This window comes from Equus przewalskii, chromosome 20 (genome assembly GCF_037783145.1).
Source record: "Equus przewalskii isolate Varuska chromosome 20, EquPr2, whole genome shotgun sequence".
Lineage (NCBI taxonomy): Eukaryota > Metazoa > Chordata > Mammalia > Perissodactyla > Equidae > Equus > Equus przewalskii.
Window position 1 is genome coordinate 55481600 of NC_091850.1, and position 72089 is coordinate 55553688.

Genomic DNA, 72089 nt, shown 5'->3' on the forward strand with positions numbered 1-72089 from the left:
GGGGAAAGACCAAGAGTAGATTAGATTGAGTCACCCCTTTCCAGTTTTCCATTAAAATATCATTGAAGACAGAAAGTGGAGAAAACTTACTCTGATTTTTAGAGAAATTTCAACTAAAATCAATTTAAATGTTTTGCTGTTTTTCTGTCTGTCTCTACAGCAAACATGCTACTCCAAAAGAAAATTGTCCTTTCTCATCATCTAACTTGGGCCAAGAGACCCAGGGTGGGTATCAGGCAGAAAAAAGACTAGCCATCCCTTTTTGAGGGGGGCCAAATTGTGTCTTCCACATCCTCCATCACAACTCATGGTCCACCTCCCCAGATACCACAACACTGCGCAAGAATAGCCCCGCGGAGGCTCACCAGAGTGAGGGCTGCAAGTGAGACATCACAGGACCAGGGTTAGATCAACCTCTTTGGATTTTGGCATGAATGTCTACAATGGAAAGAGAACATAAAATGTTCTATTACAGGAATCAGAAGAAAGCGTTAGATGATCTTTTAGTATTCTTAAAGGAATGCAAGAATGCAAGGCCCCTGGGAAATAGAACAGCATTCCTTAATAAAATGGAGAGATTAAAAGAACGAGAAGACACTTGAGAATATTAAGGATACTTAAGATTGGCATTACAAGAAGCGTATGAGTTACAAATATTAAAAAGTACAATTTTGGTAGGAAAGATATTTCCCGCATTTGATAAAACCAGATGCAGAGTTTACACTGTGAAACATTAAATCATTATTCCAAAGGACAGATTTGAGAATGTTTCTAAGAATGCAGAGAAAAGTACAATGAGAATAAAATTATTAAGAAAGAAAGAACATGATATGTATGGAGAACAGAAAGCCCCACGTCAGGGTCATACTTTCCTAAGGGAGAAATTAAAAGACAGAGAAGAGCACTAGCAATTAAAACCACAACGGAAACAACTTTTGAGATGAGAAAAGGAGATCATATAGACTAGAACGGCCTTCAGTGCTCCAGATGCAGCGACAGGAGAGGTCCCATGTGGCAGCACGCACGCCTCGATGGACTCTGGCAACTTTTTGAAGCCCGAAGATTAAGAAATGTGTCTGCAAGCCTTTATGAGAAAAAACAATAAGAGGTTAAGTTCACTGTAGACTTTTGCTCTGCAGTCCTAGCTGATGGAAGATAATGAAGCCACGTGACACAGGAAGAAAACTGGTTGTTACTTCAAAACGTCATTCTCATATAAATGGTTTTTCATGTTGGAAAGATTCTAAGTGAAAATGTACCACGTGTGTGCTCTTCATAAAAGGAAATTAGTTGAACACATTCTATAGCCATTAGAGACAAAAGTCGTATATAAAATCAACAATAAGGAAGGACACACATTGATCCTGAAGCCACGTAAACTGGAGACAACTGGAGTTGTCCATCGATCTGGAAAACCAGGCGCCCACTATAGGTTCCCGAGAATTTTAGAAAAAACATTATTTTTGTCTCTTTGTTGTTTACTTGCTAGTTTGTTACATGTTGCCGATTTGTTTTTCTTGATTTTAAATTCAAGGTTTTAACATAATTTTTCTGAGATACAAATAAGGAATGGAAAAGGCATTGACCAATTCTGTGCTTAGGCAATCAGCTCAGTAATTTAGGCTGGTCATTTGTTACTATTTGGCCCAGGGATTTGTTACTATTTGGGACTAACTTACCCGAATTACAGTTTCATTTCTCTCTGCAATAAACACTGATCTTAAAAGCTGAATATGTCTATCTGTCCAACTCTCTATCTATCATTTATCTATGTTTTGAATATGTTGATAATTGTTCCTAAGTTGCCTATTTGACATCCCATTAAGTATATTTTGGAGCTGGAAATATAAGAAAGAGTGACTGGTGGTGATATTGTTATTGAATTCCACCCAACAACACGTATAATGTGCTGGCAAAGCTCTACAGGCAGAAGTACTTGCATTATAAGACCCTGCTATCTGGTCTAGCTTTCTAGCAAATCATCAAATAACTATCAGCCAATCTATCTGTTGGTTTCTATGATCTGTGATGCATTATCATGGGTCTGCTATTTTTTTTAAGATGTAGTCCCTACCCTCAGGAACGTATAACATAGTTGGAGAAGCAAGTGCTTGACATGAGAATTTACATCCAATATAATCTGGAGATAGTTGTCTAAATAAGACAGAGGACACAAGAGAGTCTGGATGAAAGCTTTTATAAGTTTTCTGAGGAGGCAGAAGTCAGCCCACGATGTTAACATAGGTTAAAGGAGAAGGTGAGATTTAAATGATGCTTGAGTGAGGGGAGGGGACAATTATGCCAAGTAGACACAGCAAGAGTGTAGAGTGAGTGCAGGCGTGGGGCGGACCCTGGCGGGAGGGTTGGTTTGAGGTTTGGGAGACGCGGCTGGGAGGCAGCTACAGAGTTTAAAGTTACAACGCACAAAGTTACACCTGAACACCCGACCATAACACCTGGATATCTGACCATAACACCTGGATACTTGTAACGTACACATTAGCCAAGGATGCTTGAAATAGAAAAACGCAAACTAAAGGGAAGGAAGTTATGGAATGGAATTAAAAACTTAAAAATGCCTCGGCAAAACTCAAGAGTGTGGGAGATGGAGGGATGTGGGAAATTAAAAACTGCCTAAATGATTCCTTTAGGTGGGAGGAGGAGAAGGTGGGTGAATTGGTAGTGGGCGTGACTGTTTTATCCAGCTATAAACGAGATGGTTATTACAACATAGCGACACAGTGAACAGAAACTCTACCAAGACTGCAAAGGAGGGGGAGAGAAAAGTAGCCGTGAAAACACAGCATGTAGGTAGGACCATGAGTCATGGTGGAAAAAGCTCAGCCCCTTAGTCCCAAGCTCATTGCCAATGGGCTGAGCATCTACATCAAACTCAGAGAGAGGTGGGTTGAATCAGGACGTGAAATTTAGCTCTGCGGTTTGCAAGCAACTCCTCAAAATCAAGTGACAAGAGAGGATTGAAAATAAAGAAGTGGGCCAATAAATACCACCTAAATCAAACCAAGTCAAAGCAGAAGTAGAAACACTGCTGACTGCAGTGGAAGTGGAGATCCAACAAGGAGACAGGGTAGAGGCCAATGCCATGTGATGATAAAAGGTGCAACCTGGGAGGAAGTCACGGCATTGGAAACTTTCTTTTTCAGCAAACAATGTAGCAGCTAAATATAAAAGCAATGTGTACGTGTGTGTGTGTGTGTGTGTATGTGTGCATAGATACACAGAAAAGAATATCAGACACAATTACAATGGGAGATTCAAATATACTTTGTTCCTAATTTGACAAATCAGAGTGGTGTTTCTCAATCATATTTTTCATTGTTACTCCCCTAAAAAACCTTTTCAGACTCTTTTTCCTAATTGCCACTCGCTTAAATGTTACTACTATAGATACACAGTACGTCAGAGTCTTTATTTTAACACAGTTCCATGGCGTCTTTGCCACGTGCACGTGCCAGGGGCTCTCCTTCAGACCTAGAGGAGACAGCGACGTGCAGGCAGAGACGGGGACGATCTCTGCTCTCGGCTCTTAGCGCCCGTCATGGAAGTGACATTGAACCCAAAATGACACATGACGGAAGACTGCCACAGAAGCAGCACCGTGCTGCATAACGTGCAGAATAGAGCAAGTTCAGTCCCAATCTTAAACCCTGTCTTGAGGATCCAGCTACGCCACAAAATCACAAAAAGAATGGCATGCATTCCATTCGTGACATGATGGAGTAAAATGCAGTTCTGTTAAAACTGTACAGCTTATTCCAAGATCTCCTATCTTGTTATCCTTTAGAGGAAAACAGTGCCATCTCCTTGCAACCTGACGGTGATTTGGAGCTGGGAAGAGCTGGTGGAGCTCACGCTGGCCTGCCTTATGTCATCATGATCACAGCAACCGCCTTCCACCGGGCACTGTGAGAAACAGGAATGGACAGCATCCAGGGGACAGCAAAGTCAAGGCCACCTGCACTGCTGGCTCTGGGCCGACTGTGGCCAGTCGTGACAAAAGCCCAGGCCCAGGTTCTGGATCCAACAAGTCATGTTGAAAGAGCCCTTCTGCATCTGGAAAGCAGTAACAAGAGGTTGGGAGAGCAATTTGGGGAGTTCCAGCAATTCTCTCAAACTTCACTGGAGCAGCTGTGGATCTGAGCTCCAGGACCTTCTGCATGAATACCAGTGCAATGCCCCTTTGGTTCTTCTGCATTTTAAAACTCAAATGGAGTTTGAAATAAGAGTCAATGTGGAACTGAGGGTTCTTGAGGCCTCTGCAAGACACTCTATTGACTCCTGGAAAAAGCCAACGGAATAGGTACAGAGGTGCACACAAGATAGCGTAGCGCTGTGGTTTTATGTTTTCCTGGGTCTTCCCTTATTATCCCCCCAAAAAAGTGACACACGTGAGACCTACCACTTATGCATCACTTGCAGGTTAGAAACTCTGTATCTACCTCTGACATGAGTGTGCTGCAAATTACATCGCGTGGGATTTAAAGTTCACAAAAAGGTGGGTTAAACTTCATCGACAAATCAGAGCTTCACGAGGAGTTCGCATTTGTCTTTCTGGTGTTTATATTTTTTTAGTACTGCAAGATCATTTCCCAACATTGTATTGGATTCTGCATTTTGCTTTCCAAACATAAAACGAAGCATATGATAAAGTCATCGAAATTATCTCCTAAATATTGACTTTTCTTTAGCTTTGGAAAACCTAGTTTCGTAAAAAAACAGTGGTGCGAAACTATTGCATTTTTTTCCAGTAGCGATGAGCTGAGGTTAGCTTGAAACTTTCTTCCTGAGAAACTGCTATGATGTATTTAGAAGTTGACGGAAAGGCAACACCTGTTCGCACAACCTCCTGAAATTGCACATCTTACCACTAGATCAATTTCTCCCCAGGGTCTTGCTTGGGCATCCTTAAAAGATGATCAGCCGTGCCCCGCCCGTATCTGGGAACTTGAGGAGGAAGACACCCTCACAGTCCGCAGGATGAATGTGAAGGCGGAGCTCAAAGGACAAGTGCGAGGACGTTCTGCTCCTGCGGCGTGAACTGCAAGGGGACCTCTGAGTGAAGAAAGCGGCATTGCTCCCACAAAGCTTGGAGGAACTTTTGGGAGCTTTCTGCTGCTCCCTGTGCCTCCAGCTTGCCACCTCCCCCGGCATGTCTAGGCCATTACTCACTGCCCACCAGGCCGGGCAGAACCCCACCACTTTGCAGGTGGGGCCGGCTGCTGCCAGTGGCAGAGACGGATGACATATTTATTAGCTTGTCAAAACCTCCCCTGTTTATGGAAGTCTCACCCGGCTAAACAAAACAGTCTGCTTCCCATTGGCTCCTCGAGAGGCCCCTGTTGAGAGCTTCAGCAAAGTGCTTGATGAGGCATAAAATGATGATTAATTAATTTACTGCTCAGTTGATCATCACACGGCGCGGTTGATGGCTCTCCCAGCGGTCAGCCCTCGCTCTGCGGTGTGCAGCCCAGCCTGCCTTTGCTTTGACCTGAGCTCAGAGACTCCTGGACAGGGAGGGAGGTGGAGGAGGAGCCGACGTCCCCGGAGGCCCCGGGAGGTGGGCGCGGGGCGCAGGCGACAGAGAGGCCTCTCGCAGTCGGTCATCAATCAAGACACATTCGCCCTGGGAACGGAGCCCACGTCCAGGAGGAGGCGACTTCCTCGCTGGCGGGCGTGCCCAGAGCTCCGTCTCATGGCTCGGTTCTCCTCTCCTTGGAAGAAGGCTGCAGCTTGTGCTCATCATTCTTTTGTGAGATGAAGGTCGCTGTCCTCCGTGACACGAGGATGGCGCCAGGTGCTGGTTGTGACAGGCTGTGTCTGCCTTCACATGTGTGCCGGGAGACACGCGGCCTCGCCCCACTTAGAGTGGAGCTCATGTGGGATCCGGCCAGGGGCATCTCACTGCTTAAACCATTTGAGTCCTGAAGTTCAATAAAAGGACAGCTTTTGGGAGTGCGATTTTCCTTTCTCTGTCTTAATTTTGACTCTACATGGTGCCTAAGTGGTTCTATTTGTTGGGTTTTAAGACTTCTGGAAGTTTAATTTAACAGAAAGTCAAAGTAAGATTTCAAAGGAGAGGTCTTGGTTGGTTTGTACACTTTTAACTGGCTGTGAAGAATAGATTTACGAATGGAATCCATTTCTATGACAAAGTGATGAGTGGAAATGCTCACGTTCCTGAGGGACAGCCGTGATGAAGGTGTTGGGGGGTGAATCACTGAGCTCCTGACGTACATAGTCACCACAATGCAGACTGCACAACGCGAGAGACACACGGCACCAAGTCGCTCGACCACCTCCGGAGAGAGTGAGCTCCTGGTCAACAGACATGTCTGAATCCCGGCCCCTCGACAGCAGGCAGGACCCCTGAGGGGAGCGGAGGATGCCCCATCAAGTCTGCGCTTAGGGCAAAGGAGGGCTGTGCTCCCCTTTGTGTCTGAAATGCCAGAATGACAAGGAGCAGAAGTCCCTTGAGAAAGGGGTGGCAGCACCTGTTGTCAACATCGTAATCCCCCTCACCCATCGCCAGCCCCTTCTTTCCTTTCAGCACTGCTCTGTGATATCAGCAGAAGGGCACGGGGACCCTGGACACTGCGTGTCTGCCTGTGCGTCCAGGCTCTGGAGGAAACCCCGGAGAGCTGGAGAGCTTATGCGACAATGCCTTCTCTGCCTGCCCCTCCACGGCTCAGTGGAGAAGAGGATGTCAGGGACCAGTGTACTGTCTGATGGAAGGCAGCCTGCCAAGGCCCAGCTGGGACTAGACCACTCAACCCTCTGCCATGGTGATCTCTCAGGATGTCTGCACCACTCTGGCTGGTCCCTGTGGCGGAGTGCAGGGAGATCGATGGTGACTGTGAAACAACCGAGGGGACAAATGCTGTGGGGGCAAATTACTGTCCTGCTGGTGAGCAGCCCCCTCGATGCCATCTCCCCGCTGGGGAAAGGTCCCGGCCAGCAAGGTTGGTTTGGGGTGAACAGTAAGGGCACCTAGAAGCTCCAGACGTGTCACTGTTGTGCAGGAGGCCTGCCTGGACAAGGCAGCTTCTCTCCTGGCTCCTGTCTGGTAAGTCACACTGCATTTTCTCATGTGCATCTTCACACATGGCAGATCCATCCTCAGCCTGGCGTCGGCCCCCAGGCCTGACCCTCTGCAGTCCACTCTTTCCAAAGGGCGAAGAGCAGAGGGCATCTCCCGTGCTCGTCGTAACAGGAAGGTCTTTGCCTGTAAACAGAAGTTGTCCCAACTCGCAGCTCTGTCGGCATGAGGAGTAAGTTAGATAGGCTAACATGTGAGACACTCTTTTACAAAGGTGAATTTCATAGCAGGGTTCCCATTCTGTTGAGTTTTCCTCAGAAGAAGGCTCTGTGGTCCATTATGGGTGGGGGTTTGCTGTGTCCCTGCCCCATGGAGATGCACAACACACAGTCGTATGTGACAAGCGCTAACACGCCTATCCATTAGGAAGCCAGTTTGACCTCGTTCATCTCAACATTCCCAAACTTGGAGCATCAGAGAACGCTGCATTAATGGAGCACGGGCTTCGTTCCTCTGGAAGCGAGGAGCACATGCTCCTTGGGATACAATACAGAAAACCTTGGCCCCATGAATTAAGGTGTTATTAACAACTAAGCGGATCTTTGCTGAGTGCCCACGTGGAAGACATGCCACGCATCATGCACCAGCCTTGCACACACAGAGCTCACAATGTGTCGGGCAGGAGGCTACCTAAGATGGAAGGGAGCGTTGGTGGGGCTGCGGAGGGTGTGTCCGCCCAGCTGAGGGCAGGGGCAGCTTGCAGGAGCGCGGCTCATGGAGAGTACGGATTTTCAGTTGAGTTTGCTGGAAGGTCTCAGCACTAGGCAGTGGTGGGTGGGTGTTCCAGCAGAGGGTGCAGCATGGTGCCCAAGAACCCACGGCTGAGGGTTCCCGTGCTGGCTGCTCTATGAGGCTGGGTAAGGACATATTAGGAAGGCAGAGTGGGGAGGATCCTGGGGGGCTTGGAGGCCAGGCCTAGCGTTGATGTTAGGGGTGATGGGTATCCTGGAGCCCATGGGGGCGGGGCACAGGTGAACGGGACCAGGGGGTGATGCTTGAGGGTGAGGAGTGGTACTGGTGGAGGACTCCACCCAACATACCCTGCTCCTATACTGAGGCACAGGTCCCCAGGGCCACCCTGGGCTCTCTGGAGCCCAACAGCTGGACATGCAGGTGGGCTGGCTGGGGCCAACCTCGCTGATGCCCTGACTTACTGCCTGTGAATCTAGAAACTGAATGTGCAGGGTGGTTGTGAAGATCTGTAGTTAAAACATGCCACGTAAATCCTTAGGGTGACACTCGGCACTTGTAGGTGCCTCCTGTTGGGAGAACCCAAGGCTCGGTTTCCCCCTGTGAATATAGGGACAGCGCTGCCTCTGTGAGGTGATTTGACAGGGTCACAGGGAGGACGTGCCCTCGCCCAGGGAGGGAGTGGCACCTGGCAAGCGCTGCAGGTGGGTGCTCTGGCTCCTGCCACCTGTGGAACAAGTTCAAGCACAGGGCAGCAGAAGGGCGCCTTGGGTCTTTTCCCGGTGCATCAGACGGAGAAGTGATCCGTCCTCGTGGCTCGCTGACTGCTCCGTTTCTTCTCTCAGGCTGGACACAGAAGCTCCTGGAGTTGATTATTGCTCCCTAATTTACTGCTTCTCCTTTGTTCTTCTCACACCCCTGCTCGCATTTTTATAGAGTGTTTCTCCAGTTGGAAAGGGTCACATTGGTGTCACTAGGATTACAAAGCACCGCCTCTGTTGAGGTCATGCCAGTGGGAGGCTCCACAAGGAGTACTTTGAGTTTCTGAACGTCTATTTTTTCTTTTTAAGAATTAAAACCTATATTTTGCCAGACCTGAGCAAAGGCTGATTTAAGATCAGAACTGAATTTTTAGAGAGTAGCTAAATGTGGCCGAATACCCCCGAAGGCCAGTTATGACATCATCCCAGGACAGCAGCCTGTGCTAATGGGGCCGCACTCACTGCTCCCCTTGTGGTAAATAAGCCCGGTTATCACACCGTGCAATAACTCCAGCTGGCTCCCACCGTTTTCTGAGATTTTCTTTTTCCTGCTGACTGTTAGCCATGTGTCCAGGATATTCAAGCTAATGAGTACCACGTTTCCTCCTGTGCACAAATAATTTCGCTCCAAGTCAGGAGCTGATCAAAACTTCCAAGTCAGAGGGGTTATTTTAGGAAATGGATCTTTCTCCTTTTTCTAGGATTTCCAAGTTATCTTGTAATTTAACATCGCAGGAACAAAACTAAGAAAGGCACAATTGCCAAAGCAGGCATGATGCATGTCTCGGTGTACGTTAACCGCCCTGGAATGGCCTGGAGACGAGCTGCAAACACTCTCTTCCTCTGGCCCGAGCGCCCAGTGCTTTCCCTGTCCCCTGAGTGAGCTGCGTGAACGTAGTTGCTCCATCACCTGTCCCGTGAGCTGGAAAACCTTAGAGTCATGTTTTTCTCTCAAATACTGAGAGGCTGTCGTGGAAAAGGGTGAAGGAGGCAAATGGAAATTACAAAATTTTCAAAGATGAAATGAGCAGACTTCTGAAGAGTGGAGGCAAAAGTTCAGAGCATATGACACGAGTAGGCATCATAACCAACTCCTTTATGTCCGGGCCTGGGGCCGAGTTAGTCCCATGAGAGGGGCGTTCGGCAACTCACAGGTCGTGCGGCTTCCCGAGTTCCAGGTGCCTGGAGCTCCTCGAGGGGTGCAGGGGGGTGGGTCTCTCACCCCCCATCCCCCCCCCTCCGTCACAAAGTAAACATGTCTGCATTCTATTGATCTGACTCTTCATGTGCTCTAACAGGCTCCCCGAATGAGTGAAATTTAAAGTTGTTTTTTCCAAAAGAACATCAGGAACTTGCACTAAATCAACAATAAAAAAATAAAAACAACCACATATGTATTTCTTGAACAAACGAAGGATAGATTGTTCTCAGATGCCAACGATCAAAGACCCTCCTTCTCCACTTCAGGGAGGAACTCCACCTTTTGAATGAATATATTTAAGGATTAGGTTTCTCAGAGAGATATCTAATGATATGTTCATTCTTTGACAGAAAGTTCAGAATTAAATGTTTATTTTTCCCCCTTGATGTTTAAGCGTTATAGTAGGGAAATTTTTTTTCCTTAAAAAAACTTTATCTTTAAATATGGCAGTAGTGACAGTACCTCATTTAAAAAGTAATTGAAGTATGCACAATAGAGACCCAAGGTCGAACAGTAATTGAGTACAAATTGGTGGTGGTTTTGTGTTCACGATTTCGTTTAAGCCTCCTGGCCATGCTGAACCACAATCCCGCAAGTATCCACGGCCTCATTTTACAGACACAGAAATGCAGACCCTGCAAAATGCTGGGTGATGTCATAGGGGATCCTAGGCCAGAAGGTGCCCCGTGTTCCTCATGCCGGCCCATGGAACAGAGAACCCACGTGGGAGCGTGTGGGACCAGAGGTCAACAGCAGCCTCCAGACACCCACCACCCCTCAGGGTTGTGCTAGGAACGGAGAGGATGCGAGAGGGATCCAGGAGTGCAATGGCCATCGTCAAATGGTGGATCTGAGTCTCAGCTGGATGTAGCATGACTGGCTCCTTTATCTCCCTTCTCAATGTGATGCTGTTCTCTCTGCTGCTGCTGAGACATGCCACGCACTGGGGCTGCAGCAAGGGCAGGTGAGAGAGTTTGTATGCAGGACTGCTCCCGACGCTAATAAAGATGCAACGCCTCGTGTTAGGCAGAGATTTACTTGTATTGATGCAGATTTACTGTTCTAAGGAAAAAAAGAAGCCTTATTGTATGATCAAAGCTAATAAAAATAGAAAACAAATGACACCGTAGACTGAACAGAACCAATATACTATTTAATGAACACTTATTGACCAGTAACCTGCAACTAATGTAGCTATGGATTTTTACTTTGTCTATTCATGGCTTTAAGAAACAATCAGTTGGGTCTCCCCGGACGGGAGGATGAGGAGATAGTTAACAAAGCTGTGTTTTATTTAGTGCTAAACAAAGCAGTCAATTTAAACTTGAGGTGGCTGGGAAAACCATCTCTGGTTTATGTAAGCTGGGATCACTTGAGCGAGGACGTTTTACACGGTTCTGTCACAGGATACGGTTTATTGTATAAGGTGGCATCCTATCCATTTACGAAAAATGAAGGGAGAATTAGTCAATGTCTAACATCCCTGGATGGAAATTTAAGATGAATATCCCTCCTGCAGAATGATTTTTAGAGTGAAGTCTACCTAATGCCGGGGTGAGTCTCCTACACTTACACTTTGCAGCATTTATTTGAACTCGTACACACAGATACAAAGGAATGTGTGGGTTGCCCTATTGTACATGCAACTTCAAAAGCACATCTGAATTAGAAAGCTGGGCTTCTGAAGCCATTGGAATAGTGATAATCATAGTCTAAGTGGTGCCTGAGGGACGTCTGTCTCAACCCTTACAGCATCTTTGAAGGAAAGTTATCCTCCCTCCACTGGCATGTGTCTTATAAGAGCAGACTCAAACTCAGTGGGCAGCCCCTTTCAGGGCAAGCCGGGGCCGCTTTTACAGGTGTCTTCCTCCATCTGGGATCCGCCCGTAGGTAGATTCCTGGGATGTGAGGCACAGAGCCCTGATGCGACTCCTCGCTCTTCTCCCTTTGAGGACGGCAATGTAAGCCTCTTGGATCTTCTCTTTGCCAAGTCCCCGTCGCCCTGTTTCCTCCACTGACTCTTCAGCCTGGCCCTACTGGTTCATATCTCCATTCTTAACTTAAGCTCAGAGAAGTGAAAGCTTCGGCCCAGGACCCACAGCGAGAGAGTGGCAGGTCTGGGGCTGAAACTCAGGCGTCTGACCCAGCACCTGTGTTCTTCCAGCCAGGCTTCTGTGTGCTTCTAATCAGCCATGTTCTTAAAATGCCCAGAGCTCCCAGTAGTGAGCAGGCAGGGAAGTTGCCCAGCACCGAAAATATAGACCATAGTCCTTCCTCAGTGGCAGCCCATGTCGTTCCCAGCATGCAGTCTCTGTCACTGTTCACAGTGTTGGCTCACCACCTTGGGACACTTCTGTATGTCACTAGTTGGGAGGGAGAGGAGTCGAGAAGAACTGGCTTCTTTATTGTTTTAGTGCCTGCACTCTTCTGGGTAGCTTCACCGTTAACAGAGTGTGGCGAGCTCATGTTACAGAAGGAGAAACCCAGGCTGAGGGAACTATCCAGCTGTGATAGGAATAACTAGGAGCATTTTGATTCCTCTTGTTGAAGATGCTTACGTGGGAACAGAGAACACAAACAATTTTAAGTGACTTTACAAACACAGACACGACCATGTCCATGTTTCCAGCCCTCTGACTCTCGACTCTCTCTGCTCCATGGAAATAAATCAGAGCCTGCATGGACAGCCGGGGTCCCCTCCCTTATCACGGAGAGCTGGAGCAGCTTGCATGTTGCAGAGAATCCCTTTACCTTCAAAAGGTTGGGGAGGAGAGCTGCAATGTGGAACCACCTGGCAGTCCCCTGCCACTTTTGTTCCTAGGCAGGCACATGTCTGACCTACACAGCTTTGCCAGTCCCACTGTTAGCACAGAGCGATTACCCGCAGTCGGGAACTGCTCGTCCTTCTGCAGGCATGGTGTGTCACTGTCAGTCAAGGTTTGCTGAAAGTCGCACGTTGGTGGCTTCGCAGGGTTTTTGTCCAAATGTTCACTGCAAGACATGCAGCCAGGCGGTTGGAAGTCCCAGAAAAGGGGTCTTCTGGAGAAGTAAGGTCGTTACAAACCTGGCTCCAGAGAAGTTAAACAAGGACAAGTCACCCGTGGATCTGGAGAAGAGACGACAGTGACGCCCGGGGATAGGGATCAACAAACTGCCAGGGATGGAGAGAGTGGGCTGTGGAAGGAGGAAACCTCTAACATCTGGGAACTAAAAATAGCACCTGGAGAGAAAGCAGAGCCCGTGGCTTGGATGCTAACTCCCACCATGTGCTGGGGTCCCTAAGCCCCCAACAGGGAGCTATGTTATTATTTTCAGGAAAAAAATACCCAACAAAACCTTAAGTGCATGAAGGGCTAACTGGTGGACTTCTGAGGGCCCAATTACCCTCTTTGGCTTTTGCATATTTTCAAGGCTCTAACCCAGAAAATAATGCTGTGCGTGTCTAAATGGTGGAGGACAAAGCTGCCTGGGTGACTGCTGACTCAGCTTTTTCAAGTCCACGGCCCTTGGATCGATTAGTTCCTTAATCTCTCTCAGTGGTGGCTGGAGCTCGCCGTACCCATCACTGCCCAACTTCATACTCGGTAACAGGTGATGTCACACCAGTAGCTTGAAATTGGCCAGGGTGGGAAAATTTACACCATAGAAATAGGCAAAGGCTATAAATCACAGCTTCTGCTTCTGGGACAGCAGGCCGTTAAAAACGCACCAGCACACGTTTGTCTCCTGGCATGATTTTGCTTCTCTGTGCAGGGGAATCGTGACAGCACTGACTATGCTGGGGGCCTGGGGGCTAAGGCAGATCACACAGGTAAAGGGCCCTGCATGCTTCCTGAGGCCAGGCCACCTTCTAAGAGTGCATCTCCTTCTCGCTGGCACACGGGGGACTGGAGCAGATACGGGCACGGGGGAAAGGAGGAGAAGGCGAACTTTCTAAGCCTTGTGGTGAGCTCTAGTTTCCCAAAGTTTTCCATCCTAGTTCAGCAAGCACATCAACACTCCTGTGCAGTGTCTGTGATGACGGCTGGGCATGGGCGCCTCTGTTAGGATCCCGTTTTCCGATTGCCATCAGAGCGAGAGCTGTTTCTTCTTTGCCACCGAGTCTGCAAATCTGTAGTTCCCCCACAAAGAGTATTTTATAGTAATACTTTAGAAGTTCTTAGTATACTTCTGTGGTACTGTGATATTTATTTTATAAGTTCTGATCCACTGCAGTGTCTTAAGTAAATAAAACAGTTCAGGCAAGAGACTCAGTTTCCCTTCTGAGCATGTACAGTGGCTAATGGAGCAAATTAACAGTCCCGGCAACCAAGGAGGAGGGACGTCCCCTTACCGCACTTCTTGTTCCCTGAGACCACTGGAAATTACCCCTTCCATTTCTGTAAGGACCACTTGAGTCCACTTCATTGCCCCACATGGGAACTCCACTCTCCCTCCATTCTCCTGCCAGAAGAGTCGGTGCTGGGGCCACACCGCACCCTCCAATGAGACCATGTGATCTGTGCTCTTCACAATTTGCAACTATTTCTATTAGCTCGTACCTAATAAGAATTAGAGGTCAAATACACGAAATCCAAGATAATTCAAAGGCTCCCATTCTGGCTATTCGTTCCACCATTTTCAGGCCCTGCAGGTGGAGCCGACTCTACTCAAGAGGAGCTTGCAGAGGCGAAAAGAAATGGCCAGGCAGGAGCGGCCGTGACCATGTCCAGAGACATGCCCGCCCTCTCTGCAAGCTTCTTGTTCTTGTGATGCTGAAGCTGAACCTGCACCAATGTCCATAGCAATGAGCCTGGTGGGCACGCCACTGAGCAAGCGGGGCTCTGCTTACAACTTCGTCATGGAGCTTTGGGGTTTGCGTGCTTAAGGCCTGATGCCAAGCAGGATTCACAGCAGGGAAGTGTGGCTAGAATCTGATTTGTATTCTGACAGTCACATGGGGGGTTCCACCTGGGGGGCATGGAAGTGCCCTGGCTTTGCTGATCTGGAGCAGTAATTTGGTGAAAGCATATGCTTACCAGCCAAATCCACACAGGGTCCTAACTGAGGAATTTCCTGGTTTTTTGTCAGCGGCTCTCCAGCTGACTGGCTCTCCATCGCTCCCGAATACGCACCTGTTGGTGCCAGGGCTGCGCTTGGACCTCCCTGCTGCCCATAGATTGAATTTCACCTTCACCAAGAACCAGCTGTGATTTCCCCAGCTCCTATCACACCAGTTATCCCTGCTATTAAATTACACAGTTCAATTAAATATTGAGGAACAGTCAACAGCAATATAGATATAATACAAAATATTTATATAAGTAAACATGAGAGGGGTTTTTTTATATGAAACTTGTTGTGTGCTTTGCAAAGACTTTGTAAATACAGAATTAAACGTTCTGATATAGAACTCTACAAAATCCAAAAAAATTCTACCTTGTCACGACACTTGCATTGCTCTGCAAATATCGTCGTGAATCACCAGGCTACAAAAACAAACTAGAAATCATAGAGGCCGATTCCCACCTATGAGAAAATTCTTATCTAAAGACAAGTCTTTGACTCTACATCAAGAAGAGTGATTGAATAAATATTTATGTTTTTAAATGTTTAAGGCAAGTTTGCATCCTTTATAATTGAGTTGGTTTTATTAATGAACCAGGTGCTCATCCCCGCTGGGTGGAATAAGAGGCTGGCATATTCAGGCTTCCTCCGGTGAACTTTCTTGGCCCTCCTTGGTCATGGAGCTCCTCTGCAGAGCTCCTCCGAGGCAGCAGCCGTGTGTGTCTTGACCTATTACATCATAGTCATTTCCCCGGTAATTAAATGTACATTCTTCACAATGAAAGGTTAGAAGACATCAAGAGCTTCCTGGCAGCATAATTGACAGGGATTTGTGGAGAAAATCCATGTATAAACATAACAGGCAGTCACTGTGTCCTGAGACAACGTGAGGATGACAGATTTGAAGAACAAATGTTAAAGGTAGCTATTTTCCAATAGTGTTTGAAAAGTACATATCTAATTAGAGAGGAATCTGTTTAAATTCACCAGTAAAATAAGCTGACGAAAGAAAGAAAAAAACTAGGTCAGTATGAGATCTGTGTAAGTTGGGTCTCTAATGGGACAATCATTAAAAATAATTTCAATTATTCACGTTCGAATGACTTTTATATAAAGCCTTTTAAATAACGTGAAATCTGCTGTGCAGAATCGGAATTAAAGAATGGTCGAGTTAATCTCTGACATATTATTTGAGCTTGTACATTGTGAAAAAGAGTGCAGTAGAATGTTAAATTTCACATAAAATACTCTAGTTTCCTCTGGTTTATTTCAGAGCTATGGTGTCATTTATGATTACATCTTATGAGAAGATAATTACAAGTGGAACTGCTTTTTTAGGCTTGCAAAAGGTAATCTAAACGCTAGCATTGATGCCTTTGGGGACATGAATAAGCTCAATTCTCTCTAACTTGATGGGTTTGTAACTTTCAAGCACAGTGTAGACTTGAGTAGCGCTGCCTTATCACAGCCTTCTCTGTAGAGACTGCGCAGCCCACAGAATTCCCTCCCACAGAGGGAGGGAGAAGAGTTATGTCAGGCTCATTGCTGAATAAAATTCCCAGCTCTTTAAGGAGTGCTGGAAGCTCACATATTGACTCATTGAGAATTAAGCGCTCTGTGACAGTGGGACTGGAAATATGTGTGTCTTTTGTTGTGATGACCAATGATGTTCTCCCGGAGAAAAAGTGTGAAGGGAGATGACGGAAATTTAGAAATATTCAAAGGAGTAAGGGTAAAATGAAAACATAAAACCTCCTAAAGTGAAGATCAAAGCTCAAAGTATATTAGATGAGTAAACATCATAATCAAAATTTTTAAAATTTGAGCTTCGGGGAAATTTAAATTTCTGGGTATATATCCAGAGGAAAGAAAATCACCATCTCAAGAAGACATCTGTACCCTACTTGCATTGCAGCATTATTCACAGCAGTCAAAAATATGAAACAACCTAAGTGTCCATGGATGGATGAATGGATCCAGGACATGTGGTGTATATATGTATATATATAATGGAATATTATTCTACCACAGAAAAGAAGGAAATCCTGCCATTTGTGACAACACGGATGGACCTTGGGGGCATTATGCTAAGTGAAATAAGTCAGACAGAGAAAGACAAATACCATATGATCTCACTTATATGTGGATCTAAAAAAAAACCCCAAACTCATAGAAACAGATTGATGGTTGCCAGGGGAAGGGGCGAGGGTGGGGGAAATGGACGAAGGTGACTGAAGAGTACAAACTTCCAAGTATGAGATGAATAAGTTCTGGGGCTCTAATGCACAGCATGGTGACTATAGTTAGCAATACTGTATTGTATATTTCAAAGTTGCTAAGAGTGTAGATTTAAAAAATTCTCACCACAAATATGTATATACATAAATAAAACTATACGAGGTGAAGGATTATTAACTAAGCTTATTGTGGTAATCATTTTGCAGTATGTACATATATCAAATCATCATATTGTGCAATTTAAGCTTACTCAGCGTTATATGCCAATTACATCTCACTAACGCTGGAAACCCATTTGGATTTGGGTCACTCTGCATTTCTAAAGAAGGAGCATTGTGTGTGCTCACAGGGAAGGCAGTTTACCTGCAATCCCAGGTGAGATGAGAAGCCTTCTATTGGGTCTCTGAATTCTGCGAATTAGCACTGAAAACTGCGTACTCCCCAACATTCAGTGAAGTGCCTGTGCAAATACTTGTTGTGGGGGTCCTGTATATAAGTGAAGATGTGGTCTCCGCCACAGACCATGGTCCCCAGAAATGATGGGACACCAAGCTTCCTAATTACCAGGTTAATGTGCTGATCTCTTGATACATGAGAAAAATGGGTCACATTTATAGCATTCTGAAGTGTAATGATGTATCTCTTAGGTATGATTATTAATAAATTTGTTTTCCAAATCTACTCTGATGGATACAAATAAACCAAATTGAGTTATTGAGGAGTTTTGGTCGATAATTTTCAAATGGGACAGACTATTTATTAGGAGGGACAAATGTGAGGAAATGAAAGTTGCCTTTTGAGTGTGAGTAATCCACGGGAAGGGTAGCTGAGCCCGGATGGCCAGCAAAGCCTTAAGTACAGAGGGTTTGAATCTGCATTGCAGACACGTCCCTGGTCGTTGATTAACCATACCTTCAAGAGTTGTTCTCTTACCTTCTTTCTCATAACTGTTTTCCCCCTTTCTTGTGTCTTTTGTTTAATTTCCCCCCTTTTTATATATTTGCATTTTTCCGTATCAAAATTTGTATATTATTTTGGGGCAATATTTGCTGTTGCTGCTGTTTATTCAAATCACTTAAATTCTTAAAATCTTCAGGCTGTTCTTTTCTCTATTCTATGTCATTTTAAACAATCTACCTTCTTAATTAAAGCATTTCCATGCTTGCCTCCAGGTTAATGGCGAGAATCCCTGAGTAATGAGGTTAAACTCTCAGCTAATCCTTTGTTTGTAAGAGAGTGAAACTGAGGAACCAGAAACTTCTGAGCTCAAGGAGAGACCCAGTCTTGCTCTGAGTCTCCGAAGGTTCTTGCGTTGGGAGTCTCGTCTGATTGGGTGTCTCCGAGTTCTTCCAGCGTGTTCTTGTGGTCACCCCCTTGTGTGCCAGCCACTGTTCTGGACCCTGAGGATTCGGAGGGGTGCTGGGACATGAGTACTCCCTGTCCTCGTGGATGTACAGTGGGGAGGAGACACAGGCGTTGATCAGATCATCACACAGACATATTTAAAATTGCAGCCACAACCAGTGTGGCCGTGGAGAAGCACAAGCTCCCTGAAGCCCTAGAATGCAAGGAACTGGCAAGTCTGGGGGCCAGGGGAGGCCTTTCTGACAGGTGGGCTGGAGCTGATATTTGAAGGAGCTGCGGGGTCAGAGGAAGGGAACAGCCATCAGACAGCAGGGCTCCGCGGCGAGAGGGGCCTGGTGGGCAAGACAAAGCATTTAGAGAATCAAGCAGGGACTGAGCAGTCAAGACCCTCCTGACCTTGATGAAGGACTTGTCTTTCCTTTCAGAATTTTCCCATCGCTATTTACTGAAGACACTGTCCTTTCTGCACTGTGTGTTCTCACACCCTTGTCAAAGACTAGGGGACTGGATGCGTGAGGGTTCGTCTCTGGGCTCTCTAGTCTAGTCTTTTGGTCTATGTGCCTGTCTTTATGTCAGTGTCAGACTGTTTGGATTCCTGTATCTTTGTAACATAGTTTGAAATCAGGAAGCGTGATGCCTCCAGCTCTCATCTTCTCTCTCCAGATTGCTTTGGCCATTTGGGGTCTTTTATGGTTCCGTACAAATTTTAGGATTATTTTTACTATTTCTGCAAAAACACCCCCTGAAATTTTGATAAGGATTGCATTGAGTCTGCGTATTGCTTTGGGTAATCTGAACATTTTAACAGTATTAATTCTTCCAATCCGTGAACACCAGATATCTGTCCATTTCCGTGTGTCTTCTTCAGTTTCTTTCAGCAATGTCTTAGGCTTTTCAGTGTACAAGTCTTTCACCTCCTTGCTTAAATTTATTCCTAAGTATTTTGTTGTTTTTGAGGATATTGTAAATGAGATTGTTTAATTAGTTTCTCTTTCAGATGGTTTTTTTCAGTATATAGAAATGCTATTTATTTTTGTACACTGATTTTATATCCTGCAACTTTACTGAATGTGTTAGTTCTAACAGATTTTTGGTGGAGTCTTTAGGATTTTCTATACAGTTACGTGCCACCTGACAATGTTTCAGTCAGTGATGGACTGTATATAGGACTGCGGGCCCGTGGGATGAGGACCATACAGCCGAGGGGTGTAGTAGGCTCCACCATGTGGGTTTGTGTAAGTGCACTCTATGAAGTTCGCACAATGACAAAATCACCTAACAACACATTTCTCAGAAAGTATCTCGTCGTTAAGCGACACAGGACTGTATATAAGATTATGTCACCTGCAAACAGAGACGACTTCTGATTTGAAAGCCTTTTATTTCTTTTTCTTGCCTAATTGCTCTCGCTAGGACTCCTAGTATGATGTTGAATAAAAGTTGTGAGAGTGTGCACCTTTGTCCCATTCCTGATCTTAGAGAAAAAGCTTTTACCTTTTTACTATTGGGAGTGATATTTGCTGTGGGCTTGTCATAAATGGCATTTATTGTGTTATGGCATATTTCTTCTATATGTAATTTGTTGAGTTTTTATCATGAAAGGATGTTGAATTTTGTCACATGCTTTTTCTGCCTCTATTGAGATGATCCTGTGATTTTCAGCCTTCATTTTGATAATGTGGGGTATCACACTGATTGATTTGCTCATGTTGAAACATCTTTGCATCCCAGGGATAAATATCACAGGAGCAGAGTGTATGAGCCTTTTAAAGTGCTGTTGAATTTGGTTTGCTAGTGTTTTGTTGAGGACTTTTGCATCTGTTTTCATCAGGAATATTGGGCTAAAATTTTCTTTTCTCATAGTGTCATTGTCTGGCTTTGGTATCAGGGTGATGCTGGTCTTGGTAGGTTGTACGTGTCTAGGAATTTATCTGTTTCTTCTAGGTTGTTGAATTTGTTGTATAAATGATCATCGTCATCTCTTATGATCCTTTGCATTTCTGTGGTTTTAGTTCTAATGCCTCCTTTTTCATTACTGATTTTATTTGTTTGAGGCTTCTCTCCTTTTTTCTTAGTTAATCTAGCTAAAGTTTTGTCAGTTTTGTTTATCTTTAAAAAAAAACAAACCAGCTCCGTTTCACTGATGTTTTTCTATTGTCTGTCTGGTCTCTATTTCACCCATCCAGGAGAGGATGCCATGCTGCTCGGCATGACCACACTGTGCAGGAATGGTCACTCCAGTCAGTCTTCTCCAAAGTCACCAGCCTAGTCGACTTGAGGATCTTGATCACTTGAATGTCATCTGAGTGTGGTGTCGTCTGTGACTTCTGAGCGTTTCATGAGACACTGATGTGTGCCGTTCGCCCCACCGATGGTACTTCTGACATGCCAGGTGGTGGTCAAGCCTTCCACTGATGCTGTTAAGCCTCAATTGTTTTATATCCTGGATTTGTAAATGTTCATTGCCCCCATCTAGTATGTTCAAACCCTAATGCAATGTCCACATGGAGACAGGTGTCCCCAGCACTGCCTCAAGTGTGGCCTCATATCACCAGGCTCAGCCTCAGCCAGAAGGGGAAGGGTCTGTGGGCTGAATCCTCCTGGAAAATACATGCTTGAGCCTATTACCAAATACAGAAAGGACTACTGGGACATTTGGTGGCTTGGCTGCAGAGAAGCCCAGCACCTGAGGGTGATCTGTTCTCACCAGTGGAACTGAAGCATTTCTGGGCCACCTAGAAGCTCAGGTGAAAATGTCTAGCCTGCATATACACTATGGTATACAGTATATACAAAAAGAAGGGAATAGCTTGAGTTCTTGGTACACTGAGGAGAAGTAGTCTCCTAGACCCCGGAAAATCAGAGAGAAGACACACCTTCCTCAAATGTTGGTGTTCCTCTGGGCGATGTCCTCGCCTTCTGCTCATCCCCATCCACACACTGCCCTGGAAACCTCACCATCCCTGGAGACTTTATTAACATCTGCATGCTGAGAACTTTCGTACCTGTGTCTCTGGCCCAACCCACATGCCTCGCTCCTCCTTGAGCTCCACATACGGGTCTGTAAATTCCTGCTGGAAGTCCATCTTAACTGTCCTGCATTACTCCAAACTCAGGATGCTGTACCGAATCCACAATCTTCCCCCTAATCTCTCTTACTTTCCTGGTGTTCTCCATGTCATAAATGGTGATCCAGCTGCTCAAACTGGAACGCTGGAGTTGTGCTGACTTTTCCCTCCCTCTTACCTCCCAGAGAGTTCCAAGGGTCCTGCTTGCCCCAACTCCCACTACCTCCGCTCTCCTGCAGGCACCGTCTGCACTCACTTGAAGAAGTGCAATAACGCCTTCAATGGTTTCCTCGTCTCTGGTGCTACTCGCGGCTCTGCAGTTCTTAATTCTCAGCGGTCAGGTCTCCTGCCAAACCTTTAGAATCTGGGGCTCGGAGGAGACCAAGAAGCCGGCTCTCAAATTACAATGATTCAAAGGTCCTTCTGATGTTTCCAGCTGCTAGAGAAGCTCCCTGAGGGCAGGCACAAAGTCCCACCCCTCTTTTGTTTCTTCATCTTGCAATTCCCCATTGCACCTGATGGTGTGTGTTGCACATGGCAAGGGCTCATACAGAGGGGCTGTCTGCACAAGGAAGGGGCCGAGCCTGGAGCCCTGGCTTAGAAGCAGCAGAAAGACCTTGGAGACTGCCCAGACCTCTCCTGACTGTGATACACTGTCCGCCTCTGAACTATCTGGTATTCACCTAAATATGGAGCCAGACACCTTGTTTATCTAAGAAAGCTTTGGCAAGAGGTGACATTTATGTTTACCTATAAAGGACATGCAGATTTAGCTAGAGAAAGGAACACATGAAAACAGTGGGTGCCCAGCCACTCTGAGGGAAAGGCCGAAGTCTAGAGTGACTCTTGGTTTCTGGTTTGACGTCTTAGTAGACAGCAATGCCTTCAACTGAACAGGGGAGTTCCAGAAGGGGGTATGCTTTGAGGGAAGACTGTGGTTTGATTTTGGGGCATGTGAGCTTAAAGTGCTAAGGAGCAAGGTCCAGTGAGAATGCCTAGAGCTTGGGGATAGGGGCAAGGCCACCAATATACAGCTGGAATTTACTGGGGGTCTGGAGGAGCAAGAGGAATGGAGGAGTCCCCCCGTGGGGTGCAAGGAGAGCATGTGTGTGCAGTGAAGGAATCACATGGATAATTGCTCAATCTTCACTTTGGCCTTTGTACGCATCTATCTTTAGGGGAATAATTTACTTTGCTATGGCAAGAAGTGTGGAATGCTTAATAAGTCAAGTGATGCAAGAAGATGATAAAAGCATCTGATAAGACTCTCTAGCTCACTAATTACTAATTGGGTTTCTACAAAGTCATGATTGTCATTCGTCTGCCCACACAAAGTACAGATGCCCCACTGACTGACGAGTGGGAGAGTTAGGGGAAGCTGCTGTTTACCGTCCCTCTGCAGAGTAGTTCCATGAAACCTCGCTGTTTGTAAGCCCACAGAGAAGATTTAGGAGAGAACGGTTGCCCTTCCCTCCATACACGACTTAAAGCTTGCTCTGCTCCAGGCCAAGTCCAATTACACTTGAGAAGGAAAGTCTTGGGTTCGGCCCCTCACCTGCAGCATGTGCCCTCAGGGTGTCTGGGGTAGGGGGCTCAGCCCCCAGGTTTTAACAACCACCATGTTTTTATATGATTCGCTTTATCTGTTGAAAAACAACCATGAAAACTGACCCCTTTGCCCCAAATTGCCAACACAGGACTGAGGGTCAGCCACTGTTTTTCCTCATTTGCTCTTTGTTTTCCATTGAGTTTTCAATTGCTTTTGGCACTAGAATGCAGGTAGCATCCACCTGAGGCATGTGGCGTACTTCAGATGAATTTATCTGATGGAGGTGGATCGCGAGGCCCCTTGTCAGGACTTTGGTGGCTTGTAGCCAGAGGGAGGAAGTGGAACTTGTCTAAACGGAGTTATGATCAATGACTTCACGTATGTAAGTAGGTTGAATTTTTCCACTTTGGAGGATTTCTTTCTTTTTCTTTTTAAATTTCTCATCCTTAGATCAACAGAGCTAACATCATCTGTCAATTTTACCTTAGCAGAGGTAGAAAGGGCATGCTTGGGTTGACTGAGCCAATTTTTTCCCGCTCGGTAATCTTCGTAAGTCTCTAAACCATGTGCATACATAGTGTATACATCAGGAGCCGGCCAACGGCATCTTTCCAGCCCTGCGTCCCAACTACCTCACTTCCCCAAAGGCTCCCAGACACGGCAGTCCAGATAATGCACTTCTCTAGTCTGACCATGGGTGATTCTGTTGACAAAGCATTGCATATTGCACCCAAAATTGATAAAGAAGATTGAAAACATTAAGATTTTTCAATTTACTTTATAACTTATATTCTTAAGAATGTGTCAAGTCAGAGGAAAACAAGGTTTCCACTTTCTACCATGGTGAGAAGTATTTATTTGGAATTTCTAACATCACCATCCTGCCTGGGTTTTAGGTCAGTTTTCCCAAAAAGATACTCTGAGACAGGGTCTCACACACAGTGATTATTAAGGAATGATTTCCAGGTGCATGGGGGAGCAGAAAGGGAAAGGGAAGAAGCGGGGCAAGGACATGCTTCAGAGAAAGTCCCAGACTCAGCCTGACCCCACAGGGGCCCTGGCGTGTAAGTTGTGCTGCCAACTTACTCCCAACTCAGAAACGGGGGCCCAGCTTCTCTCCTCGCCTCAGCTGGCCCCTGGTCGAGGGCTGCCCTGGAGGGAGGGGTGGACGTTCTGACGCCTTTCTGGCTCCCATCATTTGGGCAGGGGCTCCCATAGCCCAAGGAAGTTCTGCCAAAGAGAATTTCAGGTGCGGGCAGTTAAAGTGAGGACCGCTGAGGGTGAGATGCGCCTGGCCCCTGCCGACGTCTCAAGACAGCTTTTGGGAGAAATGAGCGAGAGCGTGAACAGCATTTCAAGCAGAATCACGATCATGTTTAGGATAAGTTCAGCATGTGCTGTGCAGCTTTAAATTCTAAAAACGCATTTCGCTGGAGACTCAGGTGTCACCAAAGAGAAGCCATTAATTTACGTTCTTGATAAATCTTCGTTGATAAATGGACATTTCCCATGCTATAGAAAATGCTTTAGGGATTTTGCTAAGATGATAAATGTTTCTCTAAAACTTTTCAAAATGAGCTTGACTATATTGTACTCATAAATAAACATAATTTGTGTTTCTTTGATCCTAAAAATGCGTATGGAAAAACACACAACCATGTTAAAAAGTTGGTCAATATACAGTGCTGATATTTTCGGTACACCTCGACTCAGTATAAATTGGAAACTTTATTGCAATATTTGCCTCAGAGTAAACTGTTTTGGCTCATACCATTTGCTTTTATGGTGCAGGGAAGATCACGACAACGGAGGAGCGGAGCCACTTACCTGTGAGCCACTTGTTCCCGAGTGGATGCCTTTGACAGAGAAGTACTGTGTGCGGTGAGCCGGGTTATGCCCAAGGAGGCAGCATCTGGGGCAGAAGACAGGGCAATACAGAAACTCCAGGAAAAGCAGCCTCGGCTGAGAGTTCCCCGCAGACCCCCTCCTGACCCGTCTGTGACTGGCTGCTTTCAATACCTTCACTTTCTTTCAGTCTCTGAAGAAATGAACATTCATTCCACTGCTTCACAAAGAAAACACTTGCTTCAGAATCCCATGACTGCCTTTAGTCCTACAATTTTCTGTCTTTCAGCTTTTGTCTAAAAAATTACATATTGTGTTCATCTTTCAGAAACGATTTTCTTGTTCTCTGAAGTTATATTCATAAAAAAATAAAGATTAGGTGGGTCATATTTCTAAAGGAAAAGTTCAGTCTTCACATTTTAACACTTAAAAAAATGAGTAGGTAATTAGCTGCCTTAAATCCTTTTATGGGAAAAAGTGTGGCATAGGTAAACACCTGCACCAATGCCTAATGAACACTGGGAGCCATTCGTTTTGAAATGTTAGCTTTCCAGCACCTGGCGGGGTGGCCCGCACAGGGCGGCCTGCCAGCTGCTGTGTCTCGGGCATGTGGCTGTGGCTTTGCCATCCTGGACTGCTGTGGCCTCACACGGGCTCATCTTGCTTCACAAGATGCCACTCCAACCCTGAGCACGAGCCACAGAACTAAGGATGCATTTTGGCAGTGGTTCTGTGGTTCAGCCTAATAGGGTGTATTTTCAATGCTGATTGCTTAGAAAAGCACGAGAAATATTATAAAACTCGGTTAAACCTGGTTAATGGCATTTAGGACAGAGCGATGGGTGATTCCCAAAATGCCCCTGGTTCTCACAGGGCTCTTTTCTCACTGTAGTAACAGAATAGTCTACTGGGCACAGGTAACACTCAAGCTCCCAGCCTGTCTCCTTTTCCAGGCTGACCCTGGGCCTAAACCCATACCCTGGGGTGAGACACCTGCTCCTGGGTTGTGATCTGGGATGCGCTAAGAGATGTCTCAGTGCATCAGTAATGAGCAGCACCCTCAGTGGTCAGAACACAGACTTCAGAGCCCGGCTTCCCATGTTCCACTGCTGAGAAGCTGCAGGACCTTGGACAAGGCACCAACCTCTTCCTGCCTCAGTTTCCCCACTGTGGAAAGGAAGTAAGGATTGAACCTACCCCACAGGGTTATTCCCAGGGTCAGAGGCTTTAGATTTGTCTAGACCAGGACTTGGAACAGAAGGAGTCCCACACAGGTTTTCAGTCTACAGCCTCCTGGTGGCTGCATGGAGGACATGTGCACCCCCGGAAGGTGGAGTGATCCGGGGATAGAAACGTCATCCGTGCTCTCACAGGCTGCCCAGGGCTCGGCGAGAGGCCATGCGTGTCTCAGGTGCCTGGTTCTTTATTCAGAAAAATAGACATGATCCACGGACTCGAGCTTATTGCAGAGATCAGAGGTGAAGCAAGTAAAGAACTTCACCCCCACAGACCCCGCAACATCTTTGATTTCATTACCACTTGCTCTGGTAGGTAGAAGAAGAGAAAAACAATCGTCAGAGAAAGCCCTTATAGAAAAATGTTCTAGGAAGAATAAGTCTGACACGTTCCACGAAACAGTAGAAATGCAGGAAGATGACCCGGCATTGCGGAGCTGTAAAGGACGACGTTGACTCACCTGTTGGACAGTGTCTGCCTCCTACATGCCCTTCCTGTGGGTGTGCAGGGCGGGGGGGTGGGGAGCAAGTGAAACCCCGCAGCTTGTCAGCTTGGAGAGAGCAGTGAGGAGTTCATGATGTGGAGTTGTCAAAGTGGAGACACGTCAGAATAAGGATCCAACTTGTCCTTTGTTGTTATAGGAAAAGCCAAAGGCAGGATGTCACAAGGAGGCAAATTCCAACACAATAGTTTAAAAAATGTGTCTTTTCTTTTCAACCATCTGAGCTCCTGCAAGGAGGGGATTTTGATGTGAGGAATGGTGGCAGGATTGCAGCCATGTCACGCTGGACGTGTTGCTGGTGCCGGGCTCCCCTGGCGTGTCTTTCTTGTTGTAGCAGTGCTGTAAGGATCTTTTTGAGCAGGGTGTAACATGTATTATTTGAAATTGCACACTATTACTTCGGTTTGGACATAATTCTTAGTTTTCTGCCCTTCCAGGTTCATGACTATGGGTTGGGATCATGAGGTGACCGTTTAATAATTTCCTGCCTTACGCCACAGATTAATGACTTCCTTCACAAAGAACTCAGCTCCCTCTTTGTCGCAGTTTAGTCCGAGAGCGTATGGCAAGACTCATCATTTATGATGATTCTTAACAATAAAGTTTCTTTTTTTAACGAAGACTGAAAAATTCACACAAATTTACACTTGCTTACAAATCGATGGGATATCATGAGAGTACATTTCAATGCTCTGAAGAGTGTAGACTATTTATAAACACTTCCATCCCTTGCACTGTTTTGCCAATAAAATGCTGGCTTCACAGAAATAATATTTTCACGTTTGGATTCTGACACTCAGCATGATATAAGGAAACTTCGCACCGTCCTGAGTTGGGATTACAGCTCAGCCCTGACTCGCTGCGGAGCGTCAGACAAGTCCTTGCTTCTCTGTTTTCTCGTGTGTGGTCCTGGCCCTACATTCGAGCACCCCTGGGTCAGATTCCTGGCAGACTGCTGGAGCTCAGTCCCGGGTCATCCGTGCTTCCCCGGCCCCACCTGCTGCCCCATCCTTGCCTCAGCTGGACTTTAGTCAGAGAGCTCACACCAATTTGGAGAACTTTTCCCGTCACGTCCACACGTTCTTTAAATCAACAGCAGGTGGAATTCTGCCTATACAACTCTGTGGGGTTGCTGCAAATCATCATAATTTGGTCAGCTAAAGTTCAGAAAAGAATGAAAACTTGCAAATTCTCCAAGAATAAGGGAATTAAAAGTTTAAGATGTTCGCTGAAACACAGATTGGACTGGTGTTTAGCAGAGTGGGGGCGGGGGGAGGGAGGAGGGCGAAAGGGGTGATTAGACACATGTGTGGTGATAGATGGTGATTAGTTTCTGGGTGGTGAACGTGATGTAATCCATACAGAACTCAAAAATACATTACGAGGTACACCTGAAAGTTATATAATGTTATAACCCAATGTTACTACAATAAAAAATAAATTAAAAGATAAATTAAAAAAATAAAGTTAACTGATTATGAATGTTAGAGAAATGCTTGCTGAATAACTTTTTCTGTTAATTAGGGACTCGAATTCACAGAAAATCGAGTGTTCTAAGAAATATGGAGATTACAATTCCCTTCAGTTGCGTGTGAATTTCCCTGGATATCAGCTGGATCTGCTCACCCTCGACTCGCCAGCCACCGGAGCCCGCGTCCCCGCTGACTACAAAGCCCCAGGGAGCCAGAGGAGTGGACTGTCTCTGAGGGTTCCAGAGCTCAATGAGCTTTGCTCAAGTTTTTGGTATTTTCACACCTGGGGCTGGAGGTGAACACAGGCTTGGCTGGACATTGTGCTCAGGATGATGCGCCAGGATCCGCAGTTTTCGGTGAACCCTTTGGACTTGCAGAAGAGCCGACAGCGGGCGAGCATCACTTGATGCCCAGACAGCGTGTTACGGTAGTAAGTCCTTCCCCGACAGAAGTCTGGTCCCGGATGTTTCCACTCACACTAAGAGGTGAGAGGGAGTGTGTCCACCTGGGATCTGACCTGGCTGCACCTTGGGCTCTGCCTCTATCTGGCCACTTCTCCTGTGCAGGGCTCCGTTCTTGTTGGAAGTGCTAAGGGATCAGACGGCTATTTTTCAGTGGTTTCCTTGGGCGAGTCCATCGACTCAGCAGGCATTTATCAAGCACCTCCTCTGCGGCGGCTCGCAACCACAGCGTTTTTCCTCTCTTGCTTCCTTCAGGGTCATTTCTGCTGTGTCTGTTCTCGTCTCTCTTCTTGGGGATCAGTGGGGATCTGTTGACCTCAGATAACTGACGACTCGCCTACCACTGGCTCAAATAAATAGGGTTTCTCCTGTCTCCCATGGCGGGTCCAAGGCAATGGCTCAAAGACATCTTCAGGACTCCAAGCTCCTCTACCAACCTGAACCCAGGCAAGAGAGACTTTGGCCTTGGGGGGCCCCACACCTGCCCTCCTCCTCGGTGCCTCCCCTGTGTAAGAAGTGGCACACAGGACCCACGAGTTCCTGTCCAGAAAGCTCTGAGCAGCTGCTAAGGCTGAGCAGGCCTCTCCCAGGCCTCATCTGCTCGAGAGCTGGCCACTCCAGCCAAAGGATGGTCAAGGGATGACCACTGGACAGGCCGTGTCTCAAGCCCAAAGTGCTGGTTGGCATAGTCATGTGTGTGCTGACGGACCCATGGGGTGGGAGGAGAGCAGAACAGGTTGTGGGCAACAGCCAGGCTTCATGAAGCCAGCAGGCTCTGGTACAGGATCCTGAATCTGAACCTGAACTTTCCGTCGGTTATGAAGTTTGGTCAAGGCACGAGGATAAACCCATCATTTTGTTATCCCGAGTGTTGGCTGATTTAGGACTCCTACATATTTAGACGTACGGCAGAGCGCACAGCAGTGCGCTGGAACAAGCTCCTACTGGCTGGCAAGAATCAGTTGTGAACCATCGGCAGCTTGAAACTGCCCAGAAGCATTTACACTACGGAAATCAACAAACACCAGCGATCAGGCTTTCTCCCCCAGAGAGCTGGTTGTTGGGCATTTGCCCACACACCACTACCCGTGTGCCTCTGTTTATACTCTTGCTCCAGCACACGTGCTTGTCAGGCCCTCTGTGCTACGTACCCTGCTGGCTTTTGTCCTCAAGTTGTTGCTCATGGTCTCAGTATGGCTGCTGCAGCTTCAAGCATCACACCTGCATTCTAGGAAGGAAGAAAGAGGGAGCAGGAGGGGAGCACCTATATCATCAAAGGCCCCCCAGCCCTCCACAGACTTCTGCTTTTGTCTCACTGGCTGAGCTGAATGTCTGCCTTAGCTGCAAGGGCGGCTCCAAACTTGAGCTTGATCTTTCCACCTCCCACGGGAGAAGAGGTCTAGGACGAGGTGGAATGGGCCGAACTGAAGCTTCCGCGCCCGCAGGGGTCCTGCTCCTGGGTCGTGCACGGACACCTGGTTCACGCTGCTCCTTCACTTCCCCCCAACATGGACCCGGGAGGGAGGACCGTAGGGAACCACAGGCTGTGCCCCTGCACCGAGGGGAAGGATGTGAACCTGGAGCGGCCTTGGTCTCCATCGTCCCTCACCTGCGGAGGCGGCCACACAGACAGAGAGGGCGGGAGGTGCACAGGGCACCAGTGATCACATAGAATAAATTCACTCTTACAAATACTTGATATTTCTTTAAAATTGTTCTATTGAATTAAGAATGTATTTCACTCTATTCTAAAGGAAGAAACATAAAAAAATAACTGAAGGCGTGTCACGGTATCACAAAAGTAAGATGGGGCGTCTCTGCCGCAGAGAATGAAAATCTAACTCCCAAAACTTTTCAGGGGTGTCTTGAAGTGTTTTGCTGGAAACATCCATGCTCGTGACATGGAGGGAAACTGTGCGTTTTCTGTTTTTAGACTAACACTGGAAGGAGACGGAGAGCACACCCTCTCTGCCTCTGGGCAAGACTGTCCTAGAGCCTGACACATGGCGTTGACCGGCATCATGAGCCTCATGTCCCACAGCCTTCTCCTCTGCTACAAGTCAGGCTTTCCATATTTAGGGAGACATACATCTTGTCCAGGTTTCCAGTAACTCATCCTTACTGAACATCGTGGCAGTTCCAACCACCAAAAGGTCACGTGGCACACAAGTTAAAATTAGTGGTTGTCTTTTGAAGGAATATTGTCTGAGTCATCCAAGAGCGATGTGTGCTCTGGGAAGGTGCTTTTGGGCTGTTTGTGAAGCAGAAGGTGGACCCTGCTCTTGAAAGCAGGCAATGTAACTGGGAGCATCTGATTCTCAGTAAGAGCAGAGGTCAAGTGACATGGAGACCGCACACCTCGCTCACAGGTGCACAGATGCGAGCCGATGGTTTGCAGGGAGCATTTGGGAACTGCTAGTTCTTTCCTTTGTCCATCCTGAGGGCAGACGCTCTGCAAGAACGTCATGTTGGAGGAAGCAGTAGATAGCATTCTCATGCTCCTTAGTTACAGCCTGGCGACGTAGCTGGGGGAGATGAATGTCTACCAATAATAGTAGTTAGGCAAAATGAATGGAAGAAAAAGAGCGCACACTTCACAGTTTAGGAGAGTCCCAAAGAGACTAACAGAACAATTTCTAAAGCACGTCACACGTACAGGTAAGGAACAGAGCTTCTCCTTGTGTATCAGTTTGAGAGAAGCTTCCCCCCACCGCCCCCAGTAGGTACAAGCCAAAACCTACCCCTTCCAGCAATTGCTGTAGCTACAGACATGCAGATGAAACCAGATGAAGAGTGCGTTGGCCAAGCTCCATCCTTGAATTCCACATGGGATTGTGTGCTCCATTTCAGGCTGGCTGTGGAGATACTCTTTGTTTTGTTTTGTTTAATATATGAAACAAAGAGATATAGATATGTGGGCATAAAGAGTGGGTGGTCTTAAATTCAGAGGTAGAAATTTAACATGGGTTCCAAGGAGGTGAACTTCTTCCAAGGCAGAAGGCTTTCCAAATAACTTATGTCAGGGGAAAGAGTATAATTACCTAATTACGCAATGTGAGGCACTTTGTTTTTAGAGAGGAAACCAGAAGCACAAAGACTTTTTATGTGAAACCAAGTGTGATAGGGCAGAAGATGAACGTGGTGTTACAAAGTCAGTGCTTATAACTGTGTTTTCTCTGTAGAGGGGAGCTCCAAAGCCGTGGACATGCTTGGACAAATTCCGCAAGAGCACTCACTGTGGCAGATTCACGATGGCCACAGATTCTCTGCCCACCGTCCACTGAGAGGTGGCGCCTAACTCCCTTCTCTTTGATTATAGGCTGGCTTAGTGACCGCTTTGACCAACAGAAGTTGTTACCAGGCCTGGGTCTTAAGAAACTGGCAGCTCCTACTTCCTGTGTCTTGGAATCCTTTCTGAAGAAGCCTTGAGCCACCATAGAAGAAGCCAGAATAGTCTGAGAATGGTCTGGCCAGAGAGGCCAAGTGTAAAATTCTGGTTGACAGTCTCAGCCAAGCCCAGCCTTCCAGCCATCCCCACCAGGAGACCAGGTGTGAGAGGGAGGCTATCTCAGGCCCTCCAGACCAGCTGGTCTGCAGGGGAACACCAGCAGGTCACCTCTGCCAATATCACCTGGAGCAGAAGAATAGCCTAGCTGAGGCCTGCCCAATTTTCTGACCCTGACATTGTGCTACACCATACATTGGTTGTGGTTGTAAGCTGTCTAATGTGGGTCATTTGTTACACAGCAGTAGATAGCTGGGACACTCATCAAGAGCCCGCTTTCAGGATCACAATTGGTTCTCTGGGTTTAGCATTATGTTTATTGGGCTCTACTTTATAAATTTAAACGTGAAGAGTCAGGATCCTTTGGACAAGCCCTTCTCTGTGTGTATAGATGATACTCAAAGTCATTTTGAAAATTACAGAGTGCTGTTTGTATGATATTCTAGCAACTTTGTAATCTTGGGCAAATTAATTAAGCTCCCCTCAGGTATTCATCTGTATACGAGAGATGAGCAATTTCCACCTGGCATCTTAAAAAGCTAAATGCTTTGAGAAAGGACTATTATAGAAAGTGTTTCCATAGGAATTCCTTTCCAATATGAATGATACTTCCACTTACATAATGAACACCTTAATTCCTGTTAGTATTAAAGTTCTGGGTTCTTATACAATATTTATCCCCGAGCATTTATATAAAGCCCATTCATATAAATGGTTTCTGAAATCTTCAGCAGGTTCATGTTCTAGTTACTATTCACGTTAAAATAAATGAGGATCACATAATGATTAATAGAAGAATGATTTCAATGCCCAAATCAATTTTGTATCCCCCCAAAATTGTCAAACATATTTTACATATGAAAAAAATGACAATAACAGCTAATAGTAAATGATTACTGTTACTATAATCTTAAAATCTTGAAAAACTTTATAAAGTTGTGAAAAAAATTATTTGATTTTTGTGGGTTCCAATTTCCTTCATTTGTCTTCTTTGTATCAAGACTTGACTCAAGCAGAATGTGACATACAGAAGGTTAGAACTGGATGAGACCTTATTCACACTTGCTATCCTACACGTAAGAAAATGGAGTCTCAGGAAAGTCATGTTTGATTTAATAAAGTCTTGCTCATGTCCCATGCATCTCTTGGAGCGTTGCCATTGGCAGATCATTATTAGTTCTTTCCAAGAGTGGAACTCTGTATGGTACCATAATTTATAGATAGGAGGAGGAGAGGAGACTAAAGAAGATTGCAAAAAGAAGAACAAAGAGGAAAGCTTCACAAAGCTGCATCCTGCAGACCATTTCAAGAGATGGCAAGCACTCAAGCTTGGCACACCACAGACACGGGTCGGGGAGGCCTGGTGAAACAGGAATGTGCAGTTCTCCAACAACGTTGGCCCCTAGAGTGTCGGAGATTGCTGGAAAGAGAAGCAGATAACACCAGGTGGGGAGAGAGATGTGAAGAAGAAGCGAGTGATGACTCTTTTTCAAGAGGCTTGACCTTGAAAGGAAGGAGGCGGGTAGGTACTTTTACAGGGTTGAGGGAGGATTTTTTTTTTTTTTAAGATTAGAAAGCCATGTTTATTTGGCCCAAAGTAAAGGGCTGGAAGAAAGGCAGACGTGGCAAGGAGGCAGGTAGGTGACGGAGAACCAATGGGAACGGGGGCAGGGTCTCTCAGGGGCTCCGCTGGCAGGCAAACAAGGACAGTTGGTTCCTCAGAGCCCCCATGTCACATGGTCTCTGGATTTCCTCAGCAAACTTGTGCCTGTTCCTCCCTCTCTCTCAGTCCCCAGGACCGTGAGAGCCCAGCAGACTGTCCGCTTTGAACAGTGGCTTCAACCTCTCAGCCTGCGGCAGAAGAGTTACACAGGTACCACAACCAAGGTGCAGAGAAGTTGGCAAATAGACGCTCTTCCTCCTCTGGATGACTGCCACTCCCTCATCATGTGGAACTGACTGACAAGCACAGAGGGTTCCCTCAGAAGAGAACTTACTGCTGACTGGCTGACTCCTCTGTGCTTCCTTTGAAGGCAAGAGTCAGAAGCAGACATTCTTCGTCTCATCAATTTACTGCTTTCTTCCTTGTCCAGAGACCTGTGCTAAGAGGTCAAGGTCATATCAAATAAGTAGAGACCATTGGTCCCTTCTCTCCATGTCATTTTTCTCCCTCTTGTTAGAGAAATAACACTTGTGTGTGTGAGGCATTCAGCAGGATGTAGGGCACGTATGATTAAGGTCCAGGCAGGATGAAGCCACAGGGCGAGCGCTGAGGACACAGAGACGGAGACAGGACGGGTGTAAGTGCTGTGCGGATCAGGCAGCCCTGGGCAGCGAGGACGGAAGACTGCACCTGCCTCCCATTAGGGCCTTGAGTTTGGGACCAACCTCTGTCCCTGGCTTGCTGGGGGACTGGGGGAATCGGGGACTTTCTCTGTCCTTTAGTTTTCTCACTGGCAAAATGAGATTAAGCCAGAACCAGATAATTTCTGAGATTATTTCCGGCTCAGGAATTCTATCAAGTCTGCAAAGATGTTAATAGCCAGTTGGTAATAATTTTTCACATGAAAGTCAATGTTGAAATTGTGTATTTTTACTCTGAAGATTTTAAAATCCTGACCCCCATATGTTACTAATGTTCATTGTACATCGTGTAGCCTGATCATAAATGATTGAAGTTTGATAACTTTTAAATAATAATGAAGGATATTTATTGAGGACCAGACACTGTTCTCAGTGTTGTGTGTGTGTTGGCTGGTTTAGTCCTCCAGACGAGGCTTTAATTAGGTGCAAGTCTCTTGATTTCTGGAGGAGGAGACGCCCATTTGCCCAGAGTCGGACAGTGAAGCACAGAGAGCTGGGCTCAGGAATCCATGTTGTTGTATTAAGCATGTTTTACCCCAAGATATTTTCCTTCCTCAATGATTTCTGAATTTGATTCTAAGATTTACGAATCTATTTCTTATGGTTATAGGTTAATTGAAATGCATCATCATCCACTTATTTTAAATACTTGTAGGTTAGTGACACCAGCAAGCCGTCTTGCTGAAAATTACTTGAGACCTTCCTTTTACATTATCTACTTTCACTGACCTTAGAGACTGAAGCTTCTTCCAATTTTTCTTTCCAAGCCAGAGTTGCTGAAAAGAGGTGGCATATTCAAGTCAGTTTTGGTTTTCAAGTGTGGAATTTTATTTCCAAATTCCGAATGCTTGTAACAATTGGGTACAAATCCAATTCTCCTAAAATTATCTTTTCTGTAAACAAGTACCAACAAAATGAATATGGTGGATTTTCCCTCTATATCCACTTACTATATACAAAGAAAATACTTAGGAAAATTAAACTTTTCTTGATCAGCAGCTCAAATGTTGATGTCTTTTCTGTGTGGATGGAAACTTTCAGCTTGAAACACAGTCAGCTGCTAGTTCGCATCATTCTTTTTCAAAGCAAATCATAATCGCTTCACGACCTTTGGGTTCCATCTTCAGCAAGACAGTTGGAGAGGACTTTCTGGAGGTGGCTTGCTCCCCTGTCTTGGCTATTTGCTGGCCGCTGTCCAGGTTAGCACAGGCTGCGCTGGGGTGGTGAGTGGAGGGATGGGCAGCTCTGTCTGCATTCGGATGCCCAGCTGTAATTTTAAAAATAATTTATTGAAATGAAATCCAAGGAATGCACAATTATCCATTTTAAAGTGAACAGTTCCATGACGGTCAGTGTATATTGCACAATGCCGTCCAACCACCACTTCTACCCGGTTCTGAAACACTTCCTTTCCTCCACAGGAAGAGTCCAAGCCCATGAAGCCGGTTCGCTCCATTTCCCCGCCACCTCCAGCCTGGGGGCCGCCAGTCTCCTACCTCTTAGGATTTGCCCATGCTGGGTATTTCACAGGAATAGAAACATGCTGTATTTGTCCTCTCGTGACTGGTTTCTGTCACCTAGCACCACACCTTGGAGGTTCCTCCACGTTGTGCTGTGTGTCAGTAAGTCTGTAGGGATTTTGTGTGTATGAGGAACACTTGCCCTGAGCTGACAGCTGTTGCCAATGCTCCTCCACTTTGTATGTGGGTCGCCACCACAGCATAGCTGATGAGTGGTGCCATGTCCACACCTGGGATCCGAACCAGTGAACCAGGGCGGCCAAGCAGAGCGTGCAGACATTTAACCACTCCACCACAGGGCCGGACCCAGTACATCTGTAGTTTTTAAAGGTTCCTTCCTCCAACTTTCATCATTGTCTCTGGAGTTGTTACTTTAGAAGAAAAAGAGGTGGACTCTGGCCATGCGCTCCCCCACCTGCTCTGATGGCCCCCCAGACCTGAGGACAGGCAGGAAGAGCAGGCCGCTGTGAGCTGTGGGCTATCTGCCTAGGCGGTGCTCACTCCAGCAAAAGTCGGAGTGAAATGCCGTCTCTGTTTGATGGGAGAAGGTGGCAAATACGTCTTATCAGAGACCAGGCCTCCTGTTAAGGGAGAGTGATGAGCAGGATGAGGGAGGGGCTGGAGGTCGGGGCGAGGAAGGAGCACCCCTGTAGCTGGAAGTGGCTGCTGCTGCCAGGCAAGTGGGGCTTGAGTCAGCGCCACAGTGACCGGTGAGGGTCCTGGCAGTGGATGTGGGTGCGATGGGGATGAAGCAGGGCTCCCCGCCCTTGCTGGCTGTCCTGCCGTTGCCTGACTGACCCTTCCCACTGCCTGAGTCCTGAGGGCTGCCGATGCAGCTTAAGCCGGGCGGGTCAGGCAACAGGCGTGGCTTCTCCCAGTTCGGAGGCCAGAGTCCTGAGTCAGGGGGTCGGCAGATGCGCCCCTCTGAGGTCTCCAGAGAAAGAGCTGCTCCAGGCACTCTCTAGCTCTGGTGGCCGCAGGCATGCCTTGGCTTGTAGTTGGCCATCTCCTGGTGTCCCACATAGATGTCCCTCCATGCCTGTCTGACTCTATGCAAGTGTTCCCTTTTTATAAGGACCACTGTCATGTTGTATTAGGGCCGCGCTAATGACCTCACCTTCCGTACAACTGTGTGGACTGCATTTCCAAATAAGGTCGCCTTCACAGGTACTTGGGGTCAGGACTTCAACATACGGATTTTGGGGGGACACAATTCAGCCCATAACCCCTGCTAACTGCTGAGGCCCTAGGGGAAAGCTATGACCTGGAGAAGGAAAATATGCCCCCCCAAAAGTCAGGGCGGCCTGGGGAGCACAGCTCCCATCACATCCCTCACCTCAAAGCTGCTTCATCCCATGAAAAAAGCAGTGTTCTTAATGTTTGGGAAATCCGCATTCATGGAAAGTCATAATTATTCACTCGGGAAAAGGATGTTCCAGGTACGAAAATGGTCCTCTGTCTTCTTTCTCCAACATCCCAGGGCTGGAGGGCCGAAGCCGCCTTGGGCAAGCCTTCACGGCTGCAGTGTAGACAGATGCTCTCACGGGAGGGCTTTCCAGCCCGTGAGGGGTCAGAATCCACACGCGTGCCACTGGCCGGCGGCTAGCCCTTCACCAGGGGCCACTGTCTGCATCTCAGCCACACTGAACACCTGGTGGCTGGTGCCATGCGTGTCAGAGATGGGTTATCGTCAGTGAGAACAGTGGACTGCAAGACTCACAGGTTAGAAATGAGTTGTGTGAAGATTACGCAGATCAGCTAAAATGTCTGAGAGATGCTCCCCGCCTTGTATACACAGGGTTTAAGGATCTAGAAAGTTCTGCCTGAACATAGGAGATGCATCTGAGGCTTGACTCCTAAATCATCCACTGTCCAGCCATTCAGTTAGGGCGTCTCTGGTGGTCTGATGGGGTGGTGGTTTAGGCAGGATTCTCCAGAGAGACAGAACCAATAGGATCGATCAATCTATCTATATGTCTCTCTATCTCTTTATCTATCATCTATCATCTATCTATCTACCTCTTTTTTTTCTCTATCAATCACCTATCTATCTACCTCTCTATTGAGAGACACAGATGTATTTTAAGCAATTGACTCCTGCAATCGTGGGGGCTGACAGGTCCGAAATTTGCGGGGCAGCCCGGCCTGCTGGAAATTCAGGAAGAGCTGATACTGGAGTCCTGAGTCTGAAACATGCAGGCTACAAACTCAGTCAGGGAGTCTATTTGCAGTCTTGAGGCAGAATTCCTTCTCTTTTGGGAAACCTTAGTATTTGCTCTTAAGTCCTTCAACTGATTGGATGAGGCTTACCCACTTTACTCAAAGTCTACTGACTTAAAAGTTAATCATATTTAAAGAATACACTCCCAACAACACCTAGACTAGAGTTCGACCGAAAAACCAGGCATATGGCCTGGACAAGTTGACATGTAAAATTAAGCGTCACGGTGACCATGTTTCTGATTGCTCAGGATAGCCCCGGTTTACCTACCATCTTGGTGCAATTATTCACAGCACTCAACAGTCTGTGGAAGGGTTGCAGCTCAAAAGACACAGGCTCATCCCACTTCAAAGGGAGGGGCTGGGACTCCATCCAGCTGACCAAACAGGTTGCAGGACATTTTACCCCTGCTTGTTCATAAAGGTGTATTTAATAGGTTTCATAGGTGTAGCCTAATTGAGTCTAATATTTGCTTTCATTATAATCACATTATGAGGTTAGGGGAATTAGACAGTTAAGCTTCACCCGCCTGAAGTTTTCTACAGCCATAGTTAGCTACCAGAAAGAGCCTGTGTGCGTGTGTGACTGAATTGTCTAGGTCTGCTTGCTCCAAGGCCTTCCGAGAGCAGAAAAGATACAGCAGCGGCTGTTTTTCTGCGGGCGGAGCCCATGATCACTTGACTTTAAGTTGGTGTGAACTGACCTCCTATGATAAGCGGTGCCATATCTGAGCTGGACGTGGGAGAGACGGCAGTCGCTGGTGCGGGGACTGGTTGTGAAAAGATGATTTCTTTCGGAAACTAAAGTCTCCTTCGCTGGTTCTCTTCAGCTCATATCTTTTCACGGACGCCTCAGCCTTCACCAGTGTTTTTCACTAGCTCTCTGAATGAAGATCAACTGGGGACTTGCTAAAAATGCCTTAACTCAGACCTGACCAATCAGAATGGGGAGAGCAGCCAGCCTTCAAGTTGACTCCCATGAACCGGTCTTCTGGTGTCCACACCCTTGTGCAGCCCCTTCCCACAGGGCACTAGAGTGTGACCAATAGAATGTACAGTAGTGATGGCATGTCCTTCTGAGCCTGGCCATGAAAAGCATCATGGCTTCCCCTTGCTCTCTTGGGTCACCTGCTCTTGGGGAAGTCAGCCACCATGTCATGAGGACACTCAAGCAGCCCTGTGGAGAGGCCCACATTCCCAGGAGCTGTAGCTTCCGCCAGCAGCCCCATGAGGAGCCATCTTGGAAGCAGCTCTCTCAGTTCTGGTCAAGCCTTCCGATGACGCAGCCCCAGTGGACAGACTGACTCCAACTTTGTGAGAAACCTCTAGCCAGAACCCTGTAGCTAAGCTGTTCTCAGATTCCAGACCCTCAGAAGCTGTGTAAAATAATAAATGTCTGTTGTTTCAAGCTGCTAAGTTTGGGGCTATTTTTTTATACAGGAATCTACAACTAATGGAAGGAAAAATCTGTGTTTTGGTCGGCAGGTGCGTCTCATGTACCCTAAGAGTTGAGGCCCCTCATGCATGGTGGCATCCAGGCTCCTGAGATGGACAGGTGAGATGCCATCCATGCACTTTTGTCAGGTCATATCTGGACCACTGTGAGGGGCTCTCAACTGTCTTCCAATTTCCACATATGCCTCGGTGGGACCTGTTCTCCACTGGTCATTTGACGGAGCTTTTAGCAGGTAAACCACGGCATGTCACTCCCCTGTCCAAAAACCTTCAGTGGCTCCCATCTCATTCTTTCCTAATTTGTGGTCCTCTCCATGGTCTAAAAACACCAGAGGACCCATCCCCAGGCCCCTCCTTGATCTCATCACCCACCACTGTCTTCCCTCCCCTCCCCTTCCTGGCTTGCTCCAGCTGCCCACTCTAGCTCCATATAGCACACACCCTTGACCCAGTTGCATACACTTATCTGTTTATTGTCTGTCTCCCCACTAGAATGTCAGCACCAGGAAGGTGAGACCTGGTCCACCTGGCTCCTTGCCATCTTCCTGGTGCCTAGAAATGCACCTGTTTGTCAAATAAATGGAAAAAAAACGCATGCCTGGAAAATCCTCCTTCAACGCTAAACTCATGTGTTCATCACTTTCAGCCTACTTTTCATCAGTCAATTTCCCAGTCCATGTCATTTTCATAAGTTGGTTAATTAAAATTGGATCTATGGTAACTTCTGATTATATTTTAATTAAAATACTTAAGATGAAAACTCAGTTGGTGTTCCCTCCTCCTGATGCTCTGTACCTCTGCACGTTGATGAGCTCCCATGGGTCTGATCCCTCTCAGCCCCAGGGACATCATGGGCCTCAGTCAGAGCAGACCTCCCCCAGACCATGGTCAGCCCTCTAGGGCAGGCGGACACCTTATTTCTCCAGCACAGGGTCACCAGACATTGGCCCACAGGCCAAACCTGGCCCACCACCTCTTTTTTAAGTGGAGTTCATTGGAGCACACCCATTCATTAACACACTGTCTGCTTTCACGCTACAACAGCAGAGCTGAGTAGCTGCGATAGAGACGGTAAGGGCTGGAAAAGTGAAAAATAATTGCTATTTGGTCTTTTGCAGAAAGGCTGGAATCTCTGATCTGTGCACAGGAGACGTCCAACAACACTCAAGTCTCTAAAGGAATAAATGTATAACATGAAGAACGCTGGGATGAGCCAAGTAACATAAGTAGTCAGTTAAATGGATATGATTCAACCACATGTTGAGTCCCACTGAAATAGGTCTATTTAAAATTATGCAATATAAAGAGACAAATCACCAATAGAGTCTATTATTCACGGTATCCATGTGACTGAACTCAGAGTTGGAAATTTAAGCATTTTCCATGTAATGTACTTAATTCTCTCTATCTCTGTGCCCCAAATGTTCTAAAACTAGAAAAGTTAACAATAACTTTAAAAATCCCAAAAAATGATTTTGACGAATTTTTTAGTGAAATATATTCCATGATTAATGGATCTTTTGAAATTTATCATTTTATCACTGTCATATTACTTTAATTTGCCTTTAAAATGGATGAATAGTCTGAGAATTCTCCAATTAGCGGTGATTTCTTTTTGATACTGAAACTAAAGGTATGTATTTCACATCCCATAGAAGAAGTTAGGTTTTCATGGATCTTAAGAACAAAAGTGGACAACTCCTTGTGAATTCCTGGACCCTCTCCAACACATCGCTAATATCTTCATATGATACACATTTCAGAGTTGAGTCTTCCCAAAGGACGTCATCCTTTTATTGCACAAAAGGAGACATTTCCAATGCGATGCGGAGTAGCTTACAGGGGGTATAATCATTTATACAGAATTGAAACTGAAATTACATAAGGAACAAGAACAAGTGAATATCAAAGCAAGGCTATTAAAAATCATTAAAACCCATTAATTATGACTCTCGCCATTCCCAGGGCACTCCAGGCTTGAGAAGGTGGCGGAGTTCCTGTGGGAGGCAGAGACGCCCTGCCAGAATCGCTCCGGGTGCAGAGGCAGGGAGGTGGTTAGCTGGGAAGGTCTGGCTGGCCGCAGGTGTGCGCCCTGGGACTGTCCGAGCCGTCTCACTTTTAGGGATTACCCATCCAGAAAAAGTGAGGATGTATCTGCCATTCCAGCTTTCTCATGTCTCTTCAATTTATCTTTAATGTTTTAGCAAAATGATACACTTGCATTAAGGAATGTCTGTATATTATCTTATGATCAACATTGTTTTCTGGGTTCAGTCAGACTTGTGAAAAGATCATTAAACCATTTTTTTAAAATGTCTTTTTTCATATTACTGCATTTGGTAAGAACACAATCTCTAGTTTAAGATTACACTGATTTACTACATGCTTACCAAGCACGTACTGTATGCCAGGCTTGAGATACAGCATGAACATATATACGAATGCACCTGCCCTCATGGAGCATGCATTCCAGTGAGGTAGAAAGGCAGTAAAATATAAATCAGTAAAATGCATGCATGTAATATGATGGTAAATGCTGAAGAGAGGAAGTGAAGCAAAGAAGAGAGATGAACTCTCAGAGTGGGGTGGCCGGGGGATCGCTGAAAAGATGACTTTTGAATGAGACCCAAAGAAGTGAAGGGGAGAGCTGTGCGCATGCCTGGAGAAGGAGCACCACAGGCCTAGGGTGCAGCATCTGCACAGGCGGAGCCAGGAGGCCAGGCTGCCATCCCAGCAGGTCCAGAGAGAGGAGAGACCCAAGGCCTGTGTCTTCCAGAAAGTCAGGAGGCACTTCCTTCCTGGCTGTTCTCTAAGGCTGCAGAGACCTAGTTCCTGGAGTGGTCACGCCCCGCCTCTTCTGCCTTATCCTCATCACTCCCTCTCCTTCCACATCTACAAGGGAGCTTCAAGTCATCCCACCCCAAAGCTTTTCTGGACCATATCAATACTCATTTTCATCCGAAATAATTAATAGTCAGAAGTGCCTAAAATGAATGGGGTGTGGCCTCCATTACTTGAGAACAAGCATATAACATACCTTCAGGGGATCAAAGTTTGGGACCCAGGTGCTCACTACAGCAGGCAAATGGGTTAGAGGACCACAGGGTCCTTGCAGGGCAGCTGGAAGAAGGACAAGTACAATGATGTGCGTGGCAGTACAAACTGACAGTCTTATGAAGTGTGTTCCAAAAGTGACAATGTGACAATCGTGGCTTGTATTTATTGAGGGCTCATATGTGCTGGGGCTAACTCTGTTTTGAGTTATTATGCTGATGTAGAGATTAGACACCCCATCCAGGGGACTTAAAATCTCTCTCCAGATGCTTTGACAGTGGAGGAAAAATATAACTGCGCAAGGAGGTGCCTATGGCCATTGGCTGTGCCCCATTTCAGTTTTCATCTCGAGCAGTTGGACCCAATATGTATGCAATATGTGCAAATGAGTCAATAATTTTTATGAATGAGTAATTTGTGGTCTGATGGTCTTAATGTAATCTAAATTTTGTGCCAAAAATCCTCTCTTCACTTCCCTAAGATACCAGATTGGTTCAATGGAATATATAGCTTCATTTCTCTGAGTCCTCTTATGCTTTTTCCACTGCAATCGATTTTCTCTCAGGTCAACACTACATCTGTGGTTCTCCCTTTAAGGCCACTGGGACCCCTTGCATTTGTGAATCCTTTTCTTCTATGAAAATGTACAGTGAAGAATTGCGTGGGTGCCGATCCTGGAAGATCCTTAGATGTGGACGCTGAAAACCTGTACCTCTTTTTCTTTTTTTTTTTTGAAAGATTGGGACATGAGCTAACATCTATTACCAATCTTCTTTTTCACTTTTTTTTCTTTTTCTTTCTTCTTCTCCCCAAAGTCCCCTCAGTACTTAGTTGCATATTCTAGTTGTGAGTGCCTCTGGTTGTGCTATGTGGGTCGCCACCTCAGCATGGTCTAACGTGCGACGCCGTCTCCACACCCAGGATCCAAACCCGTGAAACCCTGGGCCTCCAAAGTGGAGTGCGTGAACTTAACCACTTGGCCACAGGGCCGGCCCCTGTATCTCTTTTAATAAAGAGATTTTTAAAAGATTCATTGTTGTTGGAAAGGTTCTGGGTTCACCGATGAGAAAGAGCATAAATGACTGGAACTCTGGGCATGGATGACTCAAATTTACATGGATTTATTCACTTGGGCCCACCTGAGTCTAAGGCACCCACTTCCTGATGGAGGACTGCTTATCAACCATACATGTTGAGTGAATACTGAACTCCCTGAAGTCATATTTTTGTGCAGTATGAAGAGGTTGATAGGGTCCCATATTAGCTATGAAATGGAAATTAATAGTCACTCACTGGGAACCATTGTACAGAAGATGAGGAAACAACATTATTTTAGTGTTCCATGTACACATTTATTTCTTTCAAAGACCATTCACGTTCCAGCCACATTTTCTCCAAATGAACCCAACTGCGCAGGCTGGAGCAGCACTGTGATGTGTTTTTAAAGCATTCCCGAGGAAAACAGCCATTGTCATGTAAATCCATCACCACACTTGGTCATCAAGGGAAACTTTTCCACACACCTGGAAAACCTTTTTTCTTCTGTTTTTAAAACGTAGCTTTGATGCAGCATTGGAAAAAAATAGCTGCAAGCCTCAAATATAAATGGTACATTACTGATCAGAGGAAGTGGGTGAACTGGGCAGGTTGACGGTTGACCCCTCCTCGTACCTAAAGTAGGAATGCCAAAGAAACAGAGCCAGAGGCACCCGGATATACATGGAGTGATTGACCAGGCACTAGAAGAGTTCAGTTCTTCCCTACCCACTTCTAGAGGACCTCAAATCCTCTACATCGCACACAGGTTCTTCAATTTTTCATAAAGGCAATGTATGGGGTTTTGTGTGTTCTCAAATGATCTGTATCTGAATAGGCAACATTAATGTCAGAGTAGCAGAATATTTTTAATCTAACTTCCTTTGAGTTGGTTCAGCTTCTTTCTACTCAGAGACCACTCTCTGTTCGCTTTCACAATCTCTGTAAGAAACAGAACTGTATTCTGATCAAGTACAAGGTAAGAATTTTGATTAGAAACTCCCCATTCAGTGCACTCAGGTGAAGGTACTTGAGCAAAAACCTAAGCTCGATATGAAAATCCCACTTCAGGTAAGCATGCTGTCTAGAATTGAGTGTTTGCATGCTGATAAACAGCCAACGCTACTTGAGATGTAGAAGGAAGCATGCAAGAATTCAAGAGTATTCAAAGGTGAAATGCAGATGGACCGACAGAGATAATTAATGTACAATGGAAAGTTCAGAGAGATTCTCAGCCCAAATGACTAAAGTCAGAACGTTTCGTGTGTCAGTATCTGGGATCAGCACAGTTCCAAGCACAAACCTGAATGATCTGTAGTGGGATGTGCGTGTGTGTGTATGTGTATTTCTGCAGCATTTTATAGAAAACATCTTCCATAAGCAATGCGAAATGATTCCTCATCATAAAATATCTGCAAAGCAACAAAGAAGAAAAGTTAAAAGTCACTCACCTATGTTTCCAACTTAAGAAGCTAGAAAAAGAAACATAAATTAAATACCCTTCAAGAAGAAGGAAAATGAATCTTACTAGAGCAGAAACCAATGAAACTGAAAACAGGAAAAACAATAGAGAAAATTGACAAAGACAAAAGTTAGTTATTTGAAAATATTAACAAAATTTATAGTCTCCTAGTTAGATGCGCAAAAGAGCAGACAGAACTACATGTCCTAGAGACTTTTAAAGTCTAAGTGACACGTAATAGCCGTTTACTATTTCTAGGATATGTACAGGTGTCCCCCTCTCGCACGGCAATCAATTTAATAACATACAGGAAAGGAACTAACTTCTAGAAAAACACAGCTAACCAAAACTGACTCACGAGGAAGGAGAAAATACAACTAGTCCTTTAGCCGTTAGAGAAATTTAACTTGTAATAAAAATCTTTCCCACAAAGAATGCTCCGGATTCACAATATGACATTGGTAAAATCCTATCAAAGATTTAGAGAAGAAATAGTACCAATTTTACACAAACACTTTTAGGAAATAGAGAAAAGAGAGAGGCTTCCCAACTTATGTGGTGAAGCTAACAGTACTCTCACAACAAAATCTGAGAAAGATTTTATAAAAATAAAAAAAGGTCAGTATTCCTCATAAAACTAGACACGCATTCTTTATAAAGGATTAGTAAATTGAATCCAGCAACATATATGATGCTTGGCCCATGGAGGAGGTGGGTATTTACACAGCCCCAAGGTTCACGAGGTCAGGGAAGGCCCTGTTTATTTCAATAAGTGACATTGAAGTTGGTTTCTCTCTTAGGGCATAGTAACTCTGAGCTACCCGTGCCAGGATAGGATTATAGAATGCACTGTTAGGAGGAGGCCAGATGTGGGGAGCTGGAAGGTGGAAGGCAGAATACCCATGCCAGGTTGTAGGGTCAGGGTCTGGGGTCTAACCCAAGTCAGACTGAATGTGTATCAGGCAAAGACTTTCCAGATTCCCTACTGGGGATGGAGATTATGGTAAATGAGTGCAGGGGACAAAGCATCTCATTTGAGGGTTATCCTCAGTTGGTCAAAAAGAATCACTTTTAGGGATATTTTTTAATGACACAGAGATTGTCCCTGCCCACAAGCATGATTCTGAGTCTTGAAAGTTTGGTGGCAAGGGGGATGCAGAGCTGGTCAGTGGGGTCATTGATTATTCAGCAGGATAATCCAGTGGTCTAGCAAAGTATGTGTGTGTGTGTGTATGCTTTAAAATGAATTATTCATCCACAAGCAAGGACCGTAAGTATGAAAAAGAAGCTCCATTTGGTAATATTTGTACATTTCCATTAACAAGTTTAAAACACAATACAGATTGACATAGAAAAACATCACTGGTTTGATATGAGGTTCATAAATTTCCTTGTTTGATGTGTAGGAAATAAGTCTCTTTAAAGAGCTCAACAGTCACTTTTTCTAGAGATGGTAACATTAGCCCAGATGTCCAACATCCCTCTCAAAAACCAACAGTGATAATCAAAGGAAGCTAAAAATAGACTCAAGGCTGGAATCCAGGAAAGGGTAGCATCAGGATGCCAGGAAGTTCAATGAATTTCTTGTATATAAAGCGCAGATGGGGCTGGATTAAAAGAAGCCACTAGACACACACATCCTCTTTGGAGCACACTCCCGCCTTTTGGCAGAACTCCCAAAACTCTGCGAAATGAGTGTTAGAACTACAAGAAAAGAAGGACCCCTCTATCTGGACCCCACATCTTCTTTTTGAGACAGACAAATAGCACTGAGAAGTAGCTACGCCAGAAGTTTCTAGGGAAAGTGAGGTGACACTATGTAGAAATCTCAGTACAACTGGGCTTCTCCTGGCTGAAAATTTCCCCTGAGAAGTTGAGGCCCCGTGAGTCTGGAAGGTCTCTTTCCTGACCGCGTGTGGTTGTTCTCAAACTCAAGAGATAGCAAAATCACACACTAGAGTGGACTCAGCTATCCAGCAAATCTAGCGTCGGGGATGCACTGTATAGGAAACTAACCAGAGAGCATCAGCGTCAGTAAACACAGGAGAGAAATACCTAGGACAGCCAGTCTGCTTGGTTTTGTCTAATCCTCCAGATTACTTCTTCTCTTTCTAAGCCATGGCATCACCGAGCAGGGAAACTGAGCCTACTGCATCCAATTCTCCAGCTAAGAATGAAAATAATTATAGCAGCATCCAGGGCACCTGTGTAGAGGCCAAGTGTCATCACGTATACCAAGATGTGCTTCTATTTAAGCAGGAAATACTTTGGAGAACAATTTTACTAAAGGGAGTACAACTTATGTGCATTCAAAATCTTTTTTGTGCTCTCACTGAATGTCCAGAAAATACAAACTATGAACTAAGAGACTAGTGATGAGAAATGAAGGCGAAAGGAGCCTGATGGGGTCAGGACAGAAGAAACAGTACCTGAGCATGATTTAAAAGGCGTAAAGAATGGGAAAGGTGAGAACCAGCAACAAACACTGAGTCAGGCTTATCAAAGAGGAGCTGGAGAAGCATCTCCCCAAAGCAGACAAATAAGAGGGGGAGATGAATGTCATCAAAGAGAAAAAGAGAAGAAGAAAATAGAGATTCAACAACAAGCAATAATCGATTTCCTGAAAAAGAAACCTCCTCAAGATGGTTCAAGTCCTTCTTCCCATTCTCTTTTTTCTTTTTCTGGTATTTCCAATTCCCTTTATTTTTTTCTTAAAGAGCTGAGTTTCCATCTGGTATCGTTTTCCTTCAGCTTGGAGAATTTCAGTTAGCATTTCTTGTAGTGAAAGTTGGCTGACAACATCTTCTCTTTATTCTCTTTTATCTGAAAACATCTTAATGTTGTCTTCTTCTTGAATACTTTTCTTTTTTTCTGCCGAATGTGGAATTCTGAGTTAATCTGCATTTTTAAACTTTCAGCTTTTCACAGGTGTTATTTTCCTGTCTTCAGGCCTCCATTGTTTTGGATTAGAAGTCAGTAGACTTGTGAATCATTTGTCCTCCATATGCAGCATGTCATTTTTCTCAGACTGCCTGAAAGATTTTCAGTTTACCTTTGGTTTACATCAGTTTGTCTACAATGTACCTAGGAATGCTCTCTTTTGCATTTATTCTGCTGGGGTACACTAGATTCTCGAGTCTGTAAATTTATGTGTTTTATCAAATTTGGGAAAATTCTGGTTATTGTTTCTTTATATGTATTTTTCATCTTTAATCTCTCTTCCTCCTCCTTTTGGGACCCAATCACATGCATGTCAGCCTTTACGTATTGTACACTCTCTAACTTCCTTCAACTTTTCTTCTCTGTGTTCTTCAGATTGGAGAATTTGTGTTAATTTTCTTTTTAACAAATTCAATGGATTTTCTATTGTCTCCGTTTTACTGTTAAGCCCATTCAGTGATTTTTAAAATTTTGTTGGGGCCACCCCATGGCCGAATGGTTAAGTTCCTGTGTTCTGCTTTGGCAGCCCAGGGTTCCTCTGGTTCAGATCCTGTGTGCAGACATGGCACTGCTCATCGGGCCATGTTGAGGTGGCATCCCACATAGCACAACTAGAAGGACCCACAACTAAAATATATAACTATGTACTGGGGGGATTTGGGGAGAAAAAGCAAAAAAGCAAAAAAATAAAATTTTGTCATATATCATCATTTTCAGCTTTATAATTTTCACTTGTTTTAGTTTGCATTTCTTTGCTATCTACTATCTTTATATTCATTAGGAACATACTTTCCTTTACATCCTTGAGCAGCTGTTTTAAAATGCATGTCTCCTAATTGTGACATCTGGGTCACAGAGGTGTTTCTCCCTGATTGTCTTTTCTCTAGAGAACATGTCCTATTTTCCTGTTTCTTTATCCAGGATATTGTGAGGAGCATGCTGTCGAAATTCTACATTGTTTTGTGTACCTCAACATTTTTGCTTTATTTTTAGTATGCAATTAACTTGGCAGAACTCCAAATGAACATTACATTTCCATTGAGACAGACAACAACTTAAGTATCTTCTCAATTCTTTCCACCTTAGCTGGCTGCTTGAAGATTCTTACATGTATACATTTAATGGATCAGCCAGAAATTTGGGCATGCATCCAAAGATGTTGGCTCTCTGTTTTTACAAAACAGTTTGAAGTAGTAGTGGGTATAGTGGGTATTGTGTTTTACTTCTGACTTTCGTAGGACAACTTTTATAATGTTTAGGAATTGCCAATCAATTCCTATTTTGGGGGTATTTTAATATGAATTGGGGTGAATTTCATGAAATGCCTTTTTACATCTCTGAAGATGATCATATGGTTTCTCTCCTTATCTCCGTAGAATGTCTCTACTAATATTGACTCAGCCTTATATTTTTGGAATTTCCCAAACTGGCTATGATGTCTTGTTTATCATGTATTTTACACTTTGCTATCTTTTTAAGGATTTTTTAAAGACTATTTTTTACAGCAGTTTTAGGTTCACAGCAAAATTGAGATAAAGGCACAGAGAGTGCCCAAGTACTCCCTGCCCCACACATGCACAGCATCTCCCATTATCAATTCACCCGCCAGAGCTGTTCATCTCTTACAATTGATAAATCTTCATGACACATCACCATCATCTAAAATCTCTAGGTTACGTTAGGGTTCATGCTGGGTGTTGTACATTCCATGGGTTTGAACAAGTGTATAATGACATGTATCCACCATTACAACATTATGCAGAGTATTTTCACTGCTCTAAAAATCCTCTGTGTTCTGCCTACTTATGCCTTCCCCACCTTGGCAACCACTGTTCTTTCAACTGTCTCCATAGTTTTCCTTTTCCAGAATGTCATATAGTTGGAATCACACTGTATGTAGTCTTTTCAGATTGGCTTCTGTCACTTAAGGTTTCTCAATGTCTTTTTTTTTTTTTTGATGAAGAAGACTGTCATCAAGCTAACATCTGTGCCAATCTTCCTCTATTTTGTATGTGGGATGCCACCATAACATGGCCCTATGAGCAGTGTGTGAGTCCATGCCTGGGATCCAAACCCGTGAAGCCCAGGCCACTGAAGCCGAGTGTGTGAAGCCAACCACTATGTCACTGGGCCAGCCTTTTCAATGTCTGATCGTGGCTTGACAGCTCATTTCTTTTTAGCTGAATAATATTCCATTGTCTGCATGTACCACACTTTATCCATTTATTTCCTGAAAGACATTGTGGGTTCTTCCAAGTTTTGGCAATTAGGAATAAAGCTGCTATAATCATTCTTGTGCAGGATTTTATGTAGACATAAGTTTTCAACTCCTTTGGGTAAATGCCAAGGACCAAGACTGCTGGATCAATTATATGCTAAGAGTATGTTTAGTTTTGTAAGACACTGCCAAACTGTCTTCCAAAGTGGTTGTGCCATTTTGCATTCCCTCCAAAAGTGAATGAGAGCACCTGTGCTCCATACCCTTGCCAGCCTTTGGTGTTGTCAGTGTTCCATGTGTCAGCCTTTCTAATGGGTGTGTAGTGCTATCTCGTTGTTTTAGTTGCATTTCCTGCTGACATATGAAGTGGAGCATCTTTTCATGTGCTTAATTGCCATCTGTGTATCTTCTTTGGTGAAGTGTCTGTTAAGGGCTTTTGCCCATTTTTAAATCAAGTTGTTTGTCTTTTGTTATTGTTTGAAGAGTTCTTTGTATATGTTGTATAGCCGTCCTTTATAAGATGTGTCTTCGGCAAATTTTTTCTCCCAGCCTGTGGCTTCTCTTCTCCTTCTCTTGACACTGCCTTTTGCAGAGCTGAAGTTTTTCATTTTAATGAAGTCCGGCTATCAATTATTCCTTTCATGCATCATAAAAGGCACTGCCATACTCAAGGTCATCTAAGTTTTCTCTTAGGTTATCTTCTAGGAGTTTCATAGTTTTGAATTTCACATTTAGGCCTATGATCCATTTTGAGCTAATTTTTATGAAGGGTGTAAGGTGTGTCTAGATTCACTTTTTTGCAGGGGGATGTCCAGTTGTTCCTGAGTCATTTGCTGAAAAGACTATCTTTGCTCCAATGCTTTGCCTTTGCTTTTTTGTCAAAGATCAGTTGGCTATATTTATGGGGGTCTGTTTCTGAAGAGCTCTCCATTCTGTTTCATTGATCTATTTGTCTCTTCTTCCACCAGTACCGCATTGTCTCGATTACTGTAGCTTTACAGTAAGTCTTGAGGTCAGTTGGTGACAGTCCTCCAACTTTGTTCTTCCATATTATGTTGGCTATTCTGGTTTTTTCTTCCTTTTGTTTTTTTTGGATCTCTATATAAACTTTAGAATAAGTTTGTCAACATCCACAAAATAACTTGACTGGATTTTCATTGAGATTGCTTTGAATCTATAGATCAAGTTGGGAAGAATTGATGATAGTAAGTCTTTCTATCCATGAATGTGGAATGTCTCTCTATCATTAAGTTTTTAAATTTCATTCATCAGAGTTTTTAAATTTTCCTTATATATATCTTGTATATATTTTGTTAGATTTATACCTAAGTATTTCATTTTTGAGGGATGCTGATGTAAATGGTATAGTGTTTTTTACTTCAAACTTCACTTGTTCATTGCTAGGATATAGAAAAACAATTAACTTTCCTTTTAAAGATTTTTTTTGCATTGATATTCATAAATGGAGTATTCAGTAGTTTATTTGTTGTTTGGTTAATTAAATCTTTGTCAGGTTTTAGATCAGGGTTATTCTTCATAAGATGAATTTGAAAGTCTTCCCTTTTTTTCTGTGCCCTGAAATTATTGGAATTATATGATCTTTAAACTTTGGTAAACGTTTCCTGAGAAATCATATATATTTGTTTTTTTTGTGTGTAGGTGGTCCTCTTTAACTATAATCTTCTCTAGTTATTTTCCCATTATACTTTGTATCTCTACTGGGATCAATATCATGAGTAACATTTTTTATATCCATTGATGATAGGTCTTAAATTTTTTGGTAGGTTTTTGCAAAGTAGTTTCCTATAAATTTTGTAAAATTAACATTTTGGATGTTATTTCTTTCATTTAATTTTAAATTTTATGTGTTAGTGCTCTCCCCATAGATCCTCCACTTTTTCTTGAGTAAGTTGGCTAATTTGTTGACTTTTTTAAATAAACTCATTTTTAAATTTAATAGTTCTACTGATTTTAAATTTGGTAATCCATTTGTTTCTACTTTCCTCTTTATTCTTTTCTACAACTTTCTTTCAGTTTACTTTGACATTGCTTCTCTTGTTTGTTCACTTGAGTCCTTTATTATTTTTTACTTTTGAGTGTTTATTGATATTATGTAATGCTTTCCTCTCTTAGCTGATAGCTAGTTTAGCTGTGCCTCATAGATCTTAACATACGCTGTTTTCAAGAGATTCTGTACATTTTAATTTTCTTTTTGATCTATAATTTGTTTAGTGATAGTTTCTATGAAATCTAAAAGTAGAACAGTCTATTTTTTAAATTTAAATGGTTTCATGCCATTTTTTTACTATGTTTTGTACTGAGAATTCTGATTGTATTTTTTCCTGTATTTTGGAATTTATTGGGTTTTTATTTGTGGACTAAGACATTTTGTGAATATTACAGTCTTGCAGAGAATGTTCATTCTCTGTTATTGGAGATTGGAGTTCAATATACATTTAGTAGATTTTCCTATTGAATCCATTATTTAAATTTTCTATATTATTACACAAATTTGGCCCACTGCATCTATTCTGGATGGATAGAATTGTATTAATATCTACTAGCTTAGTGTGTTCTTGTTTCCCCCTTACATTTTATCTAGTTTCTGCTTTGTGAAAATCGTTGCTGAGGCTATAAATATCAATTGCTATTATATCTTCATTGTGACTTGTAGTCTTCACTAGTTTAAAGTGACTTCTTTTTCTTTTTAATGCTTTTTGGTCAGATAAAAAATTGCATCTAGTACTTCCTTCCTTCCTTTCTTTTTTTTTTTTGAAGATTAGCCATGAGCCAGCATCTACCACCAATCCTCTTCTTTTTGCTGAGGAAGACTGGCCCTGAGCTAACATCTGTGTCCATCTTCCTCTACTTTACACGTGGGATGCCTGCCACAGCATGGCTTGATGAGTGATGGGTAGGTCCATGCCTGGGATCTGAATCAGTGAACCTTTGGCAGCAGAATAGGAGCATGCGAACCCAACAGCTATGCCACTGACCTGGCCCCTCTATTGCTTTCTTTTTTGTGTGTGTTTGTCTGGTATATCTTTATCTATCATTTTCTTTTAAGTCTTTCTGGGTCTTTGTTTTAGCATAAAACAAAAGCTTTTGTTTTTAGCTTTTTTTAGCTTTAAAGCATACTTTTGGATTTAGCTTTGTTAGTTTATATGAAAAATATTTTTCTTTTAATAGGTGACTTAAGCTGATAGATGCAGATATAATCAATATATTTAGTTTCAGTTCTGTTATATTGTTATGTAAAATATCCTGTTATATTGTTACTGACAAACAAGCCTTGTACAAGGTTATTCATTATATGGTGTATGACTTGCTTTATTTTTCTTTCTCTTTTTAGTATATATTTTTTGAGTTTAAATTGGCTTATGTTTGTGTTCTGCTTACCATTTTTATACCAACCTTTGTGACAATTCCTTAATATAATAACTGCCATTCTCTCTTTTATTTCTGTTTATTCTATGAGAAACAATAATTTAATTAGTTATAAATTCTTCTCTCTCTATTTTCCCCATATCTCTCTAGCAACTGATATGAAGTGATATCCATTTCTCCCCATTAATAAACTTAAGGCAATGGCAATCTTATTCTATTTTTCATATGATCATCTCTTCATCCCTCAATCTTAATAGTTGTAATTTATCTACATTTTCAGAGCATAAAGCCATTATATACTATCACCTAGACTCATAGCCATCATTTTTTCTTTACTCTGTGCTTAGATGTACTTTCAATCCTCACAAACAGACATGAGCTCCTTTTATACTTATGTTAGAACTTCTTTGGCCACCTTCTATTACTATCACTTATAAATCCTTTAAATATGTTTTTAATTTCTTCTTAGTTGTTAATGTTTTCTTCATTTCTCCTCCTATTTCTTTTTAGCCACTCTCTGTTATGTTTATCAACTCTCGTGCTGCTTCTATAGTCTTCTTTTGAGAAAGGATTTCTTCTTTGTTATATCAGTCTTTCTTGAGTTCTATCACCTTATTTCTAAGGTTCTATAATTCTGGTTTATTCTATTCTTTCATATAGTCTATTATTCTTTTCATTTCTTTTAGCTTGTCTTCAAGTACACTAAAATACACATCTCTCCACATCTAAAACTACCAGAGCAAAATCAAAATTAACAGAATCAAGTGGGTAAAGTACTTGCTTGTTTGCAATTCATAGTCTAAATACATAACAAAGTTTTACCAATAAATTAGAACAATTTTAAGGAATCACTATAAAGATAGCAAAATATGCATATAGATAATAATCATGAAAAATATTTGGCCAAGTTTTTCTTTCAAATCGGCATATAAAAAAGAAATTAAAGTGTTGGCAAGACTGGCAATTGAGCAGGGACAATTTTCCAAAAAACGTGTGTCAATTTCTACGTTTTTCAGAGATTTGATGAGGGTAGAAATTTCTAACATTTTCTAGAAAATAGCCTGTCAAGTATTAGAAACCTTTTAAAGTGCCCTTTATTAGAACTGATGAGTTCTACTTCTAGGAATGTAACATAAAAAATAATCAGAGATGTGAATGAAGTTATTCGAGAAAAGATAATCTTAACTCTTTAGTTTACTATAAATAATTATACTCCACCATAAAATATTAATTAAACACATTTTGAGATGCCCCAAATATAGAGTATTTTATAGATATCACAGTAATATTTTAGAAGCTTATTTAATATTATGAAGAATCCAGCTCTATGTTATCAAGAAAAAGAAAAGTGTCATTTGAAAAAAAGTACATATTGTATTCACTATTTCTAACAAAAATATTCATAGAAATAAGACTGAAAGTATATATATCCAATAGTTCAAAGTTATTTAGTCTGAAGTGTGGGACTACAGGAGATATTTTCTTCTTCTCAGGAGTTTTACAATTTTCTAAATTATATACATATATGTATAAAGCGGATATTACTTGAATAATCTATTAATCTATTATCTATCTTAAATAAAAATATAACCTGGAGGAAAAGCTTAATGATGCTATTATTTTTTCTCTTTGGGTTACTCTTTTGCCAACACTTTGTTGAAAGAGTCCAGACATTCTATCACCTGCTTTTCAGAATAAAAGCTCCCATGCGAATCAGAATATAGATTTACGTTTGTCCATTTCATGACTGTGAGCGCTGACCGCAGGGACACAGAAATGCGGTGCAGTCAGACACATTTTCAGATAATTGGCCACTTTGTTAACAGTGTTGCCTTCTACTTAATTAAAAATAATTCCTGTAAACCATGATTAAGAGTGATGCCATATTCACGACTTCCTGTCTTTCTCTCAGGTTCATCACATTACAGTTAAGTATTAAACAATAAAGCCTTTTCTGGATGGGAAAACTGAGACACACTTTGGCTTCCAGGGAAAGTTATTCTTTTTATAGTCTCTAAGTACTAAAATGTAAAGTTGCTTAAATTTGCAAATGTTTAAATTTTAGGGGTCTATATTGAGAACGACTTCCAGACCATTTCTCTTTTTTATACCGTGCTCCCTAATGACTCTGATCACAGAGGCTTGAAAGTGTGGTTGTGAGTGTGTGTGAGTGTGTGTGTATGCGTGTGTGTCCCAAGGACATGCTTCTGTGGTGCCAATGCCCATTCAGAGCTCCCATGGATCCGGCTGAGTGGCCTCTGGCTCAGCCTCCTTGATGCCCAGCCTCTCCCCTCTCCGGGCTGCCCCTCCCACACACGCAGCATAACTTCCCTGACAGCACAACCTCAGCCAGAACCCTCATCTCTGGCTCTGCCTCTAGGGAGCTCAAAGGAAGCCACTTTCCTGTAAGCTTTTTTCCCTTTGAATATCTCTATATTAAAAAGTGGTACCCTCTTGCCTCCTCAATCAGAATATGCTAAGCACCATTTAACAAAGACTGGTTTCACTCTGTTTTGGGAGCATGCTAAGGGGTGTGGGGTGCCCGTCACTTCTGAGCATCTTTGCTTCCTGTGCTGGCTGGCTGTGCTGTGGCTGCCTGTGCACCTTCCCGCCCCTCCTAGTTTCTCAATGGACATGGAATGACCGAGCTAGTGGGATTGTGGAGTTCAGAGCGACGAACCTGAGGACACTATTCGCTTACGTGTGGTCTTTCTTACATTGAAAGTTCAGATTCTCTAGAAAAAAGAGTTCACACACCCACCCCAGTGAATTTTTTCTAGCTCTGTAAGTGCTAGATAGAAACTCTGTTCCCAGGAATGGATGACATTCTGAATTCCCTGTAAACAGCTGTTGCTCCCAGCTATGACTCCATCTAAGACCTGGCCGCTCTGAGTATGTAAAGTAGCAGCTCTTACAAATGGAAAGTCTCTCATTTGTTTTCTGAAGCAGACACCACCCACAGACACACAAACATCACACACACCCACACACACAAACATACACAGGCTTTCCTTGAGGCAAGTAGATTTTGAACTATTTGAATTCTGATCCTGAGACTGTCTCCTTTTCTCTTTCCCCATAAATTAAAATCATTTCAATTAATGATTGAGTCAAAGGTTTACACCTGTCCATACATTAATCATTTCCAGAACTCATTGTCATTAGAAATCTCTTACAAGATATTGTCTCTTGGCAATGTTACTTGTTTGGCTTAATTGAGGTGTTAGGCGAATTAGAAATGACCTCATCAGGGAGAAATGGATGAGTGGGTTGGAAGTGGGTCAAGGCTTCCTCACAGGGAGAGCAGAAGTGCCTGAGGGCATGGTCCTATGAATTCATTAAAGGTTTATGTGTTTCATGCAATTAACAGAAATCTTGAATGGTGTGCCTCCACACCCTACCAGGAGCCCTCTCTGTGGGGGGGAAATGGGTGGTACTCTACAAAAAGCAGTGTTAATAAAGACTACGATGTTCATAAAAGTGAAGTTAATTTTACCCATTTTTGCCCAGAGTTCTTGGAAGATCATTTTCTCAGACTCAGTTTTAATTGCCTTATTTGTAGATGGCATTTTTATAACTTAGGTTGAAGTCTCAGAGAAGGAAACGGTCCTTCGTGTTCCTTTCTGATGTTTCTATGGTTGATATCACACCAGAAACTGTATCACCCAGGAGTGGAGCGAGTTCCCTTCCCACTACAAAGGCCAGACTTACGCCGCTAACTTACAGGCCAGCTCAGGGGCCTCCCTGCCTGCAAGTCTTGCTCTTTAGCGCTCATAGAACAACTCTCAGGACTGGCGGAGGACGCGCAGGGCCAGGGAGCGTTTCTGAGCCATGTCCAGGCCTGCGGCAGCAGGGCCCCGCCCGACCGGAGAGATGGAAGCGGATGGGCTCTGCAGGGTCCACAGGGATCTGCCACTGGCTACCAACACGGGCTGCCTTTCCTTTGCCAAGTCAACAAAAGTTTTTAGAGTTAAGCGTTGGATCTGAGGGCCCGGCTCCAGCGGCGGGGACTCAACCCACCCGTAGCTGATGTGTGGAAAGCAAGCAGGCAGGTGGGTGGGCCCGGCCATGCCCGGTGGGAGTCGGGGGGCCGGGGAGGGTGGGGGGGGGAGGCTGTGCAGGTGCGGCGCCCGAGGCCATTCTCCCTGACACCCCTTCCTAGAACCATCTGTACTGTTAGGAAACTCTGAGGCTCCTGTGATATAAGACATCACCAGCAAACACATCTAATCTACTGCAGCTTATCTCTGTGCTAATCTGCAACCATAAATAAACTGTGCATTTCTGGGTCCCGGGTCGGGGGCAGGGGCCCAGAGACGAAGCCTGAAGCGTGTGCGGGCAGAATCCCTCTGCAAGCCGGGCGTCAGGCAGTGCTTGCGCAGGACCGAGCTGCCGCGAGCTTCCGCAAACGTGGGCGCGCTGTGTTTCCCCGGAGAGGGGTCTGCAGGTCCCAGCGCGCGCGATGACAGGTCTGGACCGCTCGTCCGGGCCGCCCTCCCCTGGTGTCACGGAGGAGACGTCGCCCAAACTATAATAGTTCAATCGTCTCAGTCCCACCCTGAAAAAGAGAATGTCTGGAAATGGGAGGTTTCCTGAGGGAAGTTTTCATCCTCCCAGCCGCTCTTGGCCGAAGCACAGGGCCTGCCATCTCCACCCTCAGACCAGGCATCGCCTCCTCCGGTGCTCCAGCCGAAGCTTCGCGGTTTCCTTCCTCCCTCCCTGTTCCCCTCGCAATGTCCAATCCAACAGCCAGTCCTGTGGGGCTAGCTCAAAACGCATCTTAACAACTCCTTTCTCTCCCTCTTCACGCTCCACCGTGGTCCAAGCCACCCCATCCTGCTCGGATCTCTGCAGCCATTGGATGGTCCTGCCTGCGTCCACCTGGCCCCCAAGGGTGCTCCTCCCTTGTTTGAATGAACTTTGACCCTGACCATGGCTCCCAGCTGCTTCAAAGGCTCGGTGGTCTCCCCATAATTCTCAGAGTAAGACCTGAGCTCCATCCTGAGGCCTCTCAGGCTCCCTCACCTCGCAGCCGCTGGCCAGCTCTCAGCCCCTACTCACTGCATCAGCCTGTGGCCTCTGCTGGTCTGTTTCAGGGCCCTAGACGTTGTCTCTCTCCTAGAGCTGCTCTCTGCCCTCTCTCGACCTGGCTCCCTCCCCATCTGTCAGGGTTCTCCTTCCCTCACCTCCCTCTCTGCCCAGCGGCCACCTTCCCAGGCTCCTTCCTGTCCTCAGAGCCTTTGCCACACTTTGCTGCTGCTCCCTCGTCTCTTGATTTTGTGTTTGCTGCACGGCGTCTGCGGTGTGCAGGGCACCTCACCTGCTCAGTGCACCGCTGTGGCCTCAGTTCCAGTGGAGCACCTGGTCTGCAATGGGTGCACAGCGAGTGTGTGCAGATGGGAGGAAGGGAGGGAGGGAGGGAAGGGGGAGGATGGACGGAGGATGGAAGCAGGGAGGAAGGCAGGCTGGAGGAAAGTGAAAGGGGGGAGGAGTGTGAGAAAGCCATTGAAGACCCCCAGGAATTTTCCATTGGTGTGTGAAGGGGGGGCAGGTGAGCCCAGGTCCACTCCACTCAAAGTGCTGGAACTGAGGTAAGTTCTGAGGTCCTCCCCCCGCCCAACTGGACCAGAATCTCTGGGGACAGGTGCTTTTCAAATGATTCCTTTGCTCCTTAAAGCTGAGAATCAGGGGCTCAGGATGTTCAGGGTACCTTTTCATCGTCTGCCCACAGGTGGCCTGTAAAGGATGTTTGGGCAGAGGAACCACGGGGCTCTGGAGTGACCTGAGATTCCTGGGTTACTGACCCGGGGCTGCCTCCTAAGCTGGAATCTGATTGGTCTGTCTCCCCACTGTGCTCTGCTCCATCCCGTTAGACTGTCTTGTCTTTCCTGACTCGGTGGAGGGTGGAGCATAGGATGGGCACCAAATGGATGCTTCTGAAGGCAGGGTGAGGGCTCAGTTCCCCCCCAACCCCAGCTCGGCCAGCTTCATTGTCTCTGGAGGGTCCCTCCCAGCAGGCAGACGGGAGGAGAGTAGCTGACGGGTCTGGAGGCCCTGCGGCTTCTCTCTGTCTGTCTCTTGGCTCTGTCTGTCTTTCTCTTTCTCTCTCTTTCTGCTTTTTTGTCAGCCTTTATTTTACATCCTGCTGTGCAACGTGGTTTCTTCCTCTCAAAGATGCATCAAGACATGGTTACGTGTCAGAAGATTTCCATCTACTTCGGGGTATTCCAGGTCCTGGTGAGCCACCATTCTCCGGAATGTGCCCCTGTGGTGCATGTCCCTGTCACTTTTTCCCCACTACGTGACTGTCCATCACACATGCTGCTGCAGGTCCCTGGGCACTGGCACACTTTTCTACAAGACCAAGTCTGAAAGAGGATGGTCAGGTCAAGGGCATGCATGTGTAAAGTCTGTGACAGTCCCGCCAACGGACCTCACGAAGTAGGAAGAGGTAACTATCTCCCACTAGGATATAGTGATTCAATTCCGCCAAACCCTCCCCAACAGGAAGACATCAAACGTGTGCACTTTTACTGATGTGGTCTTGGTGCAACCTCTCCCAGTGTTTCTGGGCTGGAACCTGCCCCACTGCTCTCTCTGTCTCAGTCCACAGTTTTCCATCGCTCCTTTCTCCAGTGACTTCTGTCTGTCAGTACACGCACATGCTAAACCATTTTAACGTGTATCTTGTATGTGTGTGGAATAAACTCACCCACTCCCCCACTCTATCACACACTCACTCACACACACACTCACCCACTCACACACTCACCCACTCACACAACTCTGTCAGTTGTTATTGCCTGGATGGTTTTCTCCTCCGTGAACTGCTTCCTATTCTTGAGCACGTTCACCTCTATACCGAAGTCTCACCTCGATAGTCCGCTGAAATGTTTGACAAATGTCACCCGCCTTCCTAGTCGCCAAAGCCAATGGAAGTTTGTAAAAATCCTATTTCAGTACTGATTTCCACTGTTTGCCCTTGTGACTCCTCCTGTCTTGAAGCTTCTCCTCTGCTTTCCTGTAGCCCCACCTCCCGCTCTGCCTTCCCTCTCCTCTCCTGGCCTTCCCAGTGTCCCAGGGCCTCTCTTCCTCGTCCACACGTCAGGTGTCGCGTCCCCCGTGCACTCCCGCGGGTCTACGCCAGCCATCCTGCAGCCCCACAGCTGAGCTTCCTCACATGCATTCCCACAGCTACCCTCCTGTCTAGGGGGCGGTCTCACTGAGCATGGGCTCGTTCCTCCCACTGCCCAGCAGGACACCAGGGTCCATGCGGTCCATCCTGTCTCTCAGATCCTCCATCTGGCCCTCTGCTCTGGACCGTCTGCGACGTGTGTCCTTTGTCCTGTCCCTGCTCCCCTCCAGTCCCTCCTCCTCACTCAGCCAGAAGAGCCCCTGAAACCCGAGTGATGGCACATCCCCACTTCAAACCCTTCCTTTGCTCTCCACTGTTCACAGAACACATGCTGCGTATTACGCCCAATGCCCCCGTGGCCCAGCCTGCCCACCCTCCCCTCGCCCTGGAGCCCCTGTTCTGGTCACCCAATGGCAAGGCCCCCAGCATGTCTGCACTCTTCCATGACGCAAGTGGTTGTCTGCCCTGCTCCCCTACAGCAGCCTCTCCCTCGCCCCCTCTCCCTGCTTTGTCCCGCACACATTATATGTGTGGGATGCTCCCCTGCACACATCTGTTCCTCCTTATTGCACACTTTGTTCGTGCATCGTCTCTTTCTCACGGGCTGTTTCCTCATGAGTTTCCCAGTTTTCACCTGCAGAGGTACTGCCCCCTGAGCTGTCTGCTGAATGAAGGAGCGAACCAAGAACAGGATCAATTGCTGAATCAATGGGAATTAGGCAGAGAGAGAGTGGAGATTGCTTTCTTGAGGAAACAAGAAGCAGAAAGTGAAAGATAGTGCAGAAAGTCGATTAGGGAAGAGATGGAGAACGAGTTACGATAACTAAGTTCTAAGAGATTGAGAAAACATCTTCTCAACGCAATTCATTGACTTTGAGGAAATGGAGGTTGTGTTGGTTTTCTACTGCTGCCATAACAGATCTCCGCATGCTTAGCGCCTCATGCAGCATGCATCCGCCACCTGGGTCCTGCTCTTGGCCACCCCACCAGGCTGAGATCAAGGTGCCACCAGCTCGACCCTTCTCTGGACGCTCTGGGGTGGCTTCTGCTTCTTGCCTTATTCTGGTTGTTGGTAGGGTTCAGTTCCCTGCGGTTCTAGGATGGGGCCCCACTTGGATGGATGGGTGGTTGGACGAGTGGTTGGATGGATAGATTGGTGGATATATGGATGACAGATGGTGGAAGAGTGGATGATGATGGGTAGGTGGATGGATGGTGGATGGATGAATTGGGGGCAAGTGATGATGGGTTTTGAGGTAGCCCCAGATGTGTGTTTTTCCCTTTCATACCGTATGTCCTTGGGGGCCTGGGAGAGGTCAGGTCTGATCAGCATCACTGAACTCCTGTATGAACACCCTGTTTCTGGGCTCTGGAGATGCAGCCTTGAGCCATAGTGTCATGGATGGAATATTCTCATCCATTCTGGGTTCTTCCCACTCTGGCCTGTTTCTGTTTCCTGTACTTGCTTGGAAATCACTTGCTGTTCCATTAACAAAGGCTTCTTGTTTGGAGGAGTCTCTGGGGGCAGCTCTGGCCCACCCTAAATGCACTGGACAGCTGAATAGGGCCACATCCCAAAGGCCGAAACCTCACCCTGCCTTACTGAGGGGACTCTCCTGGGAGTTGGTGCGGTAAGAGCGTGCATGCTGCAGGGAAGTGGCCTCTGCTCCCTCCCGTTCTCTGCACGAAGTCCAACTTTCTTCCCCATTGGTGGGTTGGTGGGTGGAGTTGACAAAGCCCTTCCGCAGGTGCAGTCCCTGGTGCAGGAATCAGGGGCCCCTCAGAGCAGCAGTCAGGAGCACAGGCTGTGGGCGAGGGTCGGGTCCCGGCCCGGCTGTGGTATCCAGCAGGGAGCTGAGTGTTCTCACATGTGGATGGAGGAAAGGACGCCCATCCCCTGGTTACTGTGAGGATGCAAGGAGACAGCATGTGTGAGGTTCTCGTGTACAGCAAGCCCTCCATGAATGCTGGCCATCCTTATGCCTCCAGAAGCAATGTCTGCCAGATGCCTCCAGGATGTCTGCCATTGTGGGAGTGGGGCAGTTACACCCTGCAGGGGAGACATACACACCCCTTCCTTCACTCCCCTTGTGGGAACTGAGGATGTTTACACTCAAAAAAAGAACTTTAATAATACTAGAAGGAAACAGAAAGAAATTCGGGAAAACATGCTCACTATTAACACAGGCAGTTTCCCAGGGACCATTTCTCAGCTGGGGAACCTAGTCCATTGTTCTGGAGGTGCTTCCTTGTAGGTGTGAAGGTCCTCCCTTACCGGTGTGTTGGTGCTCACTTGTAGGTTTGGAGGTGCTCCCTTGCAGGTATTGAGGTTCTCCCTTGCAGGTATGGAGGTGCTCCATGTAGGTGTGGAGGTACTCTCTTGCAGGTGTGGGGGTGCTCCCTTGTAGATGTGTAGGTGCTCCCTCATAGGTGTGAAGGAGCTCCCTCGTAGGTGAGGAGGAGTTCCCTCATAGGTGTGGAGGTGCTCCCTCATAAGTGAGGAGGAGCTCCTTTGTAGGTGTGGAAATGCTCCCTTGCAGGTGTTGAGGTGTTCCCTATACGTGTGGAGGTACTCTCTTGCAAGTGTGGGAGTGCTCCCTTGTAAGAGTGGAGGTGCTCCCTTGGCTCACAGCTGCCACTCTCACCTCTGCTCTGGATTGACAGATATCTGCTGAGCCTCCTACACTCCTTGCCTTCATTTCCTAACTCCTCCCAGAAGCTGGTCTCCAATGCCTCTTGTCCTGTCTTCCCAATCCTCAGTTATCTGTACTGAGACCTCATCACACTCATACCATCTGAGAACCTTCCAGAAAGCCCCAATCCATGCCTATTTCCAGCTTTCCGCAGAGGGCCTACCCCATCCGGAAGCACACGTCGGGTGTGCAGGCAGCTGGCAGGAGGGGAGGGCAGCTGGCAGCGCGTCTGAGCCGCCCCACCGCCCCCCAGAGACTGAGGGGCCGAGCTGGGTGGTGGCTGCTCCCTCCTCCTTCCCACACTGGAGGTACGAATGCAGACTTGCACCTTCCAGGGGCAGCTCTTGTCAGGCCTCGCCCCTGGCCCGGCCGCGCTGTGTGATGCTCACTGGACGCCAGCGAAGGGGATTCCTTCGGCCAGTGGATGGAGAGGTGGACTCCATGCAGGCGTCCTGTTAATGCTGTAAAGTAACGGGTTTGTTCCCCAGGGTTTCCGTAACAAAGGTCCCCAAACAACAGAAATTTATGATCTCTCAGTTCTGCAGGCCAGAAGTCCAAACTCAAGGTGTCCCCAGCGTTGGTCCGTTCTGGAGGCTCTGAGCAAGAATCTGTTCCAGACGTCTCCCAGCTTCTGGGGGTTCCTGGCAATGCTCGTGGCCCTCGGCATGTGGACGCATCACCCCACGCTCTCCCCTGTGTCTCTGTCTCCCCTCCTCTTCTCACAAGGACAGGTGTCACCAGATTGATTGCCCACCCTCATCCAGAACGGCTTCATCTTAACTTGGTTACATCTGTGATGATCCCATTTCCGTACGGCAACATCTGAGGTTCCAGGTGAGCCTAATTCAGGTGGAAACTATTCAATCTGCTACAAGCAGTGAAGTTTGTAGACTGACAATTATTCAAGACTCGAAAACCCGCCACTGTGAAGAGGTGGTGTAATCTCGCTCTGTGCACCTGGTGGACAGCCATCCCTCTTGGTCCAAGGGGGGGGGTCTTCTCCAGGCCCCTGGGCTGTGCACAAGCCCCCAGGCATGGGCACTTGTTGCCCCCAGAGACGGGCGCCCCCTTCGCCTGCAGCACTGGCATTTTCTGGCGGCTCCCCTGACCTGGTCACAGGGCCTGCCTCAGCCTGCCGCCCTCCCCGCAGGGCCTCCTCTCCTTCTCTGCTCCTTGGTCTCCACGGCATTCATCCTCTCCCATGCCTTCTATAGCTTAGGGGTTTGTCTTATGTCTCTACCAATGGGCGTGCAAGGCTCCAGCGAGTACGAGGTTTTGTCTGTCCCCTCCTGTGCAGTTCTCTGGAGCCTAGAACAGGGTTGGAACAGAAGAGATGCTCACTCAACCTTTGCTGAAGCAGGAAGGCCACCGTCCCACCTCCCCGTCCGCTGACCCCGAGCAGCCCTGTGCGTGGGGCCGTTCAGACCTTCCCACAGCTGATGCTGAGAACCACCTGGATTGCTACCGAAGTACCAGGAAGGATGGAGTCTGCAGCCTTGGCACCAGCCCCTCCTCAAGCAAGGACAAGGTGCTCCAGGGAGGGACGGACATTCTCACAGGGGGCAGGCAGACCATCCAGTGGTCCCACAGACCAGGAGCCTCTGGTGACAAGACCCCCACAGTTGGAGGCACAGGGGCCATGCCCAGTCCACGTGGCCTCTCCTCCAGTCTGGGCATGGGGATGGCCACTGCCCTGTCAACGCCCTCTCTGAGCGCCTCCTCTTAGGGGTCTGCCCCTTCTCAGACTTCTCTGCCCACCCTACACAGGGCTCTGCTGGGTCCAGCTGCCAAAATGACCCTGGGAGTTGGCCCCACCATGTCCTCTGCTGCTTTGGGAGGATTCCCTCTGGATTCTGGGGATGGAGGTGGGAGAGGAAGGAGTGTCCACCATGGACCTGCCTCTGGGCTGGTCTAGAAGGGCAACCTCATCTGTCAGCTCTCCCTGTCTGTGAGGGAGCTTATCGAATGCTTCTTCCCGTCACGGCAGCCCTGGGAGGCTCCAGGCTCGGGGCGGGGGGAGTGCATGTACACATGTGCACGTGTGTAAATGTAGGTGTGCACACACAAGTGCATGCACTGTGCACGTGTGTGGCGAGGACCCCATTACAGCTGTGAAAGGGGCACAGGGCACCAAGAGGGGCTGGAGTCCGGACATGGAAATGACCACGTCCCGGCTTTCTGGCCTCACGCAGCGTCTCTCTGCCTCTGTTTTCTTCACCTCCTGAGAACTAACCGGCCAAACAACGGCTGACACAAATGCTTCTCCAGACACAGAGCCTGCTGGGTCTAGACGCATCCTCAGTGCGCACGCCCCCAAATCATGTAGTGGAAGGCTACCCTCTGCCCGCAGGTGGGAAAGACTCCTTTCTCCGGTCCGTCCCTCCCACCTCCCCTTCTGGGGATCGGGGGCCTCACTGAAGCTGCTCCTGTCCCTGCCTTTCCCAGGCCCACCCTCAGCCTTTCGGGGCATGCTCCAGAGACTGTGTGTCCCTGCACAGTGCAGGAAGAACCGAAGAAGCTCAGCGGTGCCAGAAACTGGACCCCAGCCTTGCTGAGCTGGAGGCGTGGGAGGGTCCAGCCTTGCTGGCATCCAGGGTTCGGAGTCCCTGCCGGGGCTGCAGAGGATGCCTGAGGAAGAGAATGTGATCATCCTGGAGGGAGCAGTGGGGAACGGACACCTGAGCACATGGTGGATCTCCTCCTCCATGTCAGGATGCATCCTCACATGGGCAGAACTCCCCGACGGCCCCCAGGAACCTCGCCTTTGAAGAGTCCCCGCCCTTTTGAGTATGAGTGGAAGCTGAGGAGATGATGGAAGGTGCTCACGATTCTGCTCCGTTGAACGGCAAGGGAAACCATCGTGCTGAGCCTGACCTGATCAGGCAAGCCGGTGAAAGCGAGTGCTTCTCCGACCGGTGGCTGAAAATAGTCCCAGAGGCATGCTCCAGCTGGCTGAAGGAAGCCCAGCTCCGGCTGTGAACTTCCCAGGGAGGCCACCTGGAAGGGCCTGAGGGGGCTTCCAGGACCCAGGTCTGAGCCAGGTGACAGCCGGCAAGAAACAGGACCCTCAGTCCTTCTACCACAAAGACACGACTTCTGCCGCCCAGCAGTGGGCCTGCACGAGGGTCCCGGGAACCAGCTGAGAACACAGTCCTGGCAGACACTTGGTTTAAACCCACTGAGAATCTGAGCAGGGGAGCCAGCCACCGGGCGCCTGGCTTTCTGACCTATAGGAACTGCCTGATGATGAATTTATGTCGTTTTAACCTACTAAGTGCGTCCTCTGTTACTCAGTGAGAGAGAACTAAAACACATCAAAAAAAGCTCTGGTGGAGGCCAGAACCCAAAGAATCCGAGTTTAAATATTTTGCAAATAGTCAAGGTGACTCCAAGATGCGGTCTGTAATTTGAGGGTTATTTTCAAATCGGCGTCTGACACTTATTGTTTGCAAATCTTGCTTAATCTACTGAAAATGTCTCCATGGGAGGCTGAAATGGGCTTTCTTTTAAAAGTCTAATAATCTGAAAGTCTCCCCAGGATGTTGCATTGTATTGGCTAAGTTTTTTGGTGACTCATTTTAAGCTCAATGAAAATCCTAAAAGGATTAATGAGTTCACATGCATTTCATGTTTTGAAATATCCAATAAGTAGGAGCAAAGATCACGTGTAAGGCTCATAACTACATATATTTTGACACTTTAGACATCTGACCTGTGGGGGTATTCCAGTGGCATGTATTACAGTTGAATAGTCCACGTCCGCTTACCGCGGTAACCCAGTGCCAGCCTGAGACGGGCAGAAGAAGGGAAGGCGTCCAGTCTTCGAGTGGTTCCGTAGGTGCCAGGGGCCATGTGGCCCGCCCTGTGACAGCACTTGGCATCGTTCACCTGCTTTGCTATTTCACAAAAGCAGATGTGAATGTGTCCATCGAGAGAAAAGTCATCTCTTTGGTTTTTACTTAGCTTGTCTTTTACAAGGGACATTTTTCTTTTGGTTATCAAAATGAAATAGTCATAGTCCATCTGTGAGGATGTTCTATGCACGCCCCACTTTGGGTGGCATCTTTCCTAATTAACGTTGACCCGCGGTTGGTCCACGTCAGCACTGCTGCCCGCCGTGACCCCCTGGGAGCACCCACAGCAGATGCGGATGGGGAGAGAGGAAATGCCTCCTTCAGAGAGAAGCCCGAACCCCCTGTGTCCTCAGCCTTATTTCTAAGATGTAACTGACATGCCATTTGGTCTGAAGGGGACAGTGGAAGTGCAAACAAGCGCAGTTTACTCCTTACAGCAAAAAATAAGATAAGCTGTGATGTTCCTAATTAGATGGTGACGGAAAGGGAGCTGGTTCTTTTGGAAAGTGTGGCGAGGATGCTCATGACCACCCTGTGGGTGGTGTGATGTTGGTGTGTACTTGTGTTTGTACATGTGGGTATGGGTGTCATTTAATCCTATAATGCAGCTTAATCGGGTCCCTTTGACTTGCTTCCAGAAATACTCTCATTTCCTTTAGTGAGCTCATGCCCAAGGAGGCTGACCTAAGTATTTTATTAAGCAGTTTCTTAGGGATTTTATCGCACAGAAAAATTTAAATGCTTTCAACTTTTGAAAGTTTCCTCTCCATCTGTCTTTGAAATAGACATTCTGTTCAGAATATAGGTGAAACCATCCCCTCTCTGTCTTGTTCAGGCATTTCTGAACAAGCCACACCCTTCCAAGTTTACATTCTAGAACTGTACTTTATCTCCGTCCATCTCTGATGACAATCAGACATGGTTTCCACACCAAGCATGACTTCCAGTTCTTCCTGTCTGTTAATGAGGCTTCAATTTGTTCTCAGGCCAATTTTCAAACCTCCCACATTTTTTGCCTACCTTTTTTTTCTTTCCATCAATCAACTATTCCCCAGATTTAATTAAAAGCATATAAAGTGGGCAGACCATGTGTGATGTGCTGGGAGACACAGCTGAGTTGGGGGAGAGAGAGGGAGCTCACGTCAAGTGGGGATGGAGATCATATCTGTGGACACAAGACTTCTTTTGTAGACAGCATATTGACAAGAGAAGAGCCACATGGCCATTCTGATTGCAATTTAAGCAAATTATCAATCATAAGACACCAGAAATCCACAAACAATGACTTTCTAAGAGGCCTTTCCAAAAGTCTGAAATTTTCCCCAACAACAGCAAGGAAAGATGGTCAGTATATCTCTCTGCCTCAAGCTTTAGGGCAAACTCAGAAAACTGATCTCGTCTTTTAACCAGTTGATTTAAGTCTACTTATGAAGAAAGCATTTCACAACTTCCGCCACCGAAGACACTGTAAGCCCAGGAGCTGGTGGCGGAGGGGAGCTGTGCTCCGGAGACGCGCCTGGGCCTGTCCTGGCTGCCAGCGTGGCTCATGCTCTGCACCCCAGAGACCCCCTGGGCAATGGAGATGGGAGACACTGCTGTGTTCCCCAGGGTCACCCTGAAAACCACCGACTGACTGGGGACTGGGAAAGCACAAGGCCCACGGATCATTACAGCAACTTGTTTTCTTAAGTGTTCACTGCAACTTCCTTTTTATAAATAGTGACACCTACATCAAAATATTCCTTTGAGGAAAGCAAAATCCAAATCTGGAAAAGAGGTGGTTCCTTCTATCCACGGTGAATAAAAATTCTATAATCAGTGGGTTTAAGAATGAATGTGTCCATTCCAGCAACTTATTCAAATGTTTGAGAAAAACATAATCTATGCATTAATTGTGATTAAATCTAGGAATTATTCAAAGTAACAAACTATAGTTTAAGAGACACAGCACAGACTTAAGAGTTATGAGGTCACATACATTAAAAAAGTAATTTACTTACATAATTATAAAAAATCCTGAGTAGCAGAACCCATGTCTTTTTCTGCCCTTATCCCTCACTTGTTTTTTGAACTCCTCCTCAGCCCAAACACACACACACGCACACGAATGCCTGCCTGCCTCTGGGGACTGGCTTCCCACCCACCCCCATCTACCTGGGTGCTTCAAGAGCCACCCATGGAGACTGCATGTCCCTGAGTCCTGGCGCAGATGACGGGACCTGAGATGTCCTATGATCCTCGCTGGACCGTGCAGAGTCTTCACGGAGAACTGGAAATTGACAGTCAGAGATTCTGGCCCCACCTGGCTGTTCTGAAAGCATGAGCCATGAACTTAGGGGCTGGGGTGGCATCCATTTTCTCCCAGGTGTCCTAGAAATGAAGAAAGGTGGCTTAAAGCGAAGGAGAGCGAGACAGACACCCCGAGGCAGCAGAGCCCAGAGGTTGAAGGAATCCTGACAACACGCCAGCCCTGCCTCCGGGTTGCTCCTGTTTGCCCCTTATTCTGAATTCTGAAGGACATGCAAATATTCTTTCATAAATTCTCCTGTTACTTTAAGCCAAATCAAATTAGATTTCTCTCACTTCCATCGACTGGAATCCTCACCAAAACCATATGAAAAGAAGTTCACAAGAATATTGTCCGCAGTGAATATTTATGCCTAATAGAACTGAGGTGGTTTTTATTTTTTCTTAGTACCATGCCAAGAGGCCTTCTTGAAGTTTTAATTTGTCTTCTCACAGTTTTAGGGAACTTTAAGAAGAATAAAATAAAAAACCAAACATTTTCCTAAGGAAAATAGCAGAGATTTTGAAGCCATTGAATAAATTGGCTATCTAATTCATATCTTGTAACACTGATGATTTTTTATCATAATTATTTTCCATGAAGTAACCAGAGCAGATAATTAGAACTACCCAGGACAGGCGGCATTTCCCCATGAATGTGTAACTGAACAATCGCTTCAGCATATTCTCAAGCTTGAGGGGCACCAAGCCTAAAAATGAATTGACATATATGAGATATTCGCTAAGAAAAGCAAAAAGCTGGTGTTTTATGACTAGACAACTTGAAAGAACATTCTGAAAGGTCATTTGCTGGAAGAACCATTCCGTAGCCAGAACCCCTGCCAGTTCTTTCAGTACTTTTGAGTATTTTCCAGAGGTTGGCTTGGTCCAAGGATGTTACTGCTGACTCCCTTGGGGAGTTTGCAGAGATTGTGCTCTCCATGGGGGGACACACTTACTATTGTGAATTCAAAATGCAACAAGGTTACTTTCTCTTCCTCAGGTGTATGTGGGCAGAGAAACACAGATGCTCCGCTGAATCAGAGGTAAGAGTGCCATCTACTGAATCAAAGACCTCATTTCCAGCAGCCCTACAGCCCATCCTGAGAGACCTCCCACCCAGGAGCCCACTGGCTGGGACATGGAGATGCTGATGGAAGCGCAGAACAAAGACAGCCCGGGGCTAAGGTGCATGTCAGCCTGGACAGTGTTTGCAAGCAGAAGGGAGCGTTCTGAAGCAGAAGGCTGTTATCTGGTGGTTCAAAAGATGATTATAGCAACTGATTTGAGAAGGCGTACAGATGCAGAGTCACCGAGTCAGTGGGGAGAGAGGAATGCACCTGTGCAGTGGGGGGGCGCTCTGTGGGTTTGACCTGTCCCAGAGAGCTGGAGAGGGTGCCTCCTGAGCCCAGGTGCACACAGTTCAGAAAAGAAGAAGATGCCCTTCAAACAACTGGGCCACGGATACGGCGGGGTGGCCCTCGCCCAGGACCACATCTATGACCTATGCTCCACCTCCGCCCAGGAGGTGTGTGTCTGTATGTGTCCTGGGCATTCATACAACCACTTTCCCTTAGTTTTTCTGTGGGTAAATCAGGGGTGATGAGAAGGCACCATTCATTTGCCTCACATCACTATGGTGAGAGTAATTTGCCAAAGTTTTAAAGAGCCTTTGAAGATCTAAGTGTTATTATTATAATTGCTGCATAAAGTTTCTGAAAGAGCACAGGGAGCCGGAGTCGATTTGTTTCACTTTCATTTCTGTTGTGGAGCCACTCATCTTCTGTAACTCGTGCAGCCGTAGAAAACTCAAAGAGACAGTCCCACACCCAGACTCCGCGCCGAGGCCACTGCAGCACCGTCGTGGGCCAGATGTCTGGACTTTGCATGCTTTCACCTGTGTGTCCACACTCAGAGGGTTCTGGAGGATCGGGAAGGGAAGAGAGTCCCTCGTTATAAGTCTCCTTGATTTTCTGGGGAGTTAGGATGGAGTTAATAGGATAGAGAAAATTGGACCAACATTAGAAATGTAATATTTGGAGAAATAGCCCCAAATTCCAAGTGAAAAGTGAGGGAGAAGCCCTGTCCCCACCCTCGGGTGTACCTACAAGAGATGGGAGCCAAGTGGTACAGTGGCTCCTGTGTCAGCATGGTTTGGTTATTTCCTTCTCTGGTGGACTGCTAGGAGACACATCTACTCTAGTGCTTCCAGCATGGGAGGAATCACACCTGGGGGCTAGCCTGGCCTTTAGAGTGTGGAGAAGCACTCGTCAAGGTGGCCAAGAGTGTCTGTGATCAGCCAGTGCTTGCACAAGGGGACCCCAGGGGCCCTGGGGTGCAGAATGGAAATACCCTGAGATGTAGCCATCAGGCGACTCCTGGCACCTCTTAATTCCAGAGATGGTTCATT

The 72089-nt window shown here is 45.9% G+C and overlaps 1 long non-coding RNA gene across 1 annotated transcript; it reads left to right on the plus strand.

Moving 5' to 3' along the window:
• Nucleotides 1-15575: 15575 nt before the first annotated feature.
• On the plus strand, nt 15576-22751 carry LOC139077979 (uncharacterized). The gene is made up of 3 exons (XR_011530652.1): nt 15576-15736; nt 16089-16164; nt 20605-22751. It is a non-coding gene; the product is annotated as an uncharacterized lncRNA (long non-coding RNA).
• Nucleotides 22752-72089: the final 49338 nt, after the last annotated feature.